At 43.6% G+C, this 72,089-nt stretch overlaps 1 protein-coding gene across 1 annotated transcript; it reads right to left on the reverse strand.

Moving 5' to 3' along the window:
- Positions 1–6,787: 6,787 nt before the first annotated feature.
- On the reverse strand, positions 6,788–59,472 carry NFE2L2 (NFE2 like bZIP transcription factor 2). The gene is made up of 5 exons (XM_077448088.1): positions 59,278–59,472; positions 17,953–18,213; positions 17,790–17,864; positions 14,368–14,550; positions 6,788–9,128 (listed from the first exon to the last, which is right to left on the reverse strand). Exons 1-5 carry the CDS (start codon positions 59,317–59,319, stop codon positions 7,944–7,946), a joined length of 1,746 nt encoding a protein of 581 aa, XP_077304214.1. The 5' UTR covers positions 59,320–59,472; the 3' UTR covers positions 6,788–7,943.
- Between the last annotated feature and the right edge of the window lie 12,617 nt (positions 59,473–72,089).

Here is a 72,089-nt window from a genome sequence, read left to right on the forward strand (position 1 = left end):
AAAAAACCCAGCGGTGATTAAATACCACCAAAAGAAAGCTACATTTGTGTGAAAAAAAGGACAAAAATTTCATATATGTCCAGTGTTGCATGACTGAGTAATTGTCATTCAAAATGTGAGAGCACCGAAAGCTGAAAATTGGTCTGGTTATTAAGGGTGTTTAAGTGCCCAGTGGTCAAGTGGTTAAGGACTGGTATAGGTGTACAGTATATAATGTTGTAATACAATTATAATATACTTTCTTTCAAATATAGAAAGCATATTATAGTGCACTGCTGTGCTGCATGCAGTGCTGACTGATTCTGCAGCTGTCTTTTCTCAGTGTAGGGAGGGACAGTTTGGTGTTTGGAGCAGGGACAGTCTGCAATTCACTAGCTACTAGGTCCACAAAGGTCCTTTTAAGGACTGGTATAGGTGTACAGTATATAGGGTTGTAATACACTTATAATATCCTGGATGATGTGCAGGAGCCAGGCCACCACACCGCTTCCAGTTTAGTGCAAATGGGGGCCTTCATGCTCCAGTGTTTTAACAGGGACCCCCGTATAAAAAGCATAAAGGTCAAGGACCAGTACTGGGTGGCAACTTACTTATACCCCCGGTACAAACACAAAATGGCGGAAATGTTACCACCATCACAGAGGGCTGTCAGAATGGAGCACTTCCAGGCCTTGCTTAGAGAAATGCTGCATTCTGCTTTTGCGTGCGCTGGCAGAGGAGGAATTCCCACTCCCAGAGAAAGAGTTGCGGGTACCAATCCAACAGCGCCTGCAAGAGGGCGGTTTGAAGATGTGAGGGTCACTTCTGATATGAGATCATTCTTTCAACCAACCCATCGACAGGTGTCATTCGGATCCAGCATCAGGGAATGCCTAGACCTACAGGTGTCCGACTACATTGGGTTAACGGCCGATGTGGGCGCTCTGAGAAGTGATGAACCCCTGGACTACTGGGTGGGCAGGTTTGACCTCTGGCCAGAGCTTGCTCAATTTGCAATGGAACTGTTGGCTTGCCCCTCGTCCAGTGTCCTGTCCGAAAGGACGTTCAGCGCAGCAGGGGGGATCGTGACCGATAAGCGCACTCGCCTAGCTCACGAGTGTTGACTACCTCACATTTATAAAAATGAATGAGGCATGGATCCCGGAGGAATTCAACACATGTGACCAGTAGACCATGTATATGCATAATTCTATAAACGATTTATATAATCTAGCACACAGACCTTTTTTCTTTTTGGGTCCCGCAGCGAGTTGCTGGTATCAGTGTTGGTGTCAGTGCTCTCTATCTCGGTGCTGGTGTGGTGTCAGTGCTCTCTATCACTGTGCTGGTGTGGTGTTAGTGCTCTCTATCACTGTGCTGGTGTGGTGTCAGTGGTCTCTATCACGGTGCTGGTGTGGTGTCAGTGCTCTTTCTATCTCGGTGCTGGTCTCAGTGCTCTCTATCATGGTGCTGGTGTCAGTGCTCTCACGGTGCTGGTGTCAGTGCTCTCTATCTAGATGCCGGTGTCAGTGCTCTCTATCACGGTGCTGGTGTCAGTGCTCTCTCTCTATCTTGGTGCTGGTGTGGTCTCAGTGCTCTCTATCACGGTGCTGGTGTCAGTGCTCTCTATGGCGGTGCTGGTGTCAGTGCTCAGTCTCTATTGCGGTGCTGCTTTCAGACAGTGAGGGAGATAGCAGCGGAGAAGCCAATCAGCAGGCAGTGCCAGCACCATGGCTGAGGATCAGCACTGGACTGGCACCTCCGGACCACCGCAGTGTAGCCCTGCATAGGTGGGGGTAAGGGCCGGGCAGAGGGAGGGGCTCAAGCACAGGTTGGCACACTGGGACACTGGCACAGGACTGCGCTGCCCTGACTGTGGCACTGATCATCTCCTGCACCCCCTTCATAGCCTGGCCTGACCTTGCCTCTCCTCCATGGCCTTCATGGGCTCCTGAATTGTCAAAATTTCACAGATAAAAAAAGAATGCTTGTCGTTGTCGATCCCAGATTCACTTAATACTTTTGATATGTCAGTGTCCATGTTGTGGAACTATGTGTGCACAGCTAGTAAGTATTTTGTGGCTGAAAATATGATCTGGAGGTTTTTTAAGGTTCGCCTGCCATTAAAGTCAATGGGGTCTTTTGGCTACGTTCGCCGTTCGCGAAAACGTCCCGTCGGAGGTTCGTCCATCACTACTAGCCATTACATCTGGCAGAAGAAGAAACCATATCTCCTTCCCAGAGTGGAACTGTGTTCACACCTAAGGTCGCTACTCCAAGCCACCTGTTGGAACCCTGGGCACTACCAGTATTTACAGACGCAGATTCAGAGTCTCGTCATGAGCTGGAGATCTCTAGAGTGCTCAGGCCCTACCTAGAAGCCACCGGACTCTTCATAAATTTTGAGAGACTTTTCATTGTACCGCTCTGGAAATACAGAGGGAAAGAAGCTTCCATCAGAACTCTGGTATCTTGGTTTGTAAAGCTAATCCAGAAGGCCTACAGGGTGAAGAATATGGAGCCGGGTGAATGCTCATTTTACAAGGGCAGTCTCAGCTTCCTGAGCAGCGAGGGCTAATGTTTCATTGTAGATGGTTTGCAGGGCCGCCACCTGGTCTTCTCACCATACGTTTCTCAGACACTACCCTATTGATTCAGCAGCGGGCAGTTCAGGCTGCAATGTCTTTTTCTGATTAAAACACTTATTAAGCATTATCCCACCTGTGTCAGATAGTTATTTATCACCTGTATGCTGCCATGAAGGCACCAGGAAAATGGAAAATTGTATCATACTTACCATAATTTTCCTTTCCTGGTGCCTATCCATGGCAGCATATGCTCCCACCCTCGGTATTCTATATTATGGAGAATGTTGGGGGAGGGACTATGCCCTTAAATTTATGCTATTCACTAGTCCTGAGGGAGGAGTTAAGGCGGAGCTCTATCACCTGTATGCTGCCATGGATAGGCACTAGGAAAGGAAAATTATGGTAAGTATGATACAATTTTAAATTTTTCAGGCACTTCGGAAGTGCTGCCCATTCATTGCAATGGGCAGCGCGTTTTTGGAGCACTGTATGCAGCGTTCCCCAACCGCCCCAATAATGCTACTTGCAGGACTTTTTCTAAAATCCCACAAGCGCACCACTGAGTGTGACTTTACAGGTGCTATTTCTAGTGCTAAAAGGCCTGAAAACTGCCTCAGTGTGAAAGGGGTCAGAGATAGATTACAATGCAACATGCTGCAGATCTTATACAGTGTAGAACCACGTGGTTGTTTCTGCATGGCACTGTGTGCTTGGTGTGGCACATGTCCAGCTGAGGGAGCTACATGTGAACAATGAGTTTAAGGCTCCGTTTCCACTTGTGCGACTTGTGTTGCGACTTTGGACACAAAGTCACATCACAAGTCATAGCCCATTGATTCCAACGGCAAACGTTCCCATCTATGCGCCTTTGAAAATCAGCGACTTTGAAAAGCTGCCTGCACTACGTTCATGCAAATTTTGATGCAACTTTGATCCAGAGTGTAAAGTTGGATCAAAGCTGCACATAGCCTAAGACTAAAGTGTGACTTTTATACAACTTTGAGTGCAGCTTTGATCCAACTTTACACTCTCTGGATCAAAGTCACATCAAAAGTTGCATAAAGGTAGTGCACATAGTCGCATGACAAGTCACGTTTTCACTATTGCGACCTCAAAGTTGCACGATTTAGAGTGCGACTAAGTGCAGCTTTGATCCAACTTTACACTCTCTGGATCAAAGTTGCAGCAAAGCATTGCAGGCACCTTTTTAAAGTCACATAGATGGGAAAAGGTGCCATTGAAATAAGTGGGATGTGACTTATCATGCAACATTATGTGTCCAAAGTCGCACTATTACAAAAAGAGCTTTAGTGTGGTTGCCTGGGATTTTTTCATTTTGAGACATAAGGCTGAACTTGGCTCACATTAATGATTGCAGGGGAGATAGTATTGTCCTCCACCCCTTCACATCGTCCCACACATGCATACATATACACACACCCTAACTCCTAGTCTCACTCTCCTACCTTGCACTGGTGTACAAGAGCAGGGGGCAGCACAGTTCTGGACGGAAAGCGGCTGCTGCAATTAACCAGGCTAGTGATTGGTTTGCTAGGACCGCCCTGTGCCAATCACCTGCAAGTTAACTTGGGCAGCTCCCGCCTTCCATCCAGAACTGTGCTGCCTCACGCTTTACTGTGAGGAGGATAGCAGCAGAGGAAGCTGTGGAGGGAATGGCCTGAACCTAAATGGCGCAACCACAGCATTTGGGACCATGGTACACCATTTAGTGATCCCTGGACTAGAGGGCTGGCAAAGCAGAGACATGTTCACGATCAACCCGTCACCTGCCCGTGATCAATAAGTAGCTGATCCCCACTCGAATCCATTGGCAACGTACCGTCAGGCAGGTTCTCCCTATATGAAGCATGTCGCCTTCTTCATGAGGACTTTCACAGGATGCAGGAGGCGGGGTAGGCTGGGATTCATTTGACTATTCTGGCTAGAGAAAAATACCAGCTGGAGAATGCTTTGCAAGGTTTCTCCAGTGCCTGTAAATTACAGGAGCCTTTAAATTTTGCCTATAATAGTCCTTGGTTGCAGAGCCATTTTTGCATAAAGATTCAAAAGCAGCGAAATTTGTGGGAGAATCAGGATTCTTCAATAGACTCAACTAGGTATGACAATTGTATGTTAATGTCCTTTCCATGGTGAATCTTTTGAAGATTACTTTTTCTGCCACAAGTTTTTGGAAAATGCATTTTTTTTTTAAACACAAAGTTGTAAACTTAAGATATTTCTCACACACAGCATGGACATATTTAGAATTACACTCCAAGATACATTCTGATACTCTGGAGTATGGGGATAACACATGTTAGACTTTCAGCCCTGGTTCACACTGATGTGGTTCAGATGCATTCCAGAACGCATAGATTTGCATGTCAAGTGAAACAACATTGTTTTCTTTAAAGGCCGTTCATATATATGTGGTGTGATTCTGATGCTGTTAAAAAATAATAATAATAAAAAAGGGTCCTGTGCATGTTTAGTGCGGTATGATTTTAAGCTCCATAGACTGAAAATCAAATTTCAAGCACAAAATCACACCGCAAATTTGCACTCCAAAACGCATGGCGAAAAAAAAGAAAAAAAATCACACTGCATCGCACCCAGTCTGAACCTAGGCTCAATGTTTGGACTGATTATGTACTGGACATTTTATCTTATTTATCAAAAAAAGTCAACCAACATTGTATCAAAAACAGTGTACTGTAATGTCTGCCTCTGTACGAGTGGTACCTATAGCACCAAGCTATATTCCTTGACCACTCATACAGAGGCTGTACTGAGCCATGGGGAGTAGAAAAGATTTGTCAAAAAATTCAGGGAGCTCTTGATACCAAGCCAAGGTCAGGTAGACCAAGCAATATTTCAGCCCCAACTGCCAGAAGAATTGTTTGGCATACAAAAGAAAAACCATACAGGCCCCCTGTGGAAAAATATGTTTAAAAAATAAATAAAAATAGGAGCACAACACAACAATACTTGAACAAAAATGAGCTGCCTGGTCAAGTTGGCATAAAGAAGCCTTTACTCTGCCAATGTCACAAAAAAAAACAAAAAAAAACAAATAAAAAAAAAAACAACTACAATATGCCCAACACCACTGGCGCAGCAAAGGCTTCTTCTTTTTCCAGAACAACCTGCATTTCTCCTGAGGTTACCTGTGGGGTTTTCTTTGCACCCTGAACAATAATTCTGGCAGTTGTGGCTGCAAACTTTCTTGGTCTTCCTGACCTTGGCTTGGTAAAGAGATGTCTGAATTTTCCACTTAAGTGTTTGAACAGTACTGACTAACATAGTCAAGGATTCGATTTATCTTTATATCCTTTTCCATCTTTATTAACAATCCATTAACTTGTTACACAGGTCTTTTGACAGTTCTTTTCTGCTCCTCATGGCTCAGTACTTAGCTTGCTTAGTGCATCCACACCTGAGCTAACAAACTCATTGACTATTCACAGACATGAATTGCAATTTAAAAAGCCACAACTGTGGGAAATGAACCTTTAATTGCCATTTTAACCTGCGTGTGTCACCTTGTATGTCTGTACCAAGGCCAAATACTGCAGGGGATGTAAAGTTTTGATCAGGGCCAGTTGGGTGTTTGATGTCATCATTAGGATTCAAACATGAGACAAAACAACCGTGATAATAAATGGTTTTATATGATCACTATCCTTCAATAAAAGACAATTTTTGGCATGATCTGTCATATTTTTAATATCGATGCCAAAATTTCAGGATTTCAGCCAGGGTATGCAAACATTTGAGCAAAACTGTAGGCACTACAGCGACAGGATGCAGAAGAGATGTACAGAAGGAGGAAGGGAGGGTTGAAAAAAAACACAAAAAAAAAACACAATCCCACCCACCCCCGGCTTTGAATCTGCAGCTGCTTTCCTGCCTTCATTCAGGAAATTCTCCTTCCTCCATCCCCTTGGCAGTGAGAGGAAGAGTAGGGATCTCAAATGTAAACGCTGGCATATGTGATCACTTACAAGGGTGGTTACAAGGCACAGAGTCACTCTGATTGGCTCTTTGCATTTTATCCATGACTTCCACAGCAACACATTCATGTTTAATAGCATTTGCACAAGTCAGTGCAGCATATTGCTGCATCATTGGATAGGTTATAGAGGCTCAGAGAGCACCACAGGTAAGCACTCACATAAAATTAAACAATGATACCAAGAGAAACAAAACTAGACAAAACATTTGATGTTATATGTTTTATTAATGGCCCTCAGACTTGCCTAAAGAAAACATATATAATATAAAAAAAAAGAATTCAAAATTAAACTCAGAAGACAAAAGATACGTCAATAAAAAGAAGGTTCCCAATTAAACGTGGCCTGCAACTGATAATGCTTAGTGTACTAAATTGAATTCTTTTGGTACATAAAATAGGACATTTTATATATTTATATAAATATGATGTATTGCACTATTTACAGTTAGAAAATTAAGGAAAACTGGGTGCATCTATTGAGGAAAGCTTTGCTTTCAGTGCACTGAATCCTTTAAAAGGTTGATGTTTCTCCATAGCTAGAGGGAGTCCAGTCCCTCTCCAGTAAGTTGTCCAGCTGGTTTTTCCTTTTGATGTCAAATTGCTATGGCAACAGAACCATCTTACAAAAAGAATACACACGCACGGGTGTGACCTTCCACCTATGCTACCCATTATATGCTATACTAAAGAAAGCCTTTCGGTGTGAAATCTTCTAAAATCAGGTATTTCAGATTACAGGAGAAAAAGTGAAGAACACACACACAATCAGAAACATTTAAAAAGTAATGTTAATTCTCTCAAAATGCCCATTCTTGTAATAATCTGAACCAGGCAAAATTTATTGGAAAGCCTTTTTTATTATTATTATTTTTTTTTAATAATTCCTTACAGAAACTTAGAGTGTAAAATGGAAACTCCAGTTCCACCCATGGGTACCGATTTTATGAAATGAACCCATGCACCATTTATCATGGCTACGTAGTTTGTGAGCAAAAATTATTTCACCTGCCTTAATCTCCGTAAAATCACTAACTTCTAGTGAAAACGGAACCGCCATGGTTTGGCTCACATATTGTACATAATTATTGCCTGGTCAATAACAACCCTGACATTACTTAATGTTCATTCCTAAATCCTGAGGCCTCTAAAATATAGTGATTTTTAGTAGCATGTGGACTGGCTTAACTAGGTACTTTAGTTTAAAAAATATATTTTGATATTGTTTATTTCATGGGCGTTAAGTGCTACAGTACAAAAATGCTAGTTCTAATAAAGCGACCCCTTAAGCACAACTCATATACCCACACTATAGAAGCACAGAATTTTAAGAAAACAAAACAAACAAACAAAATAATTGTATTTTAGATCTCTTTCTTAATTTCGATTTTTTTGGCTTTCGGAACAAGGAAGACATTCCCATCTTTTGTTTGTTGAAGTGAATATTCGAGAGGGGAGTACGGTTTTCCATCCTCGTCTTGCAGCTTGTTGAAGACCTCCATATACAAGGTACCGAGTTGCTTCTTCATAAGACGAAGGCTGTTGTTATATTCTCCCTTCTCAGCAAGTAGTTTTTCTTTCTCATTCTTCAGCTGATCTAGGTCACTCTCCAACTCCACAATATTCTCCATTTTCCTCTTGCGGCAATTTTGGGCTGCAACCTTATTTTTTCCACGCCTGCGTATATCTCGGATGAGAGCAAGTTGGGCGTCATTAAACTGGTGTTTGGACATCAAAACATTGAAATCATCCACAGGAAGGTTAACAATTGTATTGACTGAGAATGGTACATTAAGAGCTTTCGCTCTTTGCTCGTCTCTAGTGAAACGAGCCTCCTGGCGACTTAAAGATTTGTCCTTTGTAAATGGGGACCTACTGTGACCAGGCCTAACGGGCAACTCTACTGCTGGAGAATTGAGAGATTCGGCTTCAAAGGATCCATCAAGTGGTACAAAAGGCGAGAGTGAAAAAAATGCATCTTCTGTGATTGACACTGGGAACTCTTCAGTGGGATTTTTGTGTTGTATGCTTTCATGTGTGCTATCCATATCTTCTATTTCAGAATCACTGTATCCATAAGGAGCATCTCCATAGACAGAAGAGCCCATAGATTGCCCAGGTGACGTAGAACATGGACTTGTGCCAACTGAAACTCCTGAATCGGAATCATTGAATTCTGATGGATTGTTCCCATTAAATGCTTTGCACATAGAAAGGTCCTTTAGATCAACAGGTTCATTTAAAAGTTCAGTGAGAGACTGGCCTGAATTGTCTGTTAAAGGCACATTGGTCACTTTGGGGTCAATAAGGGTAAATATGTCATCACAAAAAGACTCCATATTAAATGTTTGGTTTGTATTTACTGTGGGCACATTGGGTACAAAGGAACCTGCAAAGTCATTAGAGAAAACCGGCGCGGCATTTTCAACTGGCTTTTCCAAAGGTGGTACTGGACTGTGAAACATGTAACTGGGTACAGTCTCTGCAAGGGGTTCTTGATTTGAATACATACTCAGGTCCGCAAAGCCATCAATCTGACTGCCGAAACACTGTATGGAAAGAAGACACAGAGCAAGTTAAATTGTGGAAAACGGCAATTCTACCACCTTAACCACTAAAATACTGGACACTTTTACCCCTTCCTGCCCAGGACAATTTTCAGCTTTTAGCACGGCCGCACTTTGAATAACTAATTGTGTGGTCATGCAACACTGTACCAATATGACATTTTCATCATTTGAGACATATAGAGCTTTCTTTTGGTGGCATTTAATCACCATTGGGGTTTTTCATTTTTTGCTAATCAAACGAAAAAAGAAAATTTAGAAAAAGAAACAAAAAAAACTAAATTTTTCTTAGTTTCTGTTAGATCTACTATGAACTATTGTAGTAGTGCAAGGGCCTGCCCGCTTGGATACACATTGATTGGATTGTGAAGGTGTGTCCTCCTGTTAACCAACCCAATACAGGGCACTTTCACCTGTCCAGGCCAATTTTCAGCTTTCAGCGCTGTCACACTTTCAATGACAATTGCGTGGTCATGCAAAACTGTCCCCAAATTAATTCTTTGTCATTTTCTTCACACAAATAGAGCTTTTTTTGGTGGCATCTAATCACCTCTGGGTTAATAAATTTAATCCCCTCTGATAATCAGGGAACTGGCGAGTCTGCATTGATAATCAGGGCACTGGTGATCAGTGACCCAATTATCAGTGTAAATGTGCTCCAGTCAACCTTGCTGGATATTGGCTCTCCTTTCCCCACGTGCTGTCATTGTACATGCAGATAAACGACAAGCTTGTTTACATGTGATCAGCTGTGCTTGGACACATGGTAAAGGGCTACTGTGATTGGCCCTTTACCTCGATCTGTGATCAGCTGTGTCCAAAGTAGGGATGAGCTCAGACGTGTTCGCATGCAGAGCCCACCAGGAAGTCAGCGCAGCGCTGCGCTAATCACAGGCAGTGAGACATTGCCCGGATGTGCGGCTGCAGAGATCGGGCAATGTCTCACTGCCTGTGATTAGCACAGCGCTGCGCCGACTTCCTGGCTCATCCCTAATCCAAAGTATTGCTGGTTCCTAGGATAGACTGACAGGTGCATAACTTCAGTATCCATTTGTCCACTCAGAATTTAAGATTATGAACATTTATTTACTGTGCCCATGCAAGTAAGTGATTGTGAGCCAGCTTAAAGGGTTACTAAACCCAGAACCTGCATTCACTATATCTGGTCTCCCACAGTACACAGAACATGGAAATGCCATAATTTTAGTAAATATAAACTGATAAATACCTTTTTTCATTGGCTGTATATGGCAGTTTAAGAAGTCTTGCGACTTGTATCAGTGTATGCTGATAGCTTGTAGGAGGAGTTTTCATTTCTCCCACGATTGTCCTGTCTGGACCGTGCTGATTGCTCCTGTGCTGATCACACTCTCCCAAGAAAAAAACAAACTCTAGCAATACACACCAAACTGAGCGTGTGCAGCCTGACTCCATAGATTCTGTAAATATCAGGTTATTTTTGGAGTCTGTGGAAGAAGGGGAGGATCAGAGAAGACAGGATCAAGCAGCCTTTTTACACAATGCAGAGGATTAACCCCCTAGGTTCCACAGAGTATATAAAGCATGTTCTATTGCATATACAGACCAATTTTACGGTTTGTTTAGTAACGCATTATTGTTCCATACTTCAATAAACCCCCATCCACAGACCACGTTATCCACCACGACACATTTGTGGGGAAGAGACCCTTGTCCTCTTAACATTGGAATAAGCTGCTTTGTCAATGCAGGTGTTTGGAAGCTGGCAGTGGGTTATTTGGGGGGGGGGGGGGGGGGTAGGATGACAGTGGGTAGGGTGTTAGCAAGGTGGCAGTGGGTTAAAAGGGGGGGGGGGGTGTGAGGATGACAGGGGGCAAGGTGGCAGTGGTGTGCCAGGTGTGATGAGGATGACAGGGAGTAGGGTGTCAGCGAGGTGGCAGTGGGATGCCAGGTGTGATGAGGATAACAGGGGGTAGGGTGTCAGCAAGGTGGCAGTAGGATGCCAGGTGTGATGAGGGTGACAGGGGGTATGGTGTTAGCAAGGTGGCATGGACATCATAAATGATTTCTGCATGTGTAATATAGAACAGTGCAGTAGCAGTAGGAGTGTTATCTTGTTTATGGGAATCACTGGCTCTTGAAATCCACTATAGCCAGTGTCCACATGCTTTTATGGGAGGTAAATCATCCATTAATCAAGACCCCTTTCCCACTGAGGCATTTTTCAGGCGCTAAAGGGCTAAAAACAACGCCTGTAAAGCAATTCGGCAGCGGTGCTACACAGGCGATATGAACCCTTTCTTCGGCCGCTAGCGAGGGTAAAAAGCGCCCGCTAGCAGCCAAAAAGCACCGCAAAAAAAAAAAAAAAAAAAAAATCGGCACTCTACCGTGGCCACGCTGTTAGTGAAAGGGCTCTTAATTACTGGGCATGGAGGAGAAGGAAGGAGGGATTGGGCTGTCATTTAGGATCTATATACATACCCAAGTGTGTGATGTCAATACCATGGGGGTTATTTACGCAAGGCAAAGCCACTTTGCACTACAAGTGCAAAGTGCACTTGAAATTGCACTTGGAAGTGCAGTCGCTGAGGGGTAGATCTGAAATGAGTGGAAGCTCTGCTGATTTTATCATTCAATCATGTGAAAGCTAAAATGCTGTTTTTTTATTTTCCTTGCATGTCCCCCTTGGATCTACAGCGACTGCACTTCCAAGTGCACTTTCAGTGCAATTTCAAGTGCACTTTTCACTTGTAGTGCAAAGTGGATTTGCCTTTAGTAAATAACCTCCCATGTGAGTTGACTATCTCGGATTAAACAGGAAATATTCTCTCCAGCAATAGAGACCAAACTGAGCATGTGCAGCCTGACTCCACTCACTGTGTCTTATCCGGACTGGTCCAGGGGAACAGTGCAGGAGGGGGAGGCTCTGTGCATACAGGATCAAACAGCCTTTTTACACAATGCAGAGGATTAACCCCTTAAGTTCCACAGAGAGTATAACAAGTAAGTTTAATAACATTTTAAGAGTACTCTCCCAACATACAGGTCCAGTAAAAGATGCTGCCTATCGATATTTTGAGAAGCAAATGTGGGTCATGTGGTTTAGGAGAATAATAGTCAGTTTGTAATACTGTAGGCTTGTGTATCATTAGAATGCTGGCCACAGAGATCATCAGGCGTGCTCTCAGAAGTACAGAGGGTGTTTTATCTGCAGTATTTCATTGTTATGGATGTAGATACATATAAAATGTTTGCTAAATAGGCACAAGCCAATTTATTATGCAAAGTGCACAAATAATGACGAACTACGAGCAGACAGAAAAGACCATTTAATCCATTAAAATAGTTTTAATAATATTTTAATAAAACATTAAAGGTTTTACTAAACCCACAACAGTAAAATCAGTCTGTATATGCAGTAAAGCATGCTTGTTATACTCACTGTGGAAACTAAGGGGTTAATCCTCCACATTGTGTAAAAAGGCTGTTTGATCCTGTCTTCTCTGATTCCCCCCTTTCTCCACTGTCCCCAACCCATCTCCCGATAGAACATAGCCTTGGGGGAAAGCTGCATGTGCTCAGTTTGGTGTATATTGCTAGAGTTTTTTTTCTTGGGAGAGTGCATGTGATCAGCACAGGGCCAATTAGCACTGTCCAGACAAAGGGTCAGGGGTCCTGCAGCCTCATAGGACAAACAGGGGTGCATGAAAACTCTACAAGCTTTAATCAGTGTTCAGGCAAACACTGATAGAAGTCACAAGACTGCTCTAACTGCTGATGAGAAAAGGTATTTAGCAGTTTATATTTACACAAATAAATGCATTTCCATGTTGTGTACTGTGGGAGACCAGATATACTGAATTGCAGGGTCCTGGGTTTAGTAACACGTTAATACATTCTTACTTTTTTTTTTTAACATAAAGAAAAAAAAGTGTGTGTGTAATTATATTATATATATATATATATATATATATATATATATATATATATATATAAATAAATATATATATATATATATATATATATATATATATACACACACATAATTTATTATACAATTTATTAGTTGTAGTGAAACCTTTTCAATTGTTATCCCCTCTATATCTCACCTCTATATGTGGAAAAAGACAGCAGGCACGGACTGTTCTGACAGCAAACAAAAAAAAATCCATCACTTATGAGGACTATCAATGCTTGTGCATAGCCCCACACCCAGCACAATCCCATTGATGTCATTACTATGTTGCCAAAGCTTCACTAGCCAATAATATGCAGAAGGTAGGGAGGGGAGGGCAAGCTTCAGTACTCATCAGGAAGTATTGATGCTTTTCTGGTTAGAATGGCCCAGGATTTGGAGGCTGATGCAGGTATGTGCATATTTATGTGCACTGAATATCTGCAGCAGTTCCCCACTCTCCCCCCCCCCCCCCATTGAAAGCCTCTTTAACCCTTTGTCTACCACTGTAAGATTTCTTAAATAGCGTGGTATACATGGGGTTAAAGCAAGCTCCTACACACTTTTTACAGCTGGCAAAAGACTTTCAGATAAAAAAGGATCCGGAGGTGGCTCTAGAGCAACACAATTACTTTTAGCCCTTGTACACACGGGCGGATATTCCGATGGAAAATGTCCGATCGGACTGTGTTGTCGGATAATCCGACCGTGTGTGGGCTCCATTGGACTGTTTCCGTCGGAATATCTGACCGACAAAGTTTTAGAGCTGGGCTATAAAATTTTCCGACAACATGATCCGATCGGACTTTGTCCGACCATTTGTAGAGAATTCCAATCGGACAAAGTGCCACGCATGCTCAGATAAAATTCCTAGACCAAAGCTATTGGCTACTATCCTGAACGTAGTCCCGTCGTAACTAAATAACGTCATCACATTCCGAACGATCGAATTTTCCAACAACTTTGTCCGGCCATGTGTATGCAACACCAGTTTCAGACAAAATCCGTCGGACAAAATCCGACGGATTTTGTTGTCGGAATGTCCAACCGTGTGTACAAGGGCTTAGAGGGCTCTGGAGGTGTGTAGTTTCAAGTAATTTCTAGCAAAAAAAAACAAAAAAACAAACAAGATTTTGGGCCAAACTCCGCAACTGTACTGTATTAGACCCTTTTTAGCTCACCTAATTTTATGGTTGGCTTTAAAAAAAAAATAAAAAAATAATCACATTGTAATAATCAGAATTTGTATGCGATTGGCTTATAGAGACGTCACAGTAATAAGCCTACCTGTAACTCGGGAATGGACAGCAGCTCCTCCCAGGCCTGTTCCATTTCTCGCATGCCTTCTCCATTAGTGGTTGTGTTCTGCAGAGTTTCTGGTGCAGGAAGCTGCTGTGGAGGGAGCAAGTTCTGACCGACCTCCATGTGAGGACTGGGTGCAATTTCAGTTTGGAAGGTCATTGTAGGTGCCTGAAAAAATACATAGTGGGGTTTCTTTTATATATATTTTTATTATATGTCAAGTGTTTGTATATTGAATCTTTATATATCAAAAATATTTAATACAAGCTGAAATTGCTCTGACAGAGGGTTGGATTCTTGTGCAGCCCTCCATCATACCCCAGACAACTGGAAAGTCTTAGTATCACTCTAAAAAAAAAAAAAATATCAGACTCAAAATGTGCAGAAAGACTGTGGAGGAGTTGGTTTACTCCGGGTCTGTACACCTAGAAGTGATAATTAGAGGCACTGGGCAAACTGCCACTACCCTCTTCTTGCAGTTTGGCTCAAGGTGCATGGACCCAAAGTGGGCAAACTGTATTTACAAAGTACAATATTCCACCAAGAATCATGCACAAACCTTGCAGGAATTGCAACAATGGAGACCATATGGCACTGGCAGGCCAGACAGCAGTGTGGAACATTTCATTATACACCAGAATGTGTTACTGACAGCCAGCAGTGCTTATGGCTTGTGATGGCTAAAGAGATCCAGTTCAGTGCAAAAATACAGTTCTAGTGAAGGTGTAATTAAATCCACAAAACCCAAGTATAAAATCCTTTCTTATTTAAGTGGTAGTAATCCTAAAAACAAAACAAAAAAAAAACAGGATTTAATATGATGCAGCACACCAAACCTTAAAGTGGTTCTAAAAGTTGAAGGTTTTTAACTTGCATTCATCCTATAGAAGGAGGAGGATCAGGGCTGCTCTGAGCAAAACCATTGCACAGTGCAGGTAAGTATAATGCCCCGTACACACAAAACAGAAATTCGGCTAGCAAAAGTCCAATGTGAGGTTTTGGTCGGAAATTGCGACCGTGTGTATGCTCCATCAGAATTCCCCCCAGCAAAAGTTTGAGAGCAGGTTCTCTATTTTCCCGTCTGAAAAATTTCCAATTGTCTGTATGCAATTCCAACACGCAAAAAAAACACGCATGCTCGGATACAATTCAACGCATGCTCAGAAGCATTGAACTTAATTTTCTCAGCTCATCTTAGTGTTGTAAGTCACCGCGTTCTTGACGGTCGAAAATTCAGAAAACGTTTGTGTGACCGTGTGTATGCAAGCCAAGCTTGAGCGGAATTCCGTTGGAAAAAAAATCCAAGATTTTTCCAACGAAAACTCTGGATTGTGTGCACGGGTAATAAGATATGTCTTTTTATTTATTTTTTAATAAACCTTTAGATATCACTTTAACCACATGACCTCCAGGAATATTTACTAACCCTCATGACTAGGCCATTTTTTGCGATACGGCATTGGGGTACTTTTACTTTTTACTAGCTCATTATGAAATACTTATCCACGCAGCGGTCCCGGCACACTGCTCTAGCCGGCAACATTGTCTCCCAAATTTATTTCTGCGTATCGCAGGCTCCGGTGCTTCGATTGGCCGGAGCCAAGATGCCATCACTCCCACGAATGCGCCACTGACATCGCTGGCACTACTAAAAGTAAACATCACCTAAACAGCACACATTTAGGAGATATTTACTACATCTACAGACAAGCCTTATTTTAGGCTTACCTGTAGGTATAAAATTAAGAAAAGGGACTTTACTACCACTTTAAGTCACATACTCCAAGACTTGCATAGAACATAATTAAATGAAAAAAGGTTTTACAAGAGAAAATGAAAAATTGTTTTTAAATCACAAAAAATTAAGTAGTCGCACTCCTGAACAAAAAGCCGTAATTTGTGTTTATTGAGCTTCTCCCTCCAATGTGTACTCATAATGAGCATATTTGTGGACAATTAGGGCCATTTTGAGTGAAACAAGTCTGAGGGAGGAGCTCAGGGGATCTGATGTATATTAGATCCATCATAAAAACTGATCATGTCTTTTTATTCTGGAGTGCGATTACTTTCAGGGCTAGATCTGGGCCCCGGATGTCACCAGTCCTATTGCATGCACTTCCAAGACCTGTGTAGCTGTACTTACAATCTTCATAAACTAGTCAGTGACATACAGCATACAAATGTATTTTATACAATGAACATCACTAAAATACATGTACACCGAAAGGCCAAAAAATGCATAGCAAAACTAAATATATAGCATGGTTTTATCCATCTCCACTCCTGAAAATACAGCAATTTTAAAAAGGGGATTTCCTCTTCCATCAGATTGTGTGCTCCATGAAGACCTTTGCTCCCCTCAAAGCTAGTTTTATCAACTATCTAGGGGCTGAAAGCAGCCCAACAGTTTCCAGATCTGGTGGCTTGAGCAACTTGAAAGCAGCCCAACTGTTTCTAGACCTTAGATCTGCTCTGAAGCAATTAGCTGAGGTCCAAGAAATGCAACTCCCACCACAGCACAGAAGGGATTTCACACTGTCTTAAAGTGGTTGTACCTTCATGCATTCTACCTTCTGAGTGCAGCAGACCCCCTAATACTTATCTGAGCCCCATCTCAATCCAGTGATGTCCAAGAGAGCCTTGCCTCTCCAGGGACTCACACTCCTGATTGGCTTTTGGCAGCAGCGGGAGCCATTGACCCCCACTGCTGTGAATCATAGCCAGTGAGCCAATCAGGAGATGGAGGGGGGCAGGACCGAGCCACGGCTCCATGTGTGAATTGACACAGGGCAGAGGTTTGGGAACGCACCTGCTTGGGTGCCCCCAGAGCAAGCCCAAGCCGCTTGCTTTGGGGGCACCCGGCAGGAGGTAGGAGCGCCAGCGTGGGACCCGAGATAAGAAGGATCAGGGCTGCTCTGTGTAAAACCATTCAACAGAGCAAGCAAATTTAGAATATGTTTTTTTTTAACAAGAAACAAACCCAAGCAGACAGTTAGTGGGGGGGGGGTGTTCAATTAAGCTTGGACAAAAAACAAACAAACCTGGAAGCTGATTGGTTTTTGTGCAGAGCTGCACCCAATTTCGCACTCTCCAGTTTTAGTAAATCAACCCCTTAGTGCCTAAACAGTCAACCATCGGGCCCAAGCATTGTCTCATGGTGGCGGGGTTGTTGCTAGCACAGTCCCTATACTGATCTTAGGGTATGGCCGGTGTTTTTGAATAGGATCTTTGTAGAGGCTAATGCAAGGAAGGTAAGTCATGTCAAGGCATAAGAAGAGGCCTTCTACACAACAGGTAGGTTAATTTCTTTTTACTTCATTGGCCATTGCTAGTTGCCCTTCACTATACAATTACGTACAAGATTCCGCTTAGAATGTAATCTGTAGTTTTAAACCCTAAATAGTTACCTCCATCTGGAATGTATCAGCTAAAAGTTTCAAGCATTCATCAAAGGACAATCCTTGGCCCAGATCTGGCTTATTCTAGACACAAAAAGAAATGTAAACATTAGCTGGTTGATCCCAATAAGTAGGCCGCACTGCTTTAATAAACAAGATGTGGACTAATTACCTGTAAGGAGCTTGTGACAACTGCAGCCTCGATAGGTGCCGACTGCTGAACAGGGATGAATTCCCCGGTCTCCTCATCTAATTGCAGATTGGCAAAAAAGGCTTTTTCCTGCTCCTTTAGAAGCTGTTCCTGGTGCTCTTTTTCAATCTTCTTCTGTTTTTCCAGCTCATATTCTTTCCGTCTTTGGTGGTAGTCAAAAACTTCTCGACCAACACCGAGGTCAATGTCTTGTTTCCACAGGATGTCGATGAGATCCATATCCTAAATAAGAAAAATACAATATAATGTCAGTAAAATGTATAACCCGACAGCCTTCATTACACTGAGGCAAATGGATAAAATCGTCTGAAGAAAGGGCAATTGGTTCCCAGAGTAACCACATTTTTTAATCTCCAATACTTCACTATGAACATTAAAGATTTCAAATGGATGCTAGGGCTCACAAAACCAATTTCTCATTTGGACACCATTATGGATGAGGCCCACTGAGTAATACTCATAGGGGTAGGTGTACATGGGTAAATTAAGGATCGGCACAGCCTCAAAAAGACTTGGCACGAGTGGGCCTGCTGCATTTATGATGATAAAGAAAGCAGCTGAAACTCCGCCATTCTCTCTAATCTTTGCTGGCACCGAGTGCTACAAATCAATAAAACATCTGCCACTAAAAAGAGGGTTATTCAACACGGTCATCACCATCCAACACCAGAAAGGGGGATGGCTTCATAAAATATACCAGTTTTAAAACATTGGAAAGTATGGTGATCACCTTCCTGAATCTCTACACTGTAAAGATATTACTGTATTTATTGGCGAATAACACTCACTTTTTCACCATGAAATTTGGGTGCAAATAGCATGTGCGTGTTATACGCCAATACAAAAATTCAAGTTTTTTCCTGAAACATTCCTCTTGTGCCTGTTATACACCTGTGCGTATTATACGCCGATAAATACGCCGATATACGCCGATAAATACGATACCTTCTTCAGCTAGAAGTGGCAACTGGCTAAAGAATTTATCCCAAAGACAATTTAATTACAGTCAAGGCCTCTTTCACATGGGCAGCCAGGGGTTAGTAAAGACAGATGGCAGAGCCACAGTTATACCAACGCCCTGGCCATCCACCCAAAGTCTAAAGTTCAGCTGGAGGAGTTGCAGCAAAGATAACTTGCTATGTTTCACACGGGCGGATAGAATTCAGCTTTTAGCTGTGGATAGATGAAGTTATCTACTGCACTGAAACTCAGACAATGCTTTCTTATGGTCCCATTCACACACTGCATTTAGCGACAGATTCGTTACATGGGGTTTTGTGCAGTTAGAAAAGATACATTTGACTGCGTCCAGGACCGATTTATCGCAGCCATCTGTAAATAACTGCAACAGCAACAAGGGAAGAAAAAAAAAACAGGAAGCACAAGAATGTTTCACTGCAGCTAAACTGTATGTAATCGCTGCTAATCGCAATATACAACTGCAAGTGATCGCTGTGCCTGAAGTCTTGGCATTTCAATATAACAAAACATGCTTTTAACAGCGGCAGGACAGCCGCCTCTGTGAAAGGGTCCTTAACCTCATTCTGCAGGCTGTATGCATATATGTGGCCTCTCGGCAGGTGGGCTTTAATGGCAAGAGGCTGCAATTATGCATCCAAAATGTAAACATTTTTATGTGCCGAGAGCATGCATGCTCCCAGTACAGTTACAGGTGGGTACTGGAAATGCCAGATGGCTACTTGTGATCGGAGCCTCCTGGCATTTAAAACCTCTTAAAGGGCCGGGAGGTGGCAGCGGGAAGGGGTTAAAGTATACTATTCCCAGCCCACGGATGAAGCCTGGTCTAAGTAGTTGTGGGGGGGGGGGATAACCTGTCTGAGCCCTGACAGGCTGCACCCCCACCCCTTCAACCTCTGCAGCAATATTGCCAGCGCTCATACTATTTCTATGTCTATTGCTCAAAGATAACCTCTGGATATGACGCTGAGCACGTGCACTCAGCTTCTTTGGTCAACCATAGCGAGGCCTGTTCTGAGTGGAGCCTGTCCTGTTAAACTGCTGTATGGTCTTGGCCACCATACTACAGCTCAGTTTCAGGGTCTTGGTAATCTTCTTATATTTCTATGGATACACAAATCGCAATCCCTCTACCTAGTGTATCATCACAGCGCTCAAATTACCCCAACTCTAACACCCCTTTCACACCAGGGCGTTTTGCAGGCGCTATAGCGTTAGAAATAGCGCCTGCAATCCGCCCTAAAGAAGCTGCACCATTGTTTGTAGTGTGAAAGCCCAGAGGGCTTTCACACTGCAGCGGTGCGCTGGCAGGACGTCAGAAAAAAGTCCTGCTAGCAGCTTCTTTGGAGCGGTGAAGAAACGGTGTGTTTACCGCTCCTCCACCGCTGCTCCCCATTGAAATAAATGGGGCAGCGCTGTAATGCCGCCGGCAAAACGCTGATATTGCGGCGTATTACCGGCAGCTTTAACCCTTTCGCGGCCGCTAGCGGGGGTAAAAGCGCCCCGCTAGCGGCCGAAATCCGCCGCAAATCCGGCAGTAAAACACCACTAAAAATAGCTGCGTTTTACCGCTGTCGCAAAGGGCGGTGTGGTGTGAAAGGGGTCTAAAACTAAGCTGCTACTTTCACAAGAATATCAAACATATATAGGTGCTTCCAAACTAGTTTTGAACATAATCTTCTTATAGCCTAGGCCATCTTTATGTAGAGTAACGATTTTTTTTCAGATCCTCAGAGAGTTATTTGCCATGAGGTGCCATGTTAAACTTCCAGTGACCAGTATAAGAGAGTGAGAGCGATAACACCAAATTTAACACACCTTATCCCTATTCACACCTGAGACCCTGTAACACTAATGAGTCACATGACACCGGGAAGAGAAAATGGCTAATTAGGCCCAATTTGGACAGTTTCACTTAGGGGTGTACTCACTTTTGTTGCCAGCGGTTTAGACATTAATGGCTGTTTGTTGAGTTATTTTGAGGGGACAGAAAATTTGCACTGTTATACAAGCTGTACACTCACTACTTTACATTGTAGCAAAGTGTTATCACTAGAAAAGATATAAAATATTTACAAAAATGTGAGGGGTGTACTCACTTTTGTGAGATACTGTGTAATTATATATTATTTTTTTAAATTATATATATATATATTTTTTTTTTTTCACACACACACACACACACACACACACACACACACACACACACACACACACACACACACACACACACACACACACACACACACACACACACACACACACACACACACACACACACACACACACACACACACGAATGTGGTTTTCACGCCTTTATTCCAGTTCAGCGGCATCTAACCCTCAGGGTATAGGAGAAAGGCCTTTCCACTGTGTTTTGTAGTCATATGTTGTGTCACAAGAGAACTAGTAACAATAGGGAACTATCAGAGGAACTGTGCTCATTTCATTTCCTGTCAAAATAATATTCTACATGCACACAATAGGCTGCGTCTGGCTCACAAGGAAAGATACAGATCAGTATATTTCTGGAGTGATGCAAGTCTTTGCCTTTTATTAATCTGCTCACATAACAAGGGACACAAAATTCCTAAACTTATCAGCACAATTCCAGTTAACTGTTTCATTGGAATTTATTTTGACAGATGATATGTACAGAAAATGCTATACGTTTCCAGATCTGAGGCTCAATTCACAAAGCTTTAAAACACAAGAATAAAGATCATTATTTCAGCCATGTGACTAATTTTCAAATCCCATTTAATGCAGCTAAAAATAACCAACCCTTTAAAAAAAAAAAAAAAAAAAAAAAAAAGGAAGAGAAAAAGAAAAAAGGAAGAAAAAAAACATAAAAGAAAAAAATAACCACCCCTTTAAAAAAAAAATAAAAAAAAAAAAAAAAGAAGAGGAAGGAAAAAAAAAAAAAGGAAGAAGAAAAAAAGAAGAGGAAAAAAGAAAGGAGAAAGGAGAAGAAAGAAGAATTATTCCTGGTGTGTTTATGAATTAAGCCTAAAAGGTATGCGGTTTTCTGTATGACTGGTCAGCATTCCATGGCCACCAAGAGAAACATCTTATGGGTCCAACATGATGTGATTCAAAGTTATGAAATAGTGTCTTCACAAAGTGGCTGAGACATTGTTAAAAGTTGGATTGTCTGCAGGTGCCTCAGAATTGCACCAACCACCAATATATTAGATAAAATGGATCTTGTGTGGGCCCAAGTACCTCATCCAGGTGCCTTAAAGCGGTAGTAAACCCAGTTTCAAAAAACACTTACATTCCCGGCATGCCGGAAATGCTAACTTTCACATTGGTTGTGCTCTCAACCAAACTTTCAAACCATCCAATGGCTGGTTTCATAACTGATCACATGTGCAGCATTATGGCAGTTGAAGAATCATTAGAGGCCAAGATGGCAGCTTCCTTGACTGAAAACGATAGAAGGGTTTACTTCCACCTTAAAGGGGCTCCTACTAAAGGGAAAGGCAAGTACATCTCAAGGGTGAACAATTGGAGTCTAGGACAGGGGTCTCCAAACTTTCTAAACAAAAGGGCTGTCCTTCTACTGTCCTTCAGACTTTAGAGTGGTTTGGACTGTGCCCCATCTTTGGTATTAGGGGAAGAAATCATGCCCGATTGTTGGTGTCAGTGGCAGGAATAATGCCTCAGGGGCCAGATAAAGGCAAGTAAAGGGCTGCATCCAGCCCCCAGGCTGCAGTTTGGAGATCACTGGTCTAGGCCATCAGCAATGGAAGAGAAACTGTCACAAACCTATTGAGAGATTTTTTTTTGGATATTTAATTCTTTGTGGCAATTGTCCCCCCTTGTGATCACCTGCAGCCACTTCCCATCTACATGTATGCACTCCAAAAATGGCTGCATGACATTTCTCAGGGCAGGTTTCCTAATGGTGACAACAGTGGGCCATGTCTGCATAATGCAATAATTTCAATAAAAATTTAAAACAAATTTACAAACAGTGCAATTTGTTGCAACACAATGCCCCACACCTGACACAATGAAGCATAAAGTGGGCCCTTAGTGACGGCGATTCCATATAAGAATTTCTCACCAACTCTTATCAGAATAAATTTAATATATCCTGTAACAGTAGAACAGAATCTAGTTGTGTGTAACCTCAACCATTGTGTTAATATGACCTTTAGTGTTCTAATGCTGGGTTTGTTATGAAAAGAACACACATTGTGGGCTGTAGTGGAACCGGAGAGTGAGCATTCCATACTGGATTCCACAAGCACAGAACTCCCTCTCTCATTACACACACAGCTCTACGTTAGCAATGTAAGAGCAAAGATAATGTGCATGATGCATTAACTCATAGCAGCCAGCGTTCATATCTCATGAATAGACCCAGATATCACATGATGGTCACCCCCACCAAAAATTGTGGGAACGATTCATCCGATAAGCTGAAAGACCTGTTAGGACCACCAAGGCTTCCACCAAGCCCAGGGATGGTAACAATTTTCCATCCTTTGTCCTAAATGTGTATACCTGGCCAAGAATCAGGTTTAAAACAAGTAGTGCATAGCCACCTAAACGCCTCCCAAGTCTACGGACACCCTGAGTTTATAGGTGTCGGTGCAGGGAGAGATGACTGCCGAATGACTGCTCCGGGCTGCTGCAAGCTTCTAATATACTGGCACTGTCACTGACACCAATAACCTGGAAATACTTTGAGCACTCGGGTCAACAAAAAAAATAAAATAAGCCAAATTAACTTTTTAACACCATTCTTTGCAAAGCAGAAACTGCCAATATGAATAGTAGGCCCTGACACTCGGAATAATTGGTATTTCTGCTTATACACGCCACTAATATTATGGTGATTCACAATAAAGCTTAGGATCTATGGATGTCAACTTATGAGCTAATGGGGGCTTCAAAATGCGGTCTCGACATCACCAAAAGGGCCGCACATAATGTTCAATATATGTAATGCCTAAGCCCTTGTACACACGGTCGGACATTTCGATGGAATATGTCCGATCGGACCGTGTTGTCGGATAATCCGACCATGTGTGGGCTCCATCCGACTGTTTCCGTCGGAATATCCGACTGACAAAGTTTTAGAGCTGGGCTATAAAATTTTCCAACAACTTGATCCGATCAGACTTTGTCCGATCGTTTGTAGAGAATTCCGATTGGACAAAGGGCCACGCATGCTCAGATCATATTCCTAGACCAAAGCTATTGGCTACTATCCTGAACGTAGTCCCGTCGTAACGAAAAAACGTCACCACGTTCAGAACGATCGGATTTTCCGACAACTTTGTCCGACCGTGTGTATGCAACACCGGTTTCGGACAAATGTTTTCGGAATGTCCGACCGTGTGTACAAGGGCTAAGAGAAATGTCAGAAACTGCCGACCTAATAGAGGAAATGAGGGTCGCAGAGAGTGTGGGCATGCTACGCTTTTGACTGGGTATATGTTGCAGAATATCAAACTGGAAACATGTTGTTATAGGAGGCTAGTAGAGATTAATGTGGTTACCCCAATCAATATTTCCACTACAAACTGCTGAGGTCCATACATCATATACCAAAAGGGCCACATGTGCCCCTCAGGCCATAGGTTGGGCACCAGGGGTTTGACAGGTAGGATACTTCTATTGTATCCAGGGTCATAAAGCTTTGTTTTTTTTCCTAAGTTTAGATCTGCTTAGGTGTAACCTGCCAGGGACATGGAGAAGTAGCAATTAACTGGTATATAAATAAAATACATACTACGCTGTACATACAGTATGTATGGTTTATATTATATTGAGTTTGGACATAAATCTAACTACTTTAGATCAGTGGTGGTCAACTTGATACAGAGGTCATCAAGTGCCCCCCCTGGCATCACCAAGGGGCCATAGTGAATATAATGGCACTGGAAGTTGTGAGATTGCAACAGGAGAGGGTGAAAGACTACCAGTATGATAGAAAAGATGGTCAGAGACTGTAGGTATGTTAGAGGAGAAGAAGGTCAGAGACTGTAGGTATGTTAGAGGAGAAGAAGGTCAGAGACTGTAGGTATGTTAGAGGAGAAGAAGGTCAGAGACTGTAGGTATGCTAGAGGGGAAGAAGGTCAGAGACTGTAGGTATGCTAGAGGAGAAGAAGGTCAGAGACTGTAGGTATGCTAGAGGGGAAGAAGGTCAGAGACTGTAGGTATGCTAGAGGAGAAGAAGGTCAGAGACTGTAGGTATGCTAGAGGAGAAGAAGGTCAGAGACTGTAGGTATGCTAGAGGAGAAGAAGGTCAGAGACTGTAGGTATGCTAGAGGGGAAGATGGTCAGAGACTGTAGGTATGCTAGAGGGGAAGAAGGTCAGAGACTGTAGGTATGCTAGAGGGGAAGATGGTCAGAGACTGTAGGTATGCTAGAGGGGAAGATGGTCAGAGACTGTAGGTATGCTAGAGGGGAAGAAGGTCAGAGACTGTAGGTATGCTAGAGGGGAAGAAGGTCAGAGACTGTAGGTATGCTAGAGGAGAAGAAGGTCAGAGACTGTAGGTATGCTAGAGGGGAAGAAGGTCAGAGACTGTAGGTATGCTAGAGGAGAAGAAGGTCAGAGACTGTAGGTATGCTAGAGGGGAAGAAGGTCAGAGACTGTAGGTATGCTAGAGGAGAAGAAGGTCAGAGACTGTAGGTATGCTAGAGGAGAAGAAGGTCAGAGACTGTAGGTATGCTAGAGGGGAAGAAGGTCAGAGACTGTAGGTATGCTAGAGGGGAAGAAGGTCAGAGACTGTAGGTATGCTAGAGGAGAAGGTCAGAGACTGTAGGTATGCTAGAGGGGAAGATCAGAATCTGTATGCATGATTTGGGAGACGAAGAGAGACCGCACAAATGATGAGTTGTTGGCTACTGAGTACATTGTTCAGAAGACTGGAAAAACATAACTTTACCCAGAGATCACTGCTATTTCCGCCCCTTTACAAACAAATGCTTCATCATTTCAGCTGCCTACAGCCCTCTAAAAAAGGAGAAGGCCAAAGCTCTTTTGGTCCTATTCTCCTGGGTACCACAGGAGTACACTTCCTTCTGCACTCCTGTGACACATATATACGCAATACACATCACTCAGCTGGTCCAGATTCTGGAGAGATCTCGACTTTAATGTCAGGATCCACCCAGATGCTTGGCCAGCAGCTATGAGCCTGAGCCAGCCCCTCCCGCCCCTTCCGCAGCCTGCTGCTGTGTGAGCCAATTAGGAGAAAGAGACCTGGGAAAGCTGCTGATCTCATGCACATCGCTGGATCGAGATGGGGCTCAGGTAAGTAGAAGGGGGAGCTGCACCCAAAAGATTTTTTACTTTAATGCATAGAATAAAAAAAAACTTCTGTCTTTAGTATCACTTTAAAGTAAGATCTTCATGACTGGTACCCTTTAATTTATCAGTTACACGGGAGAACGATTCCTAAGCAGCTGAAGCTGTCACATGATTAAACCTACAGAGACTTGTTATGACAACGCAATGAAATAATGAGTTCTTTGCACGCTGCTTTCAGATGTTATTACAAGGGCTGTTCACTATTAAAACAAAAAGACATTATCGTGCTAGAAGGATTATGGAGTTTATTGTTGAATAAACCGGCAGAGTCAAGAAGAGGGCGTGTACCGACATATCAGGGCCTGGAAGATGCACCTGTCCTTTAAAAAAAAAAAAAAAAATTATTCATGGTTTTAAGCTTCTCTCAGACATAACACCCTGGTCTTAGCCCCGATCACACTGGTGCGACTTGTCATGTGATTTGACCTATCAATTCGCATGACAAGTCGCACCCTTTCAGCAATGGAACTGTTCAAATCGGTGCGACACCGACTTTGCAGTGCCACGCCGATTTGAAACCGTAGTTCCTACACTATGTTTGTGCATGAAGTCGCACAGATGTCAGCCAAGTCGCACTGACATGCGGCTTTGAAATCGTGCAATTTCAAGTGAAGTCGCATGATTTCAAAGCCGCATTCAGTGTGAAACCAGACTAAAAAAGTGTGCCTATAGCCATAACATTGCTCTTTAGTTTCCATAGTGTAGGGAAGAGTTAAAACTCCCATCAGTTTATTTTGACTGTCCAGTTTGGGCGATTTCTCTTCAATTTTTGTCCCAAAGACATAACAGGAAGTGAGAACAAATCTCTTAGGTGAGGGGAATCCCTCTTTCGGGCAGATGTCCCTACTTAAAAGTTACCTACTGGAGGCAACGGCAAAATTGTGGCTTTTCCATCAATTTCTATTTTGGTGACAATCAATCACCAGAAAAAGCAGGGTGAATCCCTGCAACGGGAACACAGCAATAAAGAAACTAAAAGAGGTTGTAATCCTTCCTATTCTATTCAAAACTTCAAAAAAAAAAAAAAATATGGTACATGAATCATTTGCCCTTATCACAGCCACAGCTAGAAATGCCAGGGGGTTTTTTATTCAAACTAAGTTGTCAACAAAATAAAGCATGGAGACATGGATAGATGGGCATGCTTGCTTTGAATAATAAAAAAGGAATTCAAATAGTGTTTTCAGCTTGTAGTTCAGATACAAGAACATTCCGCTATATTTTATTTTTTCACACAAATATAACTTTCTTACATACACACACACACACACACTAGTATCGGTACCGAGTATTTGCCCGAGTACTTGGGCAAATGCTCTGGTGCTTTATCCAATGCCTGGACAGTCAGAGATGATCGGTGTGGCGGTGGGGGGGAGTTACAAGCACCGATCCCCCCGTATAGATTACAATAAAGTAGCTGACAGCCGCTTCTCCTCCTCTTCCCTCCGCAGCTTACAGCTGCTTTATTGAAATCTATACAGGGGGGGATCGGTGCTTGTAACTCCCCCCCACCGCCGCACCGATCACCCCCTGACTGTCCCTGTATACTCCTCCAGTCCCCCCCTGTATCCCGTTCCAGGCTCTTGCGGCCCCCCCCCCCCCCCGTGTCCTCCACTCCGGTCCCCCTCCATATACAACGCTCCAGGTTCTCCGCTCCAGTCCCCCCTCGGTGTACTCCGCTCCGGTCCCCCCTCGGTGTCAATGTTTCAGGATGGAGAGCAGAGAAAGGAGCCAGTAAATCAGTCGGCTCCTTCCTATGCCAAATGAACAGAGTCAGTGATCACTGACTGTCCATTCATAACTGGGTATCGTAAACTGTGTTTATGATACTTCAGTTTATGAATGGAGAGGAGCGTCTGTCTCCTGTCCATTCATCTCCAGTGCAGCTGGATTTTCCCAGTGTCATTACTACAGTGTACAGTATTAGCACTCATCAGTGCTAATACTGTACACTGTAGTAATGACACTGGGAAAATCTAGGGCTACCAAGGGGTTAAATGTGTGCCTAACAAGGTGTAATGTATGCCGATTTTTACTAATACTGTAATCTCTGTGTTTCTTATCCCTGCTTTGCAGGGTTAAGAAACATAGGTCATTCCCTCTGTAAGAGACCTGTGTTGATGTGAGCGCTCTAAACCAGAAAGTAGGCAACAACTTACCAGCACGCCACTTCTCCTGCACGGGCTGCCCATCTCAGTACAAAGCAGGTGGCCCTTAAGTGGTTAATTCCTAAAAGATTGTACAATCCGAGTATGTAGCATGTGGTCAGCTTTAGAAAGAGAATGGTTTATGAATTTAATTTTCTTAGAGGAAGAGATTCTTCTGCTAGAAATGTTTTTCCCAGCTGAGAAAGGTTTGGCAAGGTCACCTGTGGAAGTGAATACCTCTAGATTCTAGATTCCAGCCTATACATTGCAGAGAACGGTCAAGAAAAGAACTTTGCGGCACCGCATTAACATTACATAAGGTAACTGACATCAAAGACGCAGCTGTTGTGTATTAGAAGACCAGTTTTTAATTAAAGTCAAGGCACGGGACTGTAAGCTGATCTGATCATACAGACGAGACTTCCCAGTAACTCCAGTATCCAGTGTCAGGATGGGAACGGGGCTAATATAAAGTTCATTGGCACGCTGTCATCTAAAAGAAAACATTCTTATTACACGCAAGACATTTTCACGCACATGGAGTCCCCCCCCCCCCCCCATTGACTGTGCAAAGTCCCAAGTTGCTCTAGAAGGCAAATTTTGACATGGTGAGAGCCTGGTCCTGCCCCATGCCAGTAAGGCAGCCAAATGTGGCATTGATTGCCATGGTCTCTTTTGCCCCAGGTACAGCTAGCTATAGGCCACATACACATGAGTGCTGCACCTGCACCTTTGTCGGAGGAAGCCAAAGCACCCGGGGACACAAATACGGGGGGAACATATAAGCTCTAGTACTTAGACACTTTGGCAAATAAGGCACGCAGTTTTACTTGTCCAAGGAAAGCCTAGATTTTTGCTCAGGGCAAACACATTCTTCTTTTTTCTGCAGCATGGGGCCAAGAAAAGGAAAATAAAGCATATTCAACAAGCATAATAAGCAAAGCATTCATGCAACCCTCAGCCAGGGTCACTTTTAGCTGAAACCATATGTGCCAAGAGCAAACAGATTCACCTTTCCAGCAGCCTGAGTCTTGAAAAGACAGCTATTTACATGTTCTCCAGCTGCTGCAAGAATTTGACCTGTCAGTTGGGTTGAATACCTGTTTCACCTGTCACATTCAGTGGTCCCTTCCACCTGCTGGTATGACCTGTAGTGACGTATGAGCCAGGGAAGAAATCACTGCGTGCAGTGGGGGGAGCAGGTAATTAAAAACACACAAAAAGTTAGGAATATTTGTAGTGGTAAGGGAGCAGTGAAGTGGTGGCATTTAAAGACATGGGCTACTGGAAAGGAAAGTATTCCTTTAACAGGTATGGTTTTGGCTACAAGTGATACTATGCTAACAGAACAAAGTACAGGACTCAGCAACCAGTCAGGCCCTTTTACTTGTCATAAATCACATACATATATATACATATATATATATATATATATACATACATATATACACACACACACACACACACACACACACACACACACACATATATATATATATATATATAATATTTATTTATTTATTTTTTGCCTTTCAGATACACACAAGACACCGCCAAAGGTTAAAGTGCTATCATCAACAAACTGTATGTTCTTTGGTTCATAATGTAAAGGATCCATATTATCTTACATAGAACTGATCAATACAACATATTTATTGCGGTTTGCCCCATGACCATGCTATGTGTGGAAGGAATAGGGGCGTACTTATAAAGCAGTAAAGGGAGCATTCACCAAACACACACTGGTAACAAACCACTGTTACTTAAAAGACCAGCAACAGGAAGATTCACAAGCAGTGAACGTTTGGTAAATGTAATATTCACCACTTAATCTAAATTCAGCAGGAAATTGTGCACACATCCTTAAAAGCGGAGTTCCGCCTGCAAACATTTAAAAAAAAAAAAAGTCAGCAGCTACAAATACTGCAGCTGCTGACTTTTAAAATAAGGACCCTTACCTGTCCAGGGCGCCCACAATGTCCTTCCCCCGAAGCCAACCCGTCCCTTTGCTTCCGGAGAAGTTGCCAACATCTTTGTGCCTTGCAGCTTCACAGCCTGTTTCCCTACTGCGTATGCGCAAGTTGCACTGCGCGTTCTGACTGGTCCCTGCGCCCTTCTGGGACCTGTGTCTCCCAGAAAACAGCGGGAGGGATGGCGGAGGAGGGGCTGGACATTGAAAGCGGCGGATACTGCGGCAATCTTTCACCGGAAGTAGGAGCAAATACCTGGAATAGACAGAAGTTAAATTTCTGGGTGGGACTCCGCTTTAAAAGCCCAAATCCTTTCATGCCATGGGGGCTGTCCCTGCACTTCAAGACTCAAAGCGGAACGCCAACAAAAATGAGAAAGTTCCTCTTTAAAAGGGGTAGTAAAGGCAGAAGGTTATTTATCTTAATGCATTCTATGCATTAGGCTAAAAAACCTTCTGTGTGCAGCAGCCCCCCCACCCCCCCATACTTACCAGAGTCTCCAGCGATGTCCACGAGTGTCTCAGCTGCCCGAGATTCTCTTCCCTGATTCACTGAAACACAGTAGCGGTGCCATTGGCTAGCCGACTTTGACAGCAGCAAGAGCCAATCAGGGGAGAGAGGGGGCGGTGCTCTTTTTCTGAATGGACACAGGGAGCTGTGACTTAGCTAGGGTGACCCCATAGCAAGCTGCTTGCTGTAGGGGCACTGAACAGGAGGAAGGGGTCAGGATCACAGAACAGGAACACGAGAAGAGGAGGATCCGGGCTGCCCTGTGAAAATCCACTACACAGAGCAGGTAAGTATAACATGTTTATCATTTTTATAGGGGGAAAAAAAAACACAAGCCTTTACAATCACTTTAAGCCCTCTTCTCTATATCCAGTGTTTAATCCCACTGAAACCCCCCCCCCCCCCCAAAAAAAAAAACAGCCCTAACTAAAAAACGCTATTGCAAAAACGTTGAAAAACTCACTACAAAGTTACTGGTGTTTTTAGAAGGTTATTATAACATCCAGTGTGCATGAGGCCTTAAAAGCATATACAGACTGATTCTATGGTTGTGGGTTTAGTAACACTTTAACCATTGCAGTACAGGAGCAGCCCCACTGCAAGAAAGGATTTTGACTTTCCTCTGAGTTTAGTTTTAAGAAGTTAGTAAGGGAAATTGTATTTTTTATTTTATTTTTTTAAATTAAATTTAATTTCTGCGCAGCTGCCTCATAAATTTATTTGCTTAGAATAAAGATCACGATTCTCATGGCGTAACATAATCTTTCACATTATACAAAAAAAAATTGGGCTAACTTTTAGTTTTTTTATTAATTGAAGTTTATTTATTCCCTAAAAATTGGGTTTGAAAGACCTCTGCGCAAATAAAGCACGACATAAAATATTGCAACGATCACCAGTTAATTCTCTAGGGTCTCTGCTAAAAACATATATATTTATTTTGTTTCGGGGTTCGAAGTAATTTTCAAGCAAAAAATACTGATTTTAACTTGTAAGCAACAAGTGTCAGAAAAAGACTTATGCCCTATACCAGTGATGGCGAACCTTGGCACCCCAGATGTTTTGGAACTACATTTCCCATGATGCTCAATTACATTGCAGAGTGCATGAGCATCATGGGAAATGTAGTTCCAAAACATCTGGGGTGCCAAGGTTCGCCATCACTGCCCTATACACACGACCGGACATTTCAAAGACAAAATCCGTTGGATTTTTTCTGACTGATTTTGGCCCAAACTTGTCTTGCATACACACGGTAGCGCAAAGTTGTCGGAAAATCCGATCGATCGTTCAGAACGAAGTGATGTAGAACACGCACGGCGGGGCTATAAAGAGGCCAGTAGCCAATAGCTTTCGTCTCGTCGTTTATTCTGAGCATGTGTGGCACTTTGTCCGTCAGAATTGTCTACACACGATCAGAATTTAAACTGATTTTGTCTGAACATTTTAGATCTAGCTCTCAAACTTTGTGTGTCGGAAATTACGATGGAAAAAGTCAGATGGAGCCCACACACGATCAGCTTTTCCGTCAACACGATCCGATCGCAACACTTTTCGTTGGAAAGTCTGACTGTGTGTACAGGGCATTAGGCTTTAAGTGGTTAAACTGACCTTATTTACAGACCGCAGTTCATCCCTTTGATCTAAAAGAACATTTTAACATTCTGCTTAATAATTTGAATAAGTACGGTTTGGACCTTGAAGAAGGGGACATATCCCAAAAACTTGTCCTGAAAAATTGTATGTTAGTGCAAATAAAAAATAAAAAAAGTATCACGGACAGTACTCAATTTTCTCTATCTAAAAGAACCAAAATGATACAGAGAAGCCTACCCCACCCACACCTAACTGTATTTTCATTTTCTCCATCAGCTCATCCCCTCACAGTTTATTACCTTTTGTTTAAACTTGACCCTCCCTTCTAGATTGTAAGCTCTAACAAGCAGGGCCCTCTGATCCCTCCTGTATTGATTTGTATTATTATTATTATTATTATTATTCAGGATTTATATAGCGCCAACAGTTTGCGCAGCGCTTTACAATATGAGGGCAGACAGTACACTTACAATACAATTCAGTACAGGAGGGATCAGAGGGCCCTGCTCGTTAGAGCTTACAATCTAGAAGTATTGTAAGTGTACTGTCTGCCCTCATATTGTAAAGCGCTGCGCAAACTGTTGGCGCTATATAAATCCTGAATAATAATAATAATAATAATAATAATAATGTATCTCTCAGCACTGAAGAATGTTGATGAATATTTTTTTGTTTACAGCTCTGAGCAGAGAATGGCTCTGCACTGTTTACATAGAATTGGGGAAATGCCGGATTAAGATCGCAACTTTTTAACGATTAATCATGCAACTCTAATGTAACTCTTTCTTAAAAATTCCATTCCAGAACAAAAAAAACAAAACGTTAAGAAGCAAAAGGTGTGCCCAGAGCAGCCAATTAGATTCCATCTGTCAATTCTCAGCTGCAGGATAAAAAATAAAAATAAAAATAAAAAATACATAAAAATCTTATTGGATACTGAATGAAATAGTACATTTTTTCTCTTCTCATTATAAAACATCCCAACTGTGCAGTTGTATTTCATGTGTTTTATAAAGCCAGCCGTATCCTAGAACAATGACCTATAACCGTAGGAAGCGGACATGTTATTCAACATACCAGCATCTAGCCATAGCTGAAGTATTTATTGGGTGGACTAACCCTTAAATCATGACCTACTTTATCTGCTCTGCCACCGAAAACATTCAAGTTAATCCATTACAGTTAATACACTTCCAAGCTCTTTTTAAAATGCCGCTGCTAGGGGATGGCACAAGGTGACAGAACGCCTTATAGAACTCGATAAGGCCACAAAAAGGTAAAAAGGTTAAACCCAAACCAGCGGGACGTTCCAAATAATGAATCCTTTGTCTGTACAACCACAGCAGCCTTGTGTATGATAAACTTTGTGCCGTGATTCATACACCAATTACTGGCGTTCCCTCTGAGCGCAATAACGACACACAATTTAATTACAAGTGACAACAAATAAAACGTATACAGATGAAGCACAATGCAGAGTGCATTTGTACGGTAAATACATAAAAGCAGAAGAATCCTCTAAAAAGGGATCCCGCAGACGCCATGCGATGATTTATCAGTGTAAAGGGGAAGGAATGTCATGTTTATTTTGCATAACTCTGAAGCAAATACCAGACGGTCATATGCATTTTCTTTGTATGCATTCAAATGTGAACATTTTATGTAAAGTGAAGGGTGCAACCTATGTACAGATAGGAGTCCACCATAATGATCACAGACATATAAACCACAGGAAAAATGGCAACATTCTGCCCAATAGATTTTATGTAAGATGCTGCTGCTCATGGGCTAATGTCAATGGTTAATCACACGGCTACATTATTATATGAAGTAGAGTTGAGACACAAATTTAAAGCGGTTCTAAGCCCTGGTTCACACCGGATCGTTTTGGCATGTCAATTCGGCGGCAATTGCCATCAATGGCACCTTCCTAATTGGTGCGACGCCGCACCGATTTCAAAAAGTCGTTTCTGTACTACTTTTTTGCGATTTCGGGCTGCGATTTACATTGACATCTGTGCAGAAACCTGCACAGGTGACTCTGAAATCGTGGCGGAAATCGGGACTGACGTGCGGGAGTGAAATCGTGGCTTCATTCCTGCAGCTCGGTGTGAACCTGGGCTTAAGACCCCTTTCACACTGGGGCGTTTTTCCGGCGTTTTTCCGGCGCTATAGCGTTAAAAAAAGCGCCTGTAAAGCGCTTGAAAGAAGCCTCATCTGCAGTCCCAATGTGAAAACCCAAGTGCTTTAAGAGCCCTTTCACAATGTCAGCGCCCGAAAAACGCTCGTAAAGCGCCGCTTAAACTAGCAGCGCTTTACCAGCGTTTTTCGAGCGTTATTGGGGCGTTTTTAACCCCTGCTAGTGGCCAAATAAAGGGTTAAAAGCGCCCACAAAACGCTGCTGCCAATAGCGTTTTTCAGGCGCTTCCCATTGATTTCAACGGGAAGGGGCGCTTTAGGAGCGTTTTATTTACCGCTCCAAAAGCGCTGCAAAGAAGCTGCTTGCAGGACTTTTTTTGACGCCCTGTCAGCGCAGCGCCTCAGTGTGAAAGCACTCGGGCTTTTACATTGGGATTGCAGTTGCAGCTTCTTTCAGGCGCTTTTTTTAACGCTAAAGCACCTGAAAAACGCCCCAGTGTGAAAGGGGTCTAAGAATAGAAATTGAATACTAGTGTGAGAAGCCACAAAAACAATCATTCTTCTGCCTTCAGCTTCCTCAAAACCTTTTCAGATTCCCAAGCTGAGTGTCTCCAGAAGAATGGTGGCTTCCATTTGCCATTTCTCACCAAAGTATTTTGCCAGTAATAACAAAGTAACAGATTTAGGGTAGAAGGGAAGGCCTCGCCTTTATGGAAGCTGTACAATTGGACTTAAACTCAAGCGTGACATTTTGCTAGGTTACCGAAAAAAAATAAAAATCTAAAACAGTACTCTGAAAACTGAACCTTAAATTCCTCCAAAAAATAAATATAGCAATGCACTTCCTCTAATTTCAGCTTCATAGCTGTATATCCGCAGTATGAGATCATATAGGCAGCATGCTCTGCTTCTAGTCTCACAAGATTTGGAGGGGAGCTCACTACTCTCTTGCTCACGGTTCTCCTGGATGGAAAGTAAGCTGTACCTGAGGACCTGCAAAGGAAGGCCTCCCTGCTTTTGCTTTTTTCAATCTGTGAATCTCAGCTCTCTGTACCTTTGCTGCTGCTCCTGAATTTTAAACCAAGAAATGACAGATCACCAGTCATCAGGGGCAGTCCTGAGGAAGTCAAGCCTGGCACCTCTACCAAAATACAATGCTAAACATGTCACAGCTTCCACAGTTCATAACTTCTTTACCAAAATACTACTTTCAACAGCAAAAACATGTGCCAGTCACAGGTATACTTTGACAGGTATACTTTGAGCACTTCAGAAATATCATTTTATATATATATATATATATATATATATATATATATATATATATATATATATAAACACCAGTCGAGAATGCCTGTCCTAGCCATGAGTGCCGGATAGGCATTCAACTACACCCAGAAGGTCCCATGAGGCCATAAACAACCATGAATAAGGCCTCGTTCACATCTGAACAACTTGGAATTATGGGCAGAATCAAAAATTCTGGCTTGCACTGAAATTGCAACAAAAACGTGTGACATGCTGCTGGGTGCCATTCATTCTTAGTGGCACCCCAAACTCACAACAAACAAAGGTGAACATTGTGTGGTGCCGAAGCTGGCTCCAAAAAAAAAGGGGACTGGAGCTACTTGGGTGCGTTTTAGAAGTGATGGGCAGCCCATTCAATTGAAGGACGTTACTCCAAAAGATGCCACAAAAAGAAAAGAAAAAACCCACACATGAAAAACACAACACTCTGGTGTAACTAGATGTGAATTGGGCCTAAAGATATGGCAACCAATTGCCTTCGAATAGGTAGAGCAGACTTGTCCGAATGCCACCTGTGTCCCAAAGTCAAAGCAAGCGCACATTGCAAGCAACAGGCCTTCCACCCCACATAGCATCAAATCAGGCCTTAAATACCTATAAACACCCTTTATATGGATAAAACCCGTATTCCATTTAAAATAATAAGCCCCCATCAATCAAGACTAACGTTCACTAGGGCTCTAGAGGACATCCATGCAGTATGTCTCTATATTGTGACAAAAAAAAATTTAAAATAATAATGTTAAAAAAATTTTTTTAAAAAGTAGTCAGCAAGCAAAAGTGGACAGCCCTTTAGAAGAGTTTTACACACTACAGTAAGAATTTTTTAAATCAGACCGGCGTACACTAAAAGCAGCCGCTATCTGAGCTGATCCAGAATCCATGAAGGTGCATCAATTACTGGCATGTGATCTTATCACTGGAGCATGACAACATCTCCTCTCTAGGGCCAAGCTGACATGGCTTCATCTACATCGATCTATTCCCAGTCCATGCAACAATGTTCATCAGCTTCTTATCTTGTGCTGAGCCGCAGTTTTATGGCTACATAATGTGAAGAAAAATATGACAAGGCTGCCATTTAGAACTTTTTAAAAGAAGATCAGAATGTGTTCAAGAAGCACATAACTGAATACAGATCACAGAAAATGTAAAATTCCAAGTGTGTCATAACAGACCGTTCAGAGCAAAGTAAGGCTTCATGTACACACATCCTACTTTGAACGCCGGCCGTGGCAAAATGCAAAACACAACAAAATCGCACCACAGTTTTGACATGGTTTGCGTTTTTTCAGCAGCCGGTGGTCAAAACATTCATATACTGAATGCAATTCTTCCACGTTCTGGTGAGGGTGGTTGAAGCTCCCCTAAGACCCCTTTCACACTGGGGCAGTTTTCTGGCGCTTTAGCACTGGAAATAGCCCCTGAAAAACGCCTTCCAGTCATTCACTTGTGACTTTTCACACTTAGACGGTGCGCTTACGGGAGTTACGAAAAGTCCTGCAAGCAGCATCTTTGGGGCGTGTTGATATTGCTGTATTTAGTGCTCCCAAAACACCCAGTCCATTGGCATGAGTGGGCAGCACCTCCGAAACGACTAAAAAGTGCAGCAACACGAGAGTTTTTAACCCCTTCTTTGGGGTTAAAAGCCCGCTAGCGGCTGAAAAGCGCTGCTTAAACAGCGGTAAAGTGACGCTAAAATGAGCAGCGCTTTACCACGAACGTGGTCCCAGTATGAAAGGGGTCTAACTGCAGCAGCTCCTAAACCTACACATTGACATAGACTTTTATGGAGTGCAGTTTAGGAGCTTTGACAAAAAAAAATAAAGAATAAACTCTGAAAGCTCCTAAACTCAAGTTTAGAAGCTGTAGTGTAATGAAGCCTTTAGCCCCATACACACTATCAGTTTTTCTGCTGAGTTTTTCCTTCAGCCTTACCAAAGCCATGTAGTGCAAGGGCCTGCCTGATTGCATACATATTGAAACTCCTAAGGTTTGACCTCATATTATATGGTTTTGGTAAATCTCAGCAGAAAATCTGATATTGTGTATGGGGCTTTAAATGTACCGGACAGCTCCAGTGATGATACTTTCCTTATCCCCGGGCTACACATTATTAATAGTCCAAACATTAAAGCTTTGTATAGAGTATGCCAGGGTTTGTCAACCAGGCTTTCTCCAGAGGTTGCTAGGGGTTCCTTGAGCAATGAGAAATTTCTTCCACTCCAATAAGTTCCCATTGACACCATTGATCTGTTTAGCTATATGTAATAGGGTAATTCTTCCCAATGACCACAAATGCAAAGAGGATTCTTCCCAGAGACCATCACACTAATGTACGAATTGTAGATATAGTAATTTTTAGCAGGGGTTCCCTGAGACCAGAAACTTATTTCAAGGGTTCCTCTGTGTTGAAAAGATTGAGAAAGGCTGGAGTAGGGAATGGTTGTCTGTGCCCCTTGGGACAATTTCCCTTTAGCTCCCATCCTGGAGACACAACAGGAAGCATTATGGAGAATAATTCTTGGCTATGTGTTTTACTTCAAATGACAGTTTGGGAGTAGGCAGTTACATTTTAAAAATTACAATGTAAAATTAACAAGGGACACCAACATAGTATCTTTGAGCTTAAAGCGGGAGTTCCCCGCCCAGAGCGCCCGCGATGTCGGCACCCGAAGCCGATCTCTCGATCGTCTCTCGGGTGCTGCCGCCGCCATCTTGGGTATGGGAATCAGGAAGTGGAGCCGTGCGGCTTCACTTCCCGGTTCCCTACTGCGCATGCACGAGTCGCGCTGCGCAATAAGGATGGTCCCCGCTATCTCTGGGATCCGTGTGTTTCCCAGCAGACAGCGGGGGACCTGCGGAAAGGGGCGTAGATTCTGCGGAAAGGGGCGCACATTCTGCAGATATCTATGCTGGAAGTGGGATACAGGTACCTGCACCCCCCTCCCCCTGAAAGGTGCCAATTGTGGCGCCGGAGGGGGGGAGGATTCCAATGAGCGGAAGCTCCACTTTAGGGTGGAGCTCCGCTTTAAAAACTGCAGGATAATGGTGTTCTGGTAACTTGCCAAAATAAATAAATACATTTTAAAAAACATAATAATATTATTAATGTAGATAATTAAGGAACTCTGGACGGCCGCACTCCAAAACTAAAACGGTGCCTTTATTCAAAAAATGACAGGAACACAGCAAGTGACATCACAGCAAAAGGTAATAACAGATGACGCGATTCACACTATAACAAGTGCTTATTCACAGCTATAGTGCTACAGTGTGGCTCGCAACCGGATCTCTTCACCTGGAGCAATCATCTCAGTGTTCTCTGGATTTGCCTAGAGCGGTGGTGTATATCTCTCTTATAATATTATTCTTGATATCACTAGGAAAAAAAAAATTCATTATTATCCCATTAAAGAAGAAGAGAATGTGCGCTGCATTTCAAGATTTAATAGTTTGCCACGTCGATTCTCCATTATGAACACTAGTTCACAAGACCGACCGCTTCTGGCTCGTCCTCGCTTCCGATCATGCGTGTTTGTACTTTGTACACAAGTCCGTCGGACAAAAGTCCACGAGCTCCGAAAATCCGACAGACATTTGTCCGGAGAATTTTAAAACGTGCTATCCAACATTTGTCCGCGGTAAATCGAACAACTGTCCGATGGATCATACAAACGGTCAGATTTTCCGCCAACAGCCTGTCAAAATCTGATTGTGTGTATGCAGCTATGGTATGGCTGAATTCATATTGCATTCGGACCAAGCTCACACAGGGCCCCTTTTTTTGGTCCGCAGCAGAATCAGATCACATAGGTGTTCACGTCGATGTTATCAGATTCCTGTCCGAATTTGCAGACCGCACTGCGATATGCAAATTGATTTGGGGGTGTCAGTAACTTTTAAATTACCACTCCCAGTAGTTCGAATAGGGCAGTGTGAACTGCCGCCGGGAGACATGCGATGCGGGAACTTGCAGTGGATTTTCAGGTTTCTCGCATTGCAGCAGTGTGAACCAAACCTTAAAGCTGAAGTTTAATCTGCTTGTATTAATAAAACATTTCCATTATATACCCTAGGCCCAGTGACATCACTAGGTCCCTGTGCTACTCTATGCAATGCAGGCAGATCATGGCATGGGAGGGGTTGGCAGGAGATTTCATGAAATCATCACAGCACCCTGCCGCAGTCCTCCTCTCTAGAGCCCCCCCTCCGGCCTTGAAGCAAGCCATTGGCTGACCCTTGGGAAGAGTTCTGCAGAGAAGACTTGATGGATGGATGTCAGTTTGGAGGGCGGGGGCGTTCCTAAGCATTTGCTTGCATGTAATGTAGAATCTCTGAAAAAAGTGAAATCCGATAAATGAAAACAGGAACAGTAAGGCTGCGGAGCAAAGGAGTGGATAATGATAACCCTGGCTGTCCTCCAACCAGGAAATAAGGTAGGATCGATTTGACTTGCTGTAGCTTTTAGCGCATACTGTAAAGGGCTCACAGCATGCAGTGCAGTGAAATCATCAGTACAGGGAGAACTGTAGTTGCTTTTTCTGCATTGGCTGAGATAGACCATCAGCCCACACAGTCCCTGTTCTCCTATAGGAATCATTGGGCGAAACTGACCCCTTCACATTACCCTTGGATTTTTTAGCTCTGTTGCTACTGTGGGATAGATTTGATCTTTTAGTACAAATAACATGTGAGCAGTTTTGTGTAGGTTGATCCTTTTATTTATTTTTTAAGATAGTCTAGTTAAAAGGGAAGTTGTGCAATCCCCATAGAACAGTACACTGTGCTGGCTCTGCAAGCGGCTGGAGCCAGATGTAGGAAAAAAAAAAGAAGTCAGCCCTTTGCAGAGGGAGTGGAAGGAAGTGCAGCGGGATGGTTGCGCAAGAGCCTCAGCAGTCCCAACAACTCCCTGCTGTGCACAGAGTGTGTAGGAGCTCACACGCAAAGGAGCGGGGATCCTTCAAGGGGACTGCCGACACCCAACCAGCAACGACGCGCTCAGTCCATGTGCTGGGCGGCTTTCCAAGACTTTCCAGCCTGTACACGTCAGATAAATTAATTCACAGGAATCATTTTTTGTTTTGTTTTTAGCGGCACTTTGTGACAGTGATATCTGAAGGATTTTTAATTTTACACGTTTTAGAAGCAGAAATGATACTTTCCTGCCGCATGAATATATGAAGACCATTCGTTTATAGAATCCAGAAAACACATGCAATGCTGGCCAGGCACAATACAGTATAAAAACCTACCCAAGCCCATTTGTAAGGCCTCATGAGCATGGGACGTTTTGCTAATTCCCCAAGACTCCTATACTTCTGGCAGCAATGTTTTGGCAAAAATAAAAACGCTTGACGATCGTAAATGCATGTCAAGAGCTTGAGCGTTAATTTAATTAAACGGGGGGGGGGGGGGGGTTGGTTGCCCCTAAAAGCCTCTAAACACCTATTTGTGCATGGACACATAGGCTGACATGCAGGCATTTAGAGGCAGAACAAAAAGAAAAGCAAAACGCCTCCAACAGCAGTGGTAAAAACATCCCGTGTGAATGAGGCCTTCACCTTTATGGAAAAATGTAAAGCGCAGTCAGGGGCCCTCAGTAGTTTACAAATCATGGTCAAGTGTAGACCAACTGAGCTTCATTTAAAATGACATGACATACCTGTAGGCCAGGGATGTCAAAGTTATTTTCATTGTGGGCCGCATGCGCATTATGGTTGCCCTTAAAGGGTCGGCTGTAGCTGTTAGACTAGATTTCCAAAACACCCCCCCTTACATTAGATGTCAAGAGCCCCCCTTCACACTCCCTTACATTACAGCTGTGCTGCTATCAATCTATCCAATCAAGAGCCAGGACCCCATGGAGTGAGGGACAGCACGTAAAAATAATAAATACATTTTACAAAAAACCTCTTCCGCTTGGTCTACACAGACTGACAGTGAAAGAAATTTGTTATGCAACTTTATTTTTTAATCCATTCCATCCACATTTAGGGCCGGTGTTCTGCCAAAAACTGTCCCCCTATTGGATAGTGTCCTCCCCGTACTGCGCAGGCGCAGCGCTTGCGCAGTACGGAGGACAAGGAGACTCCGAAAGTTTCTGAAGATGAACGGCGCCTGCGCACTTGCTAGTACCTTCTGCCCTGAGTCCAGGTTCAAGCCCCACCATGCAAGTGGGCATACGATAGCACTTAGTAACAGGGCCCCTCGCCGCGCTTCGGGCACGGCCTCGCTTCGCTCTGCAAAATTTTATTTTAACTGTCCACTTGGATGGTGGGGCTTGAACCTGGACGCAAGCGCCGTTCATCTTTGGAGACCTTCGGCATCTCCTTGTCCTCCGTACTGCACAAGGGCGGACAGTATTCAACAGCACACTGGTTCACACCAGAAAACAGTGCAGTAAATGCATTTTACATGCGCATACTGTGTTCAAATGCAATGCTGTTGCAATCTGCATGTGGTTGCCCATGTAACAGCACTGCAAACACTATTCTACTGGTCTTCACGGCGCCTTCTCCCCCATTCTCCAGCGGTGTAAGGTCCTCTGGCGCCAACAAGACCAATGCCAGTGATGCAACCAGGGGAGAGTCTACCACCAGAGCATGGGGGAGTGCTGTTTGCAAGGGGATCTGAGGATCAGGAAAGTAAAGGAGCTAGACCTAAATGAGTAGTGAACACTTGCAGTGCGGACTCAGCTCCACTGCCAGGAGGAATTTTTAGATTTCCCAATGCTGGCCTTTAAATAAAACACCGCCTTGGACTCTCTGACCTTTGGGGTGGTGTTCCTTCTGTTTTCTGTATTTAGTTTTTAATTTGTCTGAAGATCCCCTCCTTTTGGGGGTGTTTTCTGGCATTTGAGTGTTTTTAACCCCTTTGGGGACATTAAAAAAACTTTTAATTCTGCACTTATAGGTACCTTTTTTTTTGTCTGGTACTTTCGAGCAGCCCAAACAAAGCAAGTTAGCTTGATCAATAGAAAGGTCTTTGGCAACACCGGATACCAATAACAGAAGATCCAGCTCCTCCATCTGCAGGCACCATACGGCGTCCCCTTACAACAGAGAATGCAGCTTGTTAGCACACAACTGCAAGTTCTAATCAAAAGGTGACAAAAAACAATCTTCCGTCCATCTGTGAGAAGGAAACTAAAAACTTTACAGCCTCCTTCCTCATCCAGGCAACAGAGAAGCCATCAGACCAACCAGACATACAGAATCACACGAGATCGTCCCTGCAGGTAGGTGTCCCACCTAGGTCTGATGTTCTCCACTACACAGGTGATGTTCTGTTGTCACCAGCGCCAATTAAACAAATAAAGTGACAGCTACCACTGTGGGTACATCCATTGCCATAGTAACAGGAAGCTGTCCATGTAGTACAAGTCTTGGAGGTATTCTAATTAACCTATATCATGTCATCTAGGCTAATCACTTCCACCTAGGGAATATGGGGAAACAATAAAGGTTAGCGCAAAGTGTATATAAAAAAAACGCAGTGCATCACAGTCCAAAACCAACAATATAAAAAAAAAAAAAAAGAAGAAGTAAGAAGGGTAGGAAGAAGTATATTATATATATCTATATATATATACACATATACATACACACACACACACACACACACACACACACACACACACAATTCTATGGTGAACTTCCTTTATAATGTGCTCAAAAACATGAAGTGCTTAAAGTGCGCCAAAAGAACTCCACAACCGCGACGTGTGACCCGTACCCCTTCTTTATCCACTCCTTGCAATCAAGCAGCAGAGTGCTTATTCTCTTGGGGGATATCCTCTTCCTGATCTTCAAACCTCTCACAGACTTCTAGTGGTCCAAAGATGTGGGGACTATGGCTACAGGTGTATATCAATGCAGTCATACATTTTTGTATTCACATAGGGCAGCACAGTGGCTGAGGCCTGGTTCACACCTATGCGTTTTTGGTGCTTTTTGCAGAAACGCACTACAATTAAATTTGACATGGTTTCCTATGGGACACATTCACATCTTTGCTTTTTTTCAGCCACTTCATTTTTTGAAAGGGTCATGGACCCCAAAACGGTGCTTTTTTTGCTCAATAGACTTCAATGGAGAAGCTGCGAAAAGAACGCCTTTTTTGCCACGATTTACGTTTTTTTTTTGTTTAATCTGCCCGACAACAAATTGATAGCTGTCAATAAGCTGGCCATGCACACAGGCTTTTTTCATTCAGCTTGGGGAATCCAACAAATTCCACCACCCATGCTCAAAATCCCCGAACACCGCCTGCTCAGGATCTACTGTGGGACCCATGTAAGTTTACTATTCCTACAGATTATTGTTGCTCTTATTTGTTGGCATCTTATTCCGCCTGTGTAGCGGACTCTCATTTACCCTTTACCTGATAAGTCACGAGGGGCCTAAACCCAGTTTCAAAAAACACTTACATTCCCAGTGTTCTGGCGTATAGAGTCCGGGCATCACATAGTGTCCACTCCGTACTGCGCATGCGCAGTACGGAGCAGACGAAGCTTCGGAAAATCTCCGAAGCTGAACGGCACCTGCGCCGTGAGTGGAGGTGGTAGCCCCACCATCCAAGCAGACATAGGGTTGTGAATTTTAGAGGGCCCCTAGCGGGCGAGCTTCGCTCGCCACACTTCGGGCTCGGCCTCGCTGCGCTCGGCTCTTTTTTATTCTAACTCTATGTCCACTTGGATAGTGGGGCTAGAACCTGGACTCACGGCGCAGGCGCCGTTTATCCTCGGCAATTTTCGGAATGTGTGTTCCTGTGTACTGCGCATGCGCAGTACGCAGGGGACACTATCTGATGGAGGACGCTATTTGACAAGACACCAGCATGCCGGAAATGCAAACGTTCACATTGGTTGTGCTCTCAACCAAACTTTCAAACCATCCAATGGCTGGTTTCATAACTGATCACATGTGCAGCATTATGGCAGTTGAAGAATTATTATAGGACAAGATGGCAGCTTCCTTGACTGAAAACGAAAGGAGGATTTGCTTTCCACTTTAAGTCTGGTTTCCTTGTCTTATTTTGCAAACATTTCTTCAATAAGTTCTATTGAAACAGATGCACTGTTCGGACAACAATTTTCTAGCTGTATGGGCAGCTTTATAAAAGAATACATTTAGAGAATTTGAAACCTGAGGGTTGGTTCACAAGCTCCGTGTGTTGGCATGATGCAGCACCATTTTTTCTGAATGGCATCCCATTGCACATTGCCAATAGACGTGCATTGCAGCACATGCACAGCAACACAATACTAAATCGCTGTGTGTTGTACTGCGATGCCAACCATCTGTTGTCAAGGTGCGGTGGAGTGCTATTTAAGATGAAGGACACAGTACTGCTCCAACACATGTAATGTGCGCTGTTGTGCAACAGCCTATACTCACCATGTCAGTACAGAGCGCTTTACCAGAATACACATTGGGGGTCATTTACAAAAGGCAAATCCACTTTGCACTAAGTGCAAAATAAATAAACAGAATTTTAGCTTGCACATAATTGGATAATAAAATCAGCAGAGCTTCCCCTCATTTCAGATCTGCCCCTCAGATTTACAGCCTCCCGATACTGTAATCTCGCAAGACATAACGAGATTCCACGAACAGAAAATCAGTGAAACACAGAGGTGTCCGTTTATTAAACAGCGGTGAATTACAGCTATGGAGTACATGGGCATTCTCAGAGTAAACCGCTCCCTCAGTACCTCTTACTATACTGAATATTAATAACATAAGGTTGACTACTTGCGGACCACCCACTGTCGTTATACGTCGGTACTTTGATGTAGAATAGCAGGGTTATGGCTGCAGATAGCTGTCATAACCGTGGTATAATCTTAAACGGCGAATGGTCCTCTTTCTAGTAAAAGTGGTCTCGGTGGCGGATTCGCCACAAAATCACGTTTATAGGGGGCAGGAGAGGGAAAGCTGGCCCCTGCTTGGCTCCATAACACTGGATGATGCAAGCGACATAGTTACATAGTTGGTAAGGTTGAATAAAGACACCAGTCCATCCAGTTCAACCTGAGTGAGTGTCTACAATTGTCCCCATCCCTGTACATTGCACACTCACATCAGTCCCTACCCTCAAGGAGCCCAAAATCCAAGGTCCCCATATACTAGAGCCAATTTTGGACAGAAGCCAATTAACCTACCTGCATGTCTTTGGAGTGTGGGAGGAAACTGGAGTACCCGGAGAAAACCCACACAGGGAGAACATGCAAACTCCAGGCAGGCAGTGTTGTGGTTGAGATTCAAACCAGCAACCATTTTTACTGCTAGGCGAGAGTGCTAAGCACTACACCACTGTGCCGACATCAAACACCACTTCCGCCCAATGGTCTTTAAAATACTACTTTTTTTACATTTTTTATTGCATTTAAATAGAAATGTGAGATCTGAGGTCTTTTTGACCCCAGATCTCACATTTAAGAGGTCCTGTCATGCTTTTTTTCTATTACAAGGGATGTTTACATTCCTTGTAATAGGAATAAAAGTGACCCAAAATTTTTTTTTTTTTTTTAAAAAGACTGTAAAGAAAAAGAAAAAACACACAAAAAGTAAAAGAAAAATAAATATATTTAAAGCCTCCCCTGTCCTGACGAGCTCACTTGCAGAAGCTTATGCATACGCAAGTCGTGCCTGTATATGAAAATGGTGTTCAAACCACACAAGTGAGGTATCACCGCAAATCGTTTGAGCGAGAGCGATAATTCTAGCAAAAGACCTCCTCCGCAACTCAAAACCTGTAGACATTTTTCAACGTCGCCTATAGAGATTTTTAAGGGTCAAAGCTTATCGCCATTCCATGAGCGGGCGCAATTTTGAAGCGTGACGTGTTGGGTATCAATTTACTCGGCGTAACATTATCTTTCACAATATAAAAAAAAAAAAATTACAAAAAATAAAATAAAAATTAGGCTAACCTCATTGATGTCTTATTTTTAAAATTTAAAAATGTGTATTTTTTCCCCCCCAAAAATTTCACTTGTAAGACCGCTGCACAAATACAGTGTGACAAACTATTGCAACAACCACTATTTTTTTATCTAGAAAAAAAAAGTAATGCTATAGCAACAAAACAAACTGAATGTAACTTGTAAAGACCAAGTTTGAAAAATAGGCTTGGTCCTTACAGAGGAAGTAAAGGCTAAAAAAATAAATAAAAAAAACACACCCTGTAAGGCAAAGGCATAATGAGCTAGTATGCATAGCATACTAGCTCATTATGAATAACTTACCTGAGAACGAAGCCCCCGAAGTGGTCCTCCGTGTTCATCTTCGCCGCTGCCATGGATCCCGGAGTGACTTCTCCGGCGCTGTGACTCGCCAGAGCAGCGATGACGTCACTCCTGCGCATGCGCACGGGAGCCCACACTCACGGCATATCGCCGCGATCTGCAGCCTGCCCAGTGCGCCTGCGCGCCGTAGACAGCGGTGGCTATCTTCGGGTAAATATCTCCTATACCGTATAGGTTTAGGAGATATTTCTTAGACCCACAGGTAAGCCTTAACCAGTTGCCGACCGCCGCACGCCGATGTACGTCGGTACAATGGCACGGGCAGGCATAAGGACATACATGTACGTCCCTTGCCTCCCGCGGGTCGGGGGCCCGATCGGGCCCCCGCCCGGTGCCTGCGGCGGTCGGTATTCGTACGGGAGCGATCCCGGACGAGGGGACGGCCATTCATTCATGGCCACCCCCTCGCGATCGCTCCCGACGAATAGAAATCCCCGGTGACATCACTTCCTCTCCTGTAATGTAAACACAGGAGAGGAAGTGATGTATTCTCTCCTCCGTGTCGGTATTTTTCGTTCCGACACGGAGGAGAGCGGATCAGTAAGTTGCACCAACACTCACACACACAGTAGAACATGCCAGGCACACTCACACCCCCCCTTTACCCCCCGATCACCCCCCCAATTACCCCTGCCCCCCAGTCACAGTGACACCAATGTCATTTTTTTTTTTTTTTTTTTTTTTTTGCATTGGTGTCATTTGTGACTGTAATAACTGTTAGGGCAGTTAGAGTTAGCCCCCTTTAGTTCTAATGTACCCCCCTAACCCCCCCAATAAAGGTTTAACCCCGTGATCACCCCCCGTCGCCAGTGTCACTAAGGCTGGGTTCACATTGCAGCGGTTTATGAGAACGAATGTGATTCGCACCGCACTGCAGTGCAAATCACATCCGATCTCTGTGCGATTCGAGTTCAGCCATTCGCCGCACCCGCCGCACCCGCCACACCCGCCGCACCCGCCGCAAATTCGCACGGGACCCTTTTTTTGGCCCGCAGCAGAATCGGATCGCATGGGTGTTCACACCATGCGATCCGAGTTTGCAGATCGCACTGCGATATGCGAACTGATCTGGGGGTGTCAGTAACATTTCACTGACACTCCCAGCAGTTCGCATAGGGCAGTGTGAACTGCCGCCGGGAGGCATGCGATGCGGGAACCCGCCGCGGATTCGCGGCGTTTCCGCATCGCTCCAGTGTGAACCCAGCCTAATAAGCGATCATTTTTCTGATCGCCGTATTAGTGTCACAGGTGACGCTAGTTAGGCAGGTAGGTATTTAGGTTCGCCGCAGCTTTTTATAGCGCCAGGGACCCCCATATACTACCGCATAAAGCCCCCTGATTGCCCCCTAGTTAACCCTTTCACCAGTGATCACCATATAACTGTTACAGGTGACGCTGGTTGGTTAGTTATTTTTTTATAGTTTCAGGGCACCCGCCATTTATTACCTAATAAAGGTTTAACCCCCTGATCACCCGGCGGGTGTCATTTGTGACTAATAACTGTTAGGGCAGTTAGGGTTAGCCCCCTTTAGTTCTAAGGTACCCCCCTAACCCCCCCAATAAAGGTTTAACCCCGTGATCACCCCCCGTCGCCAGTGTCACTAAGGCTGGGTTCACATTGCAGCGGTTTATGAGAACGGATGTGATTCGCACCGCACTGCAGTGCAAATCACATCCGATCTCTGTGCGATTCGAGTTCAGCCATTCGCCGCACCCGCCGCACCCGCCGCAAATTCGCACGGGACCCTTTTTTTGGCCCGCAGCAGAATCGGATCGCATGGGTGTTCACACCATGCGATCCGAGTTTGCAGATCGCACTGCGATATGCGAACTGATCTGGGGGTGTCAGTAACATTTCACTGACACTCCCAGCAGTTCGCATAGGGCAGTGTGAACTGCCGCCGGGAGGCATGCGATGCGGGAACCCGCCGCGCATTCGTGGCGTTCCCGCATCGCTCCAGTGTGAACCCAGCCTAATAAGCGATCGTTTTTCTGATCGCCGTATTAGTGTCACAGGTGACGCTAGTTAGGCAGGTAGGTATTTAGGTTCGCTGCAGCTTTTTATAGCGCCAGGGACCCCCATATACTACCGCATAAAGCCCCCTAATTGCCCCCTAGTTAACCCTTTCACCAGTGATCACCATATAACTGTTACAGGTGACGCTGGTTGGTTAGTTATTTTTTTATAGTTTCAGGGCACCCGCCATTTATTACCTAGTCTCACTAGTGTACCCCTAAATTTAGGCGTGTCTACTTTCCAAAATGGGGTCATTTGGGGGGGGGGTTTGTGCCATCTTGGCATTTTATGGCCTTCAAAACTGTAACGCCCTTAGAAAGCCTGAAGGCGGTGCTTGGTTTTCGGGGCCCCGTACGCGGCTAGGCTCCCAAAAAGTCCCACATATGTGGTATCCCCATACTCAGGAGAAGCAGCAGAATTTATTTTGGGGTGTCATTTCACATATGCCCATGGCATGCGTGAGCAATATATCATTTAGTGACAACTTTGTGAAAAAAAAAAAAAAAAAAAAAAGTTTGTAATTTTCCCGCAACTTGTGGCAAAATATAAAATATTCCATGGACTCAACATGCCTCTCAGCAAATAGCTTGGGGTGTCTACTTTCTAAAATGGGGTCATTTGTGGGGGTTTTGTGCCATCTTGGCATTTTATGGCCTTCAAAACTGTAATAGGTAGTGAGGAGTGAAATCAAAAAATTACGCCCTTAGAAAGCCTGAAGGCGGTGCTTGGTTTTCGGGGCCCCGTACGCGGCTAGGCTCCCAAAAAGTCCCACATATGTGGTATCCCCGTACTCAGGAGAAGCAGCAGAATTTATTTTGGGGTGTCATTTCACATATGCCCATGGCATGCATGAGCAATATATCATTTAGTGACAACTTTGTTAAAAAAAAAAAAAAAAAAAAAAAGTTTGTAATTTTCCCGCAACTTGTGGCAAAATATAAAATATTCCATGAACTCAACATGCCTCTCAGCAAATAGCTTGGGGTGTCTACTTTCTAAAATGGGGTCATTTGTGGGGGTTTTGTGCCATCTTGGCATTTTATGGCCTTCAAAACTGTAATAGGTAGTGAGAAGTGAACTCAAAAATTTACGCCCTTAGAAAGCCTGAAGGCGGTGCTTGGTTTTCGGGGCCCCGTACGCGGCTAGGCTCCCAAAAAGTCCCACATATGTGGTATCCCCATACTCAGGAGAAGCAGCAGAATTTATTTTGGGGTGTCATTTCACATACGCCCATAGCATGTGTGAGCAATATATCATTTAGTGACAACTTTGTGTAAAAAAAAAAAAAAATTTTTTTTTTTGTCATTATTCAATCGCTTGAGGCAAAAAAATAAAATATTCAATGGGCTCAACATGCCTCTTATCAATTTCCTTAGGGGGTCTACTTTCCAAAATGGGGTCATTTGGGGGGGTTTTGTACTGCCCTGCCATTTTAGCACCTCAAGAAATGAGATAGGCAGTCGTAAACTAAAAGCTGCGTAAATTCCAGAAAACGTACCTTAGTTTGTAGATGTGACAACTTTTGCGCAAACCAATAAATATACAATTATTGACTTTTTTTTTACCAAAGACATGTGGCTGAATACATTTTGGCCTAAATGTATGACTAAAATTGAGTTTATTGGATTTTTCTAATAACAAAAAGTAGAAAATATCATTTTTTTTCAAAATTTGCGGTCTTTTTACGTTTATATCGCAAAAAATAAAAATCGCAGAGGCAATCAAATACCATCAAAAGAAAGCTCTATTTGTGGGAAGAAAAGGACGCAAATTTTGTTTGGGTACAACATTGCATGACCGCGCAATTACCAGTTAAAGCAGCGCAGTGCCAAAGTGTAAAAAGACCTCTGGTCATTTACCAGCAAAATGGTCCGGTCTGAAAGTGGTTAATCTAGGCTTACCTGTAGGTCAAAGTTGGTTGTAAGGGTTTACAACCACTTTAAGTAGTTAAAGCACCCCTACACAATAAGTTATATATTTTTTAAGTGTGTGTTTTTAACCTACTTTACCGGTTTTGGGAGGTTTGTGAAAGGCAGGAGGGCTTTATTTACTGTCTTGGCAGGTTCAGTTGGGGAAGAAGGAAGTTAATAACCTTCCTCCTCAGTTCTCCAAGGATTCTTCCCATTCTCTGCCTCTGGGATGGAGAATTCTGGCAGAAATCATCAGTGAGGTGCTGAGATCAAACCTTCATAAACTGGCCGGTTCTGTCAATGACAGACTCTCTGTGTGCTGAGATGATCAACGGAGAACATGTTCCCCCCCGATCATCTCAGTTTCATAAACCATGAATGATCCGAGATGAGCGGCTATCATCAGGATTTCAGCTCATCTTGGTTTCATAAATGGACACCATAGTGTGAACGGGTCCCCTAAAGCCCCGTACACACGAGCGGACTTTTCAACATCCAAAGTCTGACGGAATGATTCCGGCAGACTATTCGATCGTGTGTGGGCTGCAACGGACTTTTGATTCGCAAAAGTCTGACAGACTTTAGAAATGGAACATGCTTCAAATTTTTCCGCCAGAACTCTGCCGGACCCAGTTCCTACCGAAAAATTCGCTCGTGTGTATGCTATTCCGACGGACTAAAACCGACGCTAGGGCAGCTATTGGCTACTGGCTATGAACTTCCTTATTCGAGTCCAGTCGTACGTCATCACGTTCGAATCCGTTGGAGTTTGGTGTGATTGTGTGTGGCCAAGTCCGCTCATTCGGAAAGTCCGTCAGAACTCTGTCAGAACTCCGGCAGAACTCCTTCGGAAGTCTGTCGGACATAAGTCTGGTCGTGTGTACGCGGCATAACAGTTTAACAAACCCCGCCCCCACCCAAGTATCTCCTCTGTAGACCTCCTCTGGTGAGCCTCCTCTAGCCTACAATGGCTGCTAACATGAACTCTACAAGTCAATGTAATCTCCAAGTTTGAGGACTTTACCGTAGCAGTTCATGGATATGATGAAAAATGACTGCAATGATGGTTTTTAGGACATTTCTGGGGTTGGTTGATTCATTTGTGAAGATCGGTAGAATGAAAACAGAAGGGGGGGGGCTAAAAGACAATTATTATTATCGGTTTATTTATTTTGCTAGCTTGTTTTGAAAGGACGTGACTATCACGGAGGTATGTTTTCATGCCAACGTTCTGTAAAGTCAGGACATCCTTTTACCTGGTAACCAATAAATTGGCCCTCCGGGATTCTACTAACAACATTTTAAAGAGTTCTAATTACTACCAACTAAAAAGGTAACCATTTATTGGCTCAGAAATGCCGTTGTAATGGCCCAGCACCTGTAATGGCTGCCCGGCCATTTCTTCACAGCACATGCCCCTTAAAGTGATTCTGTACAGAGGAAGCCGCAACTAATGATCTCCTTCTGAAAATGCTTCCTGCCTGGCTGTCTGGGACAGTGACCCAGAACAGGTGCAGATCAGTAATAATCAGAATCAGATCTAAACTACATATTTATCCCACCTCCCCCCCATCACCACCGGCTGGAGAAGAAACTGAAGTCAGACTACAAGTATTTTCACAAGGACAGGTCAACAGGAAGCCTTCATACGTCAAAAAAAAACAAAAACAAAAAACAAAAAAACACACGCATACACACACACAAAAAAAAAAAAAAAACACATAAACAAAACAAAAAAACTTCCCAGCTCACTTACCAGCCAGCCTGCAACAAACCGAATTGACCTAACAGATCATGTTAAAACCAAGGGGTTTTTCCGTAAGCTGCAGTCGCCATGTCCTGGCACCCCCAGTGTACTGCAGTCCTAACTCTATACAGTACACTGAGGTGCCATGACATGGCCGCTGCAGCTCACACATTTATTTGCAAATGTGTGCAAACTAAACCCCTTGGTTGTAAAGTGAACTGTTAGGGTCAATTCGGTTTGTTGCAGGCTGGCAATTAAGCTGGGAATTTGTGTTTGTTGATCTTTTCACATGTGTCGCCCTTCTATGTGCTCCTTGCTGGAAAGGCCAGGTTTAGGTTGGGTGGTTGCCATGCGTTTGTAGCCTCCATACTTCCCCATATCCTATGACCATAAACAAAAGCAGATGCCATAGGATGCCCAACCCTCCCGTCCAAGGATGGCACCATTACCGTCACAGTCTCAGACAAAGGGGCCATTACTGGTAAACTTAAACCATAAAATCAAGAAAGTCAGGCCCCAGTAATAAGGAAACAATATCAGAGGGGCACAAGGTGAAGCTTTCCTGGCTACGACAATAGGGGACATCTCTGCTCTTACCAAAGATTTTCACAAGTTCACTTCAAAAGCCATTGACCCTGCCAGTCCCTATAGGCAGTAGATGCCCACTGTTTGTTCCCTGGCTAAAAGCCCATACACACCATACGAAAACCTGATGGAAAAATACGTACAATGAGCCGTCTGCTGATTTTCGGATCGTTAGTACGGTGCATTCAACAGCCAAATTTCACTTTTTCATCAGACAAAAGCAGGATGTACAGATTATAAAATTTGTTTGGGATGTGAACTCAATGTCCGATTTTTGTTTCATTAGTACAGTTTTCGTATGGGGGGAAAAAAAAATTAAAGAGCAAGACTACGCATGCTCAGAAACTAAAGAGTACATACAAAACTATTCAATACATTATGTCACTTCTGACGTATTCTGTCGTACCTACATTTTCGTATTGTGAGTAACCTCTTCACTTTCAACATGAGACTAGCATGCACCAAAAAAAAAAAAAAAAACGGACGTTCGGTCGTCCAAAAATCTAAGCATGTGTAAGAGGCTTAAGACTGCAATCAGGCAAACTATAAAGTCCAACAAGTACCACCAGCCTATCCTGGACTACCATTACCAGAGGAAAATTATACTGTCCTAGATGCCTTTTTCAGTCAAAAGCCCATTGTTCTTTTAGTGTCCCTGAAGAAGTGATAAGCTCCACGGTGAACATGATCATAAACAACCAACTCCCATCAAATAAGGTTCAGGTATTTACAAATCCTTCTCTTTAGTACGGCAAACAATTACAGCTCCTCCCACCTATAGTGATAACCACAAAAACAAAGTGCGGAGCTCAATGTCCGAACCGACTACGGAGAGGCACAAAGTCTCAGGTTGTTCTAAAAAACAGGAAGCAAAAATAACTTATTGAACAAAATCCTTGAAATATCCTTCAGGGTGGAATAGAAATACTTTCATTCCCTGTTCGCCTAACGTACAATTGCCGGTTATCTTTACCGATAAAAGGAGGACCGCGTTCCCTAGAGCTCAATGTCACCCCCAGGCAAGATAAAGTGAAAAAAAAATATATAAAAAATTTTTTTTTTATAAATATATAATATATATATATATATATATATATATATATATATATATATATATATATATATATATATATATATATATATATATATATATATATATATATATGGGTTCATACAGCTGATAATTGATTTTCATAGGACACCTGCATAGAGATCAGATATAGATAGATTCTGGGAATGAGACAAACTATGATGCATTGGGGTTGATTTACTAAAACTGGAGAGTGCAAAATCTGGTGCAGCTCTGCATGATAGCCAATCAGATTCTAACATTCTAACTTTAGCTTGTTCAGTTAGGTCCCTTACACACACACACACACACACACACACACACACACACAAAAATTTATTTAAAAAAAGTGCCTGAAAAGCTCTTGAAAACTAGTTTCCATTACATTCAATTAATGCTTTCACACTGGGGCGGTGAAAAAACTCCTGTAAGCAGCACGTTTGAAGCACAAAAAAAATAAAAAACGCATCAAAAGTGCCCCTCTCAATTGAAATGAATGGGAAACCTTCGAAAAGTGCACAAAGCGCTACAAAATGGTTCTTTTGAGTCACATGACCTTCAAAAAAATAATATAAATAAATAAAAAAGAGAGCACACCGCTAACCCCACTCACAGTTTTATGTGCCGTTTTCAAGCCTCAGTGTGAACAGGGTCTAAGGCCTGGTTCACATCTCTGCATTTTTAGTGCATTTTGCAGATTTGCACTACAGAACGTGTTCCATAGGAAACCATGGTAAATGGACTGTAAAAGCACTAAAAATGCATAGGTGTGAAACAGGCCTTAAAGCTTTGACAATAAAAGCTGGAAGCTGATTGGTTTCTACGCACAGCTGCACCAGATTTTGCACTCTCCGGTTTTAGTAAATGAACCCCATAGAGATACAAATGTTATGTCAAGCGGAGCGCAGAGTATTGATTTCCAAAAAACACCTTCAATCAGTCTGCATAAAACTCAGGCTGCAGAATACAGGAGACCTGTCACTGTACACGGCCCTCTGAACCCCCTAAGGAGCCCCAGGGTGACTGAGCACATTCAGTTGTCAAGGAGAGAGAAAGCATGCAAACTGACCATTCCAGAGCCGGCCTTCACTCTACAGATCCCACCACACCGCTACACCCAGGGAAACTTCTCATCACACTGTATATTAGATGAGTCCTTATAGAACTGATCAGAGGAACGTACAACATGCAGAGAACCAGGTCAGTCCTATTCAGGAAGGAGCAGAGCAAAGTGCAGGAAACCAGAACCTGCCACAAGAACTTATTTCTCACCTACAAGACCGCCCCAATCTGCAATGTGATTGGCTCCTGGGGGTTCTTGTACTACCTACTGATGGAAAGCTGAATGTGTACAGTAATAAAATGAAAGAAATAAACTCTTTATATCTGGTGGATTAATAAAACAAATTCCAACAACTACAACTTCTGGAATGTCAGCAATGCTTCTCTTTATTATCAAAACTATTTTTTATTACCATTAAAAGTAATAATAAAAATTTGTTTTGTCGTTAATAAAAAAAAAATGTAATAAATAATAATAACAATACGAATTTGTTATTATTAAACAACAAAACTAGTTTTTATTAATTTTAATAGTAATAAAAAATAGTTATTATTATTATTATTATTATTATTATTAACAACTATTTTTTATTACCATTAAAAGTAATAATAAAAATTAGTTTTGTCGTTAATAAAAAAAAAATGTAATAAATAATAATAACAATACGAATTTGTTATTATTAAACAACAAAACTAGTTTTTATTAATTTTAATAGTAATAAAAAATAATAATAATAATAATAATAATAACTATTTTTTATTACTATAAAAATTAATAAAAACTAGTTTTGTTGTTTAATAATAACAAATTCGTATTGTTATTATTATTTATTACATTTTTTTTTATTAACGACAAAACTAATTTTTATTATTACTTTTAATGGTAATAAAAAATAGTTGTTAATAATAATAATAATAATAACTAACAACTATTTTTTATTACCATTAAAAGTAATAATAAAAATGTGTTTTGTCGTTAATAAAAAAAAAATGTAATAAATAATAATAACAATACGAATTTGTTATTATTAAACAACAAAACTAGTTTTTATTCATTTTAATAGCAATAAAAAATAGTTGTTAATAATAATAATAATAATAATATTATTAACAACTATTTTTTATTACCATTAAAAGTAATAATAAAAATGTGTTTTGTCGTTAATAAAAAAAAAAAAAATGTAATAAATAATAATAACAATACGAATTTGTTATTATTAAAACAACAAAACTAGTTTTTATTAATTTTAATAGTAATAAAAAATAGTTTTTGATAATAATAATAAAGGTTGTTACTTTTTTATTACTTGTATTATAAAAATCAAAAAAAATATTTTTATTACTATTATGAAAAGTAATAATACAAATTTGTTTTGTTAATAATAATTATACAATAACAACAACAAAAAAAGTGCTGTTATCTATTACCATCACAAAAAAAAAATATTAACAAAACAAAATGTATTACATTTTTATTACCAAAAATATATATTTTTTTTATTAATAAAAAAAATATTGTTTTGTTGTTGATAATAACACTACTGTTTTTTATTATTATTAAAAAAAGAAACACTTTTTTTTTTATTACAGCAAAGAACTATGTTTTTTATTATTATTTCCTATAATGATTTAAACTCATACAATAAATAAAAATTTCAAAACCAAGCACGAATCCATATAAAATGATTTAAGTATCTAAATGCAAAAAAAGTTTTGGGGGTGTGGATAGTGTGGAAAGGTTAGAACCTCTGCAATGTTTTTTGTTGATGTCTCCTGGCTGGGAAGGCTCATTGGTTCTGGTGGCAGTGGTCACCAAGCAGTGAAAGTGAGGAAGAAAAAAATAAATAAAAATTAATTATATATATATATATATATATTTTTTTTTTTTTGAGTTGTAACTATAAGAGGATGGGAGAGGAATTCTTCCAATGGGGTCACCTGTTCCAGCACCAACAATCTGACAATCTGAAAGGGAAATTCACTCACTTTGGAGAGATTTTCTCTCACTTCCTGTCATGTCTATGGGACAGGAAAAGGCAAAAAAAATAAACTGACTGGGGTTCTAACCCTGCTCTAGTGCAAATCCTTAAACATTCTGGCTGTAGATATACTTTGAACATGTGTGCACTGGTGCTCAGGTACAGTGTGGCATTTTATCTCCTTTTTTAAACTTTATTAAAATGTCAAATAACAGTTTATTTACCGCTATCAGAGCGCGTTGTAACGCGGGGAGGAGCGATGAAATGGATGTACACAATTGCAACATGTCTGCATGTCTAATGCATGGTGGGGAGAGAAGAATTGCACTGATCTATAGAGGGGACGAGGAGACGCTGTGACATTTCTATCTGACCTTCACAACGTGTTCTACAGGGCCGAATCTAATGAGAGATCTCCGAACCAGAGAATCCAGCTGAGCATTCCCAGGAATGTCCATGCTGATCTACTCCATGGGATCCGCTCACAGCTCCAGTCTTGGGATCTGGCCATAGGATACGGCTGTAGAATCCTGGCTTATTTCTCCCTCATGTAGAAGATCAGGTCTTTAGGGGCCCGGTGTTCTCTTTAGAGGCCCATAAGGGGGGGGGGGGATGTTCTCTTTAGGGGCCCATAAGGGGGGGGGGGATGTTCTCTTTAGGGGCCCATAAGGGGGGGGGGATGTTCTCTTTAGGGGCCCATAAGGGGGGGATGTTCTCTTTAGGGGCCCATAAGGGGGGGATGTTCTCTTTAGGGGCCCATAAGGGGGGGGATGTTTTCTTTAGGGGCCCATAAGGAGGCCGATCTTCTCTTTAGGGGCCCATAAGGGGGCCGATCTTCTCTTTAGGGGCCCATAAGGGGGCCGATCTTCTCTTTAGGGGCCCAATGTCTTTAGGAGGTGTCTTTAGGGGCCCGGTGGTCTCTTTAGGGGCCCACAAGGGGGCCGGTGCTCTTTAGGGGCCCATAAGGGAGGCCAATGTTCTCTTTAGGGGCCCACAAGGGAGGCCGATGTTCTCTTTAGGGGCCCATAAGGGAGGCCGATGTTCCCTTTAAAGGGTGTCTTAAGGGACCCAGTGTTCTCTTTAGGGGGCTGATCCTCTCTGCCCATTCACCGAATGTCTGCTCTGACCACACAATCACCCCCAGCACGGACGGCCGATGTACTTGGTTTTGGATAGATTTGTTTGTGGCGAAGTGAAGGATCGATATACCACCAATTGTATCTCAAGGAAGTTTTGGGAGATCTGAATTCTGATTGGTCGCCTCCCCTGTTCCTGGAGATTAATAAATGATGGGCAATGAAGGCGCCTGAAGACAATACGATTGGCTGTTGGACTAGTCATGCCAGCCAGCCAATCATTAGCCTGGATCGCCCACTTCTGACAGATCTGTAATATGTGTCTGATCTCTATGGAGAAGACGAGAAGTGATCCCTCTACTCCAGTACTGTGTATGAAGGGTCAGGCCTGGTCTACATTGATCTGCTCTCCTCTACAGGAGACTTTGTATTCCCAGCAGTGAGATCGGCCCGTGTATGGGGAGCGCTGATCACGTGACAGTGTGTGTGTGACAGCTCCCCTCCCCCTCCCAGGACAGAGGTGACAGCTCGGCCCCGCCCCCTCACCTGTATGGACTGCTTGGCGGAGGGTATCTCTATTTCCATCATGGTGGTCCCTGGCCCCGGCCGGGTGTCTCCTCGCTGTGGTGGTCTCAGGATGTATTCCTCGGTTCGTGTCCCCCTTCTATTCTTCCCGGCCGGTAACTCACTTTCCCCTCCGCTCACAGGACCGTCCAGAGCGATATGACGGGAAACTCCAGCGTAACACTGCCAAAGTCACAGGCTACGCCCACTCAGCCAATGGGGAACTCGTTCTCCTAGCCACGCCCCATTCGAGTGTGACGAGCGCAGCATGGAGCGGGCCATCGCCCACGCTCTGGCGTCACGCCCACTTCCAGTAACCTCTTAGGTGCCGGGGGAACGTGTCCTATATATATATATATATATATATATATTATATATACAGCGAGTCCTTAGAGGGCCGTTCTTATGTATGTTATAATAAGGGATTTTATGGGTGGAGTCAGGACAGGAAGTGAGGAGAAATCTCCCCAATTGGATCACAACAAAAACATTTTAGTGAGGATGGAGTCGAACTTTTGACAATAATAACCACTTCAGCTCCAGAAGGTTTTATCACAGTTTTTGCAATACAGCATTGCGTTACTTTGACAATTGCGCCGCCACGTGCGACACTACCCAAATAAAACTGACGTCTTTTTTCCCCACAAATAGATCATTCTTTTGGTGGTATTTGATGAACTCTGCGTTTGTTTCTTTTTTTGCGCTATAAACAAAAAAAGAGCGACAATTTAGAAAAACAAAAAAAAGTATATTTTTACTTTTTGCTATAAAACACATCCAATAAAAAATGTAAAAGAAATTCAATTTCTTCATCAATTTAGGCCAATATGTATTCTGCTACAAAAAAAATCCCAGTATGTGTATATTGATTGGTTTGCGTCTACAAACTGCGGGATATTTTTATTTATTTATATTTGTACTAGTAATGTCGGTGACTTATAGTGGGACTGCGATAATGTGGTGGACGTTCTGACACTTTCTGACACTTTTTAGGGACCAGTGACACTAATACAGGGATGAACAGTGCTAAAAAATATGAAGTTACTTTACTAATGATACTGACTGGGAAGGGGTTAACATCAGGGGCGATCAAAGGGTTAACTGTGTGCCTAGCCAGTGTTTTAGTGTAGTGTGGGAGGTGGTTCTACTAGGGGAAGGCATAGATCTGTGTCAGTGCTTTGCAGGAACACAGGAGCCACGCCCTCCCAACTGTCAGAATGGCGATCTGCCTTGTTTACATAGACAGACCGCTATTCTGTGTCTCTGCAGGATGATCAGCGGTGCCGGCGGACATCGAGTCTGCACTGCCCACTGTGCATAATCACAGCGGGAGCGGGCCGCCAGCAGCACACATTCGTGCCCAATACCCAGAAGAGCCGGATCACATATATATATATATATATATATATATATATATATATATATATATACATGATCTGGTGCACAGCTGACGTGCTGTAGCGTTAAAACTGCTATAAAGTGGTCAGCAAGTGATTCAAAAGCTTGTGTGCATTTGTGACAAGCCTTGCCTCCCCTCTGAGAGTTGATCAACTTTCAATCCCTTTTCAGAGAGCATTTGAAAGGTGATGATATTATTATTATACATGATTTTTTTAGCGCCAACAATTTACGCACAGTACGATTTGACCCTGGAAGCCTGCACCACCACGCTGCAGTCACATGCATTACACATGTTAGGCCCTTTTCACTTGATTGGGTCACATTTGGCAGTGGTAGTGCCAGACGAATGTGAGGGGAGGCACGTTTTGGTGTGACATGCACGACTGTTTTGCGTTAAAGGGGTACAATTACACTATCGGTTGGGAGGAGGTAAAACCATGTGAATGAGCCACGTTTTTAACACCCCCCCCCACCCTTTAGCTTCAAAAGACAGCAGCCAGGGATGTATATATATATGCCACAGCCGTGTCAGGAATTATACCCCTGCTGCCCATCGAACATGCCCCATTCAATTAAATGGGGTTGCGCTGGAAACGCACACAACATGCACAGTTGCGGCACAGTACTCTGGCATTTGATGGGTTAAAACAGGTGGCGAGGAGGCATTACAATACCTCCCCTGTCATATGCTCCCTGAAGAGAGATCAGAGCATGGGTCACTTTTCAGAGAGTAAAGCAAATGTAAACTGTGAATTAGGGCTCATTCAGAAGGGTGGCCGCTGATGAGGAACTGTCCCCTTTAGCTACTGTGTTGGTTCAAGGGGATGATAAAACCCATGGCTCAACCACCTATTTTTACCACCCTCTGGCCACACGTGTAAATTAGGCCTTACAGAGGTTGGGGGCTCATTCAGATGTGCAGTTCCTAATTAGGATCTGCCCCCTCTGGCTACTGTGTTGCATTAGGGAGTGGTAAAGCTATGGTTCAATCATCTATTTTTACCCCAGCCACAAATGTAAAGTAGACCTTACAGGGTTAGGCCCATTTAGACAAATGTCAGCCGCCAATAATCTGCTGATTTAATATTATATGTGATTAGGGGCTGTGAACAGTCCTGGAAGCAGAACATTCTGGGGAGAATTGATACCCCAACTGGTGCTGTTGCCCTTAGCTATCAATCAGCTCCCATTGTTAAATTTTCCCACACTGCTTATAAAGTGAAAATCTAAAAGCTGATTGGCTGTGCTCAAAGTTCAAAGGTCAAAGTTTGTCCCATACATTTTTATTACCCACTTGCCACCCACCCACAGGGCGGCATTGGGCAGGCTGGATCAGGTACATATACACGATTCAGCCTGTTCCGGTTTAGGGGCGGCCATGCGTGTGCCTGCTGATAATCCTGGCCAATAATTTATGGCCAAGACCTGCTGATTGGCTGTAGCCAATCACAGCTCAGACACATAGGGCTTGGTACACAGATCAGCGATCTGGCTGTTTCTTCTCCCTGCAAAAACAGGCAGATCTGTTAGTAAAAGCAACACATATGACACATATTACACATTGTTAGGAACATAGTTAACCCCCTTGATTGCCCCTAGATTGGTGGCGGCTGGTGCTCAAAATTTTTGGGGGGACGCAAACCAACTAAAAAATTCTGGAAAAAAACCCCCATCAATGGCAGCCTCACTGTACCCATCAAACGCAGCCACTGTGCCATCAAACACAGACACTGTGCCATCAAACGCAGCTACTGTGACATCAAGCGCTGTCACTGTGCCCATCAAACTCAGCCACTGTGCCATCAAATGCTGTCACTGTGCCCATCAAAAGCAGCCACTGTGCCCATCAAACGCTGCCACTGTGCCCATCAAATGCTGCCACTGTGCCATCAAATGCTCCCACTGTGCCATCAAATGCTGACACTGTGCCCATAAAATGCAACCACTGTGCCCATCAAATGCTGCCACTGTGCCCATCAAATGCTGCCATTATGCCATCAAATCCTCCCATTGTGCCATCAAATGCAGCCACTGTGCCATCAAATGCTGCCACTGTGCCCATCAAACGCAGCCGCTGTGCCATCAAATGCTCCCACTGTGCCCATCAAATGCTGCCACTGTGCCCATCGAATGCTGCCACCCCCTGTCTCGGTGGGGCAGCGGGTGATGGTGGCAGGTGGTGTCCTCCATGCTCCTCCATGTCCTCGATGTCTTCTCCCGTCCTCTCCTCCTGTCCTCTCCTATGATTGGATGCCTGATAGGCGTCCACAGCGCCTGTAGTTTCAGCCAATCAGGTGACAGGTAACAGACCCGAGCACCTGATTGGCGGAGAGGCGGTAACAGACCCGAGCACCTGATTGGCAGAGAGGCGGTTCAGTTGTGAACTGTGTACGCCAATTATGGCGCACGCTGTTTACCTTTTTTGATGCCTATTCGAGCTTGTGGCTCTAAACAGGTGCTTCAAAAACACCCCCACTTTAAGTCAGGCACCCAGCATCCGAAAAGGGGCACCTGAATAAGGGGTGGCAGCGGTGGCCATGGATAGATTCATGCAATGCATGAATCTATCTATTGGTAAAAGAGGGGGGTGCGGCACCTGTGCACCCTTATGGACACACCGCCACTGCCCTAGATGTTAATCTATTCCCAGCCTGTATCATTAGTACATTGTCAGTTACAGTATTATATCTGATCAATGTATTAGTATTAGTGTCACTTTTGATGTCAGGGGGTTATTTACGAAAGGCAAATCGCACTGAAAGTGCACTTGGTAGATCCGAGGGGGACATGCAAGAAAAATAAAAAACAGCATTTTAGCTTGCACATGATTGGATAATAAAATCAGCAGAGCTTCCCCTAATTTCAGATCTACCCCTCAGATTTACAGCGACTGCACTTCCAAGTGCACTTTCAGCGCAATTTCACTTGTAGTGCAAAGTGGATTTGCCTTTCGTAAATAACCCCCAGTATCAGTTAGTGACCCTCCCAACAAGGGTCTGTTAGTGCCAGATTGTCCACCAAATTATCACAGTCCCACTATAAGTTGCTGATCACCAGCGCCATTACCAGTATAGTGTCATAGCTGTGTAAATTACAGTATAAAATATATACCATAGTTTGTAGACACTAAGGGGTTGGTTTAGTAAAGGCAAATAAACTGTGCACTTTGCAAAGTGCAGTTGCACTCTTCAAGTGCAGTTGCTCCAAAGTTTAGTAAATGAGGTAAAGTTTCACTTTGCAGAGTGCCCAATCATGTGCAAGGAAAATAAAAAAAAAATAGCATTTTTGCTTGCACATGATTGGATGATGGAAGTCATCAGAGCTTCTGCTCATTCATTAAAGGATTGTAAAGTGAATTTTTTATTTTTTTTAAAATAACAAACATGTTATACTTACCTCCACTGTGCAGCTCGTTTTGCACAGAGTGGCCCCGAACCTGCTCTTCTGGGGTCCCTCGGTGGATGTCTTGGCTTCCTCCCGCAGGTGCTTCTCATGTTCATGCGAGCTCCCTCGCATGGTGAGAAGCATCTGCGGGCACGCTCCCGTGATACAGCCGGTGGCTATAGCCGCTCGCTGTATCACGCGGCCCCGGCGCTCCGCGTCAGTGGATGTGATTGACAGCAGCGCGAGCCAATGGCTGCGCTGCTTTCCATCCATCCACTCCAGCCAATCAGCGGCCAGGCTGAACGGTGGAAAGGACGTCGGGGGACGAGCGCGGGACTTTCGAGGGGTGAGGTAAGTAAAACGGGGGGGCTGGGGACGCAGGCACTGTCAGATGTTTTTTCACCTTAATGCATAGAATGCATTAAGGTGAAAAAACATTTACCTTTACAATCCCTTTAAGCTCTGGAGCAACAGCACTTTGAAAAGTTCGCAGTCTAGTTGCCTTTAGTAAATCAACCCCAAAGTGGGGAATTAAACCACTTAACCTCCAGAAGGTTTTACCCCCCTTCATGACTAGGAGATTTGTTTGCTATTTACCACTGTGCTACTTTACCTGGCAATTGCTCAGTCATGCAACACTGTGCACAAATGAAATTTGTATAATTTTTTTCACACATATAGAGCTTTTTTGTGGATGGTATTTGATCACCACCGCTTTTTAATTTCTTGCTATATAAACAAAAAAAAATACAGAAAATGTGAAAAAAAAGTTTCTGTTATAAAGAATATACAGTTTTTGTTCTGTTCAACTTGTAATAAAGATTTGATTGTGAACAAAACAAAACAAAACAAAACAAAAATATTCAATAAAAAAAATAGAAAAATCTAATTTCTTCATAAATTTAGGCCAAAATTTATTATATCTCTATAATATACCCAATAGTCGTATATTAATTGGCTTGTGTGAAAGTTACTGGGGTTGATTTACTAAAGGCAAATAGACTGTACAATTACTCCACAGCTTGGTAAATGAGGTAAAAGGGGGTTATTTACAAAAGGCAAATCCACTTTGCACTACAAGTGCACTTGGAAGTAAAGTCGCTGTATATCCGAGGGGGACATGCAAGGAAAATAAAAAACAGCATTTTAACTTGCACATGATTGGGTAATAAAAATAGCAGAGCTTCCACTCATTTCAGATCTACCCCTCAGATTTACTTTGTAGTGCAAAGTGGATTTTCCTTTCGTAAATAAACCCCAAAGTTTCAATCACATGCAAGGAACATTTAAAAAACAGCATTTTTGCTTGCACATGATTAGATGATGGAAGTCAGCAGAGTTTTGGCTCATTTACTAAGCACTGGAGCAACTGCACTTTGCAGAGTACACAGTCTCTTTGCCTTTAGTAAATCTACCCCACAGTGTCCAGATGTGGCGTTTAGCCACCTCTGAATATAGCAGCCTATCTGGCCTCATCTAAATGAACCCATAAAGTGGATTAAGGCTGGGTTCACAGCTCTGTGGTCACACTGGGCGTAGTTTGCACGGGCACAAGAGCCCATTCATTTGAATGGGCTGCCATGCCCTGCGGCACACAGGAAAGAAGTCCCTGCACTATTTTTTAAATTCACAGCCTGCATGGGAACCTCAGTTCCCAGTATGGTTGCGATTTCCAGCATTGGTGGTGTGTCCTTAGGATTAATGGTACCCGCCCGTGGGTCCCGCATTATTTCTGTGTGGGTGGTTGAGGCTGCCGGTATTTTTGTGGGTCCCGCAGCAGCATCACCTGCTCAGATGTGAACCTAGCCTTAAACTCCACAATTATTATCTGCTCCGATTATGCAACATGCAAGTCCCACACCGGTGCTGACATCTTCTCCTGGGTTTCTTCCAGGTGCTGAGTTTTTGGGCAATCTTTTGGGCGGATCAGGAAATGACGAAACTCCCATGTATGCGCATGAGTTTATTCATTCTGGTGCAGAGAATGTATAGGGAGCTGATGCATGTGGCTCTATGTATATTCTGGAGAAGATTGTAAATAGGCAGAGTCTACCTGTTCCAAGTTTTTTGTTGACTGCACTTTAGTTCTGCTTTAAAGGCAAAGCTCACCTTGACCAAAAAACGGCCTGCACAGATAAGGGGCACCTGTGGAAAACAAACAAACAATGCAGCTTTGACCAAAGTTGAATAATGGCCTTGCTATAGGTGTAGGCCATTTATGTACCCCCTGGAGCCTGACTGAAAAACTGTCAGAGATGGCATAAGCCTGTTCTGCCTTGTTGCTAGGATGTTGCTAAGAGTCTGCTAGCTCTACTGCTCACCTCCACCATCACAGGAGTGAGCTCAGCAATTGTAAGCTCACTTCTGTGATGGTGGGGAAGAACAATGGAGGTGAGCCAGTGAATCTAAAACCGCCCAATCACTTTTACATTACCAAGAAAGTCCCGGGGAGAAAAAGTCCCACCGCTCCAGGAGCACACATACAAAATGTGAACTGTTCTCTTGGCCCGGAAGCCACAGGGGCTGGCAATTGCCGACAGCAACAGACGAAAATAGACTCTGGACTGCCGCACTCTTCAGAAAAACCACCTTTCTTTATTGGAAGATCACATCAAAAACTCAGCAACCACAGCAGATAAAGAAAAAGCTGATGTTTCGCACTAGCAGTAGTGCTTAATCGTAGCAAAATGATTAAGCACTACTGCTAGTGCGAAACATCAGCTTTTTCTTTGTCTGCTGTGGTTGCTGAGTTTTTGATGTGATCTTCCAATAAAGAAAGGTGGTTTTTCTGAAGAGTGCGGCAGTCCAGAGTCTATTTTCATCTATTGCAAGAAAGGCCCAGGCTTTGGAAGTGAGTGGAAGTAGTGATGGCCGAACGGTTCGCCCGGCGGTCGTTTCGCGGCGAATTTCCGACATTCGCGGTCCGCACGTTCGAACGCCTTTTTCCGTCGTTCGCCGCGGCGGACTTACGTGTTTAATGTATACAAGAACTTTAACCTTTGGTGACACGTTTATCATGTGATACAGGACAGCCAATTGAGACATGACAGCACATGGACACTTGTACATTCCCCCTAACCTATAAATACACCCGATCCGGTGGCCATTTTACATTCTTTCTTCTGTTACGATAGGGACAGGTTCCTGTGTGGAGTAGGGAGAGATAAACCACTAGCTATTTGGTACACAAAAGTTCTTTTCAGGACTGGTATAGGTGTTAGGTGTTGATAGGTTTGCTGTGCTGCTGATTCTTGCAGCAGCCTGAGTGTCTTTTGTTAGTTTAGAGAAAGGGAAAGGACGGTGTATGCTACAGGGACAGCCAGATTAGTCTTTCATCATCATCATCATCATCATCATCATTAGCTGTTACTATCAAGGTCCACAAAAGAGCTGTTCCAGTAACCACTAATCGTTCTCTTTTTTTGCCAATTTGTATAGGGACAGGAAGGAAGCAGTGTTGTCAGGCAGTGAGGGTAATTTTAAAGACTTGCTGTTATTATTAGTTCCACAAAGGTTCTTTTCAGGACTGGTATCAGTGGTACAGTAATAGGCTTGTACATGTATAATATTCTTTCTTCCAAATATAGAAAGGATATTATACTTGACTGCTGCCCTTCTGCTGCAGTCTGCTAAACATTCACAACTCACTTGTTCCACAAAAGTTCTTATAAGGACTGGTAACTTGGTATAGGGTGCTACGGTACATAGGCTTGAGTGCGGTACAGTCTGCTGTTCTGTAAGGACCGCTATCGGTCCACAATAGATAGGGTTGACGTGCACCACTGCTGACCGCTGCCCTATACTGCAGCAGTCCTTCAGCGGTATAGGGACTGACGTACAGTCTGCTAATCACTAACACACAACCTGCTTGTTCCACAAAAGTTCTTATAAGGACTGGTAACTTGGTATAGGGTGCTACGGTACATAGGCTTGAGTGCGGTACAGTCTGCTGTTCTGTAAGGACCGCTATCGGTCCACAATAGATAGGGTTGACGTGCACCACTGCTGACCGCTGCCCTATACTGCAGCAGTCCTTCAGCGGTATAGGGACTGACGTACAGTCTGCTAAACACTAATACACAACCTGCTTGGTCCACAAAAGTTCTTATAAGGACTGGTAACTTGGTATAGGGTGCTACGGTACATAGGCTTGAGTGCGGTACAGTCTGCTGTTCTGTAAGGACCGCTATCGGTCCACAATAGATAGGGTTGACGTGCACCACTGCTGACCGCTGCCCTATACTGCAGCAGTCCTTCAGCGGTATAGGGACTGACGTACAGTCTGCTAAACACTAATACACAACCTGCTTGGTCCACAAAAGTTCTTATAAGGACTGGTAACTTGGTATAGGGTGCTACGGTACATAGGCTTGAGTGCGGTACAGTCTGCTGTTCTGTAAGGACCGCTATCGGTCCACAATAGATAGGGTTGACGTGCACCACTGCTGACCGCTCACCTATACTGCAGCAGTCCTTCAGCGGTATAGGGACTGACGTACAGTCTGCTAATCACTAACACACAACCTGCTTGTTCCACAAAAGTTCTTATAAGGACTGGTAACTTGGTATAGGGTGCTACGGTACATAGGCTTGAGTGCGGTACAGTCTGCTGTTCTGTAAGGACCGCTATCGGTCCACAATAGATAGGGTTGACGTGCACCACTGCTGACCGCTGCCCTATACTGCAGCAGTCCTTCAGCGGTATAGGGACTGACGTACAGTCTGCTAATCACTAACACACAACCTGCTTGTTCCACAAAAGTTCTTATAAGGACTGGTAACTTGGTATAGGGTGCTACGGTACATAGGCTTGAGTGCGGTACAGTCTGCTGTTCTGTAAGGACCGCTATCGGTCCACAATAGATAGGGTTGACGTGCACCACTGCTGACCGCTGCCCTATACTGCAGCAGTCCTTCAGCGGTATAGGGACTGACGTACAGTCTGCTAAACACTAATACACAACCTGCTTGGTCCACAAAAGTTCTTATAAGGACTGGTAACTTGGTATAGGGTGCTACGGTACATAGGCTTGAGTGCGGTACAGTCTGCTGTTCTGTAAGGACCGCTATAGGTCCACAATAGATAGGGTTGACGTGCACCACTGCTGACCGCTCACCTATACTGCAGCAGTCCTTCAGCGGTATAGGGACTGACGTACAGTCTGCTAATCACTAACACACAACCTGCTTGTTCCACAAAAGTTCTTATAAGGACTGGTAACTTGGTATAGGGTGCTACGGTACATAGGCTTGAGTGCGGTACAGTCTGCTGTTCTGTAAGGACCGCTATCGGTCCACAATAGATAGGGTTGACGTGCACCACTGCTGACCGCTGCCCTATACTGCAGCAGTCCTTCAGCGGTATAGGGACTGACGTACAGTCTGCTAATCACTAACACACAACCTGCTTGTTCCACAAAAGTTCTTATAAGGACTGGTAACTTGGTATAGGGTGCTACGGTACATAGGCTTGAGTGCGGTACAGTCTGCTGTTCTGTAAGGACCGCTATAGGTCCACAATAGATAGGGTTGACGTGCACCACTGCTGACCGCTCACCTATACTGCAGCAGTCCTTCAGCGGTATAGGGACTAAGAGTTTTGTCACAGGGTCATTTAAAAAATGACATGCAGAGGAAGAGGCAGGCCCTTCCGCAGGGGTGGTAGGGGTAGGGCAGGAGCAACAGGCTTGAGCCAAAGTGGGAAGTTGCAGAAGGTGCGTTCAATTACTTTAAAGGATGCACCAGACTTGGTTGAGTGGCTCGCTCAGCCTTACTCTTCTGCACCCTCCTCATCCTCTCGATCTGCACCCTCTTCTTCACTCTCTGCTATGTGCACCCCCAAAGACACTACCACCAACAACACGACCACCACCACCACCACCACATACCTTCCGCTTGAGTCACTGGAATTATTTTCCGATCCATATCAAGAGGACATTTCTGATGCGCAGCCACTCTTGGTATTGGATCAGGAAGAGGAGGTAGCAACAAGCGCTACTCAGCAGTCTGACGCCAGTACCCAGATCAGCCCAAGGAGGAGGTTGGTCCCCGGTGTTGCTGCCTACTCCGAGATCTCTACTTATAGCGGTGGGGAAGGTGACGTTGATGATGACGTGTCTAGTGATGTCACGTGGGTGCCCACAAGAGAGGAAGAGGAGGGGAGTTCAGAGGGAGATATGGACCAGCAGATAGGGAGGAGAAGCAGCAATGACTTACATTGCACAGCAGGGACAAAGCAGACTGCAAATGTATCAGGAGCGAGTCATCGACCATGTACGGTCACATCTGGCGCTCCCAGGACACCGGCACATGGCTCCGCAGTGTGGGCTTTTTTTAACGTGTCCGCTGCTGACAATAGCGTTGCCATCTGCAATCTTTGCAGTCAACGCGTTAGTCGCGGTAAGCCCAATACTCACCTAGGGACGACCGCCTTAAGAAGGCACATGAGCAGCCATCACCGAGCCCAGTGGGAGCAACGGAACACACAAAGCCACACTGCAGGCTCTCACCGTCCAGCCTCGTCTTCTACTTCTCCTTCTCCTCTCTCCTCACAATTGTCCTCCACTCCACCTTCCATCACGCCAAGCTCACATTTTTCTGCAAAAAGGCAGGCTTCCGTGGGCCTAATGTTTGAGCGTAAAAAAATGATGATGCCGGATAACCCTCTTGCCCAACGGTTGGCGGCTGGCTTGTCAGAACTCATAGCCCGCCAACTACTGCCATATAAACTGGTGGACTCGGAGGCCTTTCGCAAATTTGTGGCCATTGGAACACCACAATGGAAGGTCCCAGGAAGGAAGTATTTCTCAGAGAAGGGCATCCCAGAGCTATATGGCCATGTTCAGCGGCAAGTGAATGTATCTCTGGCACACAGTGTCGGTGCCAAGATACATCTGACCACAGACACGTGGTCTAGCAAACACGGGCAGGGAAGGTATATCAGTTTTACTGCCCACTGGGTGAACCTTCTGACGGCCGTCAAGCATGTAACCCGTGGCACCCGTGTAGATTTGGTTTTACCGCCACGGATTGCATGCAGGCCTGACTCTTCTTCTCCTCCTCCTACTCCATCCTCCTCCCTCTCCTCCTCAGCTGCCTCCTCCTTTTCCGCTGCTAGCGTCTCTTCCACTGCACCGCCCAAGCTCCCCAGAACCTATTCCACATGCCAGGTGAGACGTTGCCATGCCGTGCTGCGTCTGTTGTGCCTGGAAGCAAAGAGCCACACTGGCCCGGCACTCCTTTCAGCTTTGCGTTCACAGGCAGATGAGTGGCTAACACCGCTCAATTTGACAGTTGGTAAAGTGGTGTGTGACAACGGTGCCAATCTGCTTAGCGCATTGAAACAGGGCAAAATCACGCACGTGCCGTGCATGGCACACGTCTTAAACTTGGTCGTGCAGCGATTCCTTGTCAAATACCCTGGGGTCCAGGACATCTTGCGGCAGGCAAGGAAAATCTCGGCCCATTTCAGAAGATCTTACACGGCCATGGCTCGCCTTGCTGACATTCAGCGGCGACACCATCTGCCGGTCAGACGTCTTATTTGCGATTGCCCGACGCGATGGAACTCAACCTTCTATATGCTTGATAGGCTGCTCCAGCAGAAACGTGCAGTTAACGTCTACCTGTATGAACTCTGCGAAAGAAACGGTTCTGGGGAGCTGGGTTTTTTTTCACCGCGCCAGTGGCTGCTCATGCGCGACACATGCAGACTTCTGCGGCCATTTGAGGAGATCACCAAACTGGTCAGTCGCAGCCATGGCGCCATCAGTGACATGGTACCTTATGCCTTCTTTCTGGAGCGTGCATTGCGTCGTGTCATTGATCAGGCTGTGGAGGAGCAGGAGCGGGAAGATGAGGAAGTCGCAATGCTGGATGAATTCCCAGGGGGGGCTACTCTATCTGAGACAAGTCAACAACAGGAGTCTGATGAGGAGTCAGAGGAGGATGGTGCCGGGGCGGATGAGCAGGAGCAAGAAGAGCATGCTTTAAACCTTTCTGGGATCCCT

This window comes from Lithobates pipiens, unplaced genomic scaffold (assembly GCF_037356315.1).
Source record: "Lithobates pipiens isolate NorthernLeopardFrog02 unplaced genomic scaffold, aLitPip1_a1.2 Scaffold_22, whole genome shotgun sequence".
Taxonomy (NCBI): domain Eukaryota; kingdom Metazoa; phylum Chordata; class Amphibia; order Anura; family Ranidae; genus Lithobates; species Lithobates pipiens.

Coding starts and splice junctions, on each gene's coding strand:
- NFE2L2 (XM_077448088.1), bottom strand. CDS start 59,319: ATGATGGAAATAGAGATACCCTCCGCCAAGCAGTCCATACAG. Junction 17,865..17,952: donor TTGTCACAAGCTCCTTACAG/GTAATTAGTCCA, acceptor TTTTGTGTCTAG/AATAAGCCAGATCTGGGCCA. Junction 9,129..14,367: donor TGTCCATTCCCGAGTTACAG/GTAGGCTTATTA, acceptor CTTTCCATACAG/TGTTTCGGCAGTCAGATTGA.